Source organism: Synchiropus splendidus, chromosome 14 (genome assembly GCF_027744825.2).
Source record: "Synchiropus splendidus isolate RoL2022-P1 chromosome 14, RoL_Sspl_1.0, whole genome shotgun sequence".
Taxonomy (NCBI): domain Eukaryota; kingdom Metazoa; phylum Chordata; class Actinopteri; order Syngnathiformes; family Callionymidae; genus Synchiropus; species Synchiropus splendidus.
Genome location: NC_071347.1, coordinates 3633467 through 3705555, shown reverse-complemented (window position 1 = coordinate 3705555; position 72089 = coordinate 3633467). Strand labels below are relative to the sequence as shown.

Below are 72089 nucleotides of genomic sequence, written 5' to 3'. Positions count from 1 at the left end.
TCACAGATGATCTCCATGGGTGGTACATAAATATGTTCGACCTTTCCTCCCCTTATACACAAGGCTGCATATTTAAGTGAGATTTATTACTTTCTTGAGTTGTCCATCTTTTGCTGGATAATGGACGATGGGAGAGTCCAATATTTCAGTGACAAAATGTTCCATTTAAGGGCAGACTTTTCCCAGCTTTCACCATGTGTTATAAAATGAAAATATTTTCAAAAGTAAAGGGGTAAAATCCATTTTGGCTTCCACTGACTCGAGTTTCACCCAAGTAGTATGTGGACATGCCATTTTTGTTCAAAGTATTTTATGTCACATCTCAATTCAGGTTTGTTTTCCTTGTTTACCTGTTACAGTGTAATGAACTGCTTTGTGAATGTGGCTCTGCTCGGAGTGAGTGAACAAGATTTACCTGGAAGCCCAGCAGAATGCAGAGGTACCAAGGCGGCCTGTCATTGAGTGCATAAACCAAATCAGCTTTTTCGTCCGCACTCTCCCCCAGGGCCTCCGTGGGCTGCTCTCCCATGTCCACCGTCAGCTGCGGCTGTTCGTCACTGTCTTTATCCTAGGGAGGAAAACAGTGCATTCCAATAAATCATCCACTTGGGAGAAAAACAATATTTTCTAAACTCAAGTAACACACCACCCGGAGTAGAGGAGCCTGAGTGCAAACACGAGCGAGGCTGGACACCCACTCGCAGGGCTAACGCTTCCATCACTGTTGTCTTTTTATGTTGTGCCATTGGTGTCAAGTGAGGCTCAGGGGATGAGTTCTGTCTTCAGTCTGGAACTGTTTAGGGAGCTTCAGCCGGGAGCCAGATACTAGAAAAATACACTTCAAGGGTTTTGGATGTTGGTGAATGTGAGGACAAGTTGTGTGTGACACACACATGCCCACACTCACAGACACTCGCAGTATGTTTTTTTACATTTTGTGGGGACATTTCATTGCTACAGCCTCTGATCCTAAACCTAACCATCCAGAACAAATGGCTAACCTAAGCCTAGCCTAAATTCAATCATAATGACCCAGTTATTTTGAAACTTTACTCCTCAAATTCAGGCTTAACCTTGTGGGGACCAGCAAAAGTCCTCAGTCATGCACAAATTCCTCACAATGGGGTGTGTTCCCAAGAATTGGTGCCCACAAGTATAGCTATACAAGGAGCACACACACACAGACATACACAAATATCACACAAATCATATTAAAATGACACTAACTGAGGTCATATTTTCCCCCCAAAAAAGGAAAAGTTTCTTTATTGACCTCCTATCAATTTACGCCAAAGCCAAAAAAGATAGATGTCAAAAATCATCCAGCATTCAGGAGAGATGTTGTGCCTGCTGCTCACGCTCCAAAGTTTGTGTGTGTCCTGTCATTGATTTAGAAACCCAAAATAAAATTCTTTCCTTTATACACGGTGACTGAAACAGGGATTGCGGCAGATTTGCGACAATTAAAAACACATGAAAAGACAGACGCCAAATGAAAGTATGTGTTTCATGGTTTGCAGCATAGGGACTTCAGGGGCACTCATGCACAACTACATGAACAGTCATGGGTGACGCAACACAACTTAAGTCAGACGTTAACACAAAAAACACCATAAGTAAGTGAAGTGAAAAATAATAGAAATATTGTTATGAGGAGTAAATATATATATATATATATATATATATATATATATACATATAGAGTGACAAATTATGTTGTCCATGTTGTCTATTCAACATCACTTAATAAAAGCTTTACAGGCCATTTGGAGATATAATATAGCACTGGTAAGATCCCATCCCTGGTGACCCAAAGATTGCAGGTTAAGTTTTGTACATATACACACTGGCTAAGGGGGTTGACACAAACATCTTGTCCGACTGCAGCGCGGCATCGCATGAGGAAGAGGGGGAGGGGTCTCAGCGCTGGTCGGGTATCGATTCTCACAACACTTCAAACAAAAGCCCAAATGTCAGGTGCAAGAAACATTTGGCCGGATCTGATTAAAGAGATTAAGAATGAAGAGAAAATGAGCTCCAACATGGGCTGGTGCTTGTGCACCACTAGGAATCCACCTGTCCCTGCTGCAAGAATCCCTTGATATTTTTTATCTAGCTATTATCTTTTTTTTTTTTTTGTCACTCAAAAACAAGACATCAGTCAATCGACAGGACACAATACATTTGAAATTCACTTAGAGGAAGTGTATTAGTGGTGTCCCAAAAACACAATTCATATAACATTCACAGTTATCATTTCCTACCATTCAATGTCCAAATATATATGTATGTATATATATATATATATATATATATATATATATATATATATATATATATATATATATATATATATATATATATATATATATATATATATATATATATATATATATATATATATTATTTAAAAATCCGCGGAGATGGAGATCCTGCTAGCTGTGGCTTTGGTAAAGATTAGGGCTTTTGGGCTTTGCTTACAAACTGGGCTGGAAATGAGGCTTACAGTGAGCAAGTATTGCTACCTAGATGAAGCGCTTTGGCAGCACAACAAACGTGCCGGCTTGTATTGCGAGGAATCATCTGGTGCAGTTGGCTGTGTACTGCCATCCTGAACAGACACACAGAGCACGTGAGTTTTTCACTGAGACATCTAGACTAAAGAGACTAAAAGATGGGCCCCTTTTGGGCACTTTTATTTTCGGTACTTTAGTGTCACATAATATTGCTGCAACAATCCCATCTAAACATGGGGAAATGTCTTTAAAAGATGGCAGAATTTGTCATTTTCTCTTGCAAAGACAGTTGCAGATCATGATTTTTTATCGAATCGCAGCACCAGAAATTGGAATCGAATCATTAGTTGCCTCAAAAGACAGCGCATGCTTTTCATCTGTTTTATCTGAGAGAACGGGTTCTTGGTACTGATTTTACGTCAGTATATCAAGTGCACTGTGTGTTGAAGCCTTAGACAAAACCACTTTCAAGCTGTAGATGGGAATCATGAATTAAGATGTGCTGTCTTTGAAGAGCTTCTGTTGAACTGCACTTCTAATTTGGACATGTGCAAGCTGTATTTCATTTGCCAAGTTGCGTTTCTCCTTATGTGAAGAATGCAGTGAAGCGTGTTCTGAAAAAGGTGCTGCGATTAAGGCGTGTGGGTGCCAGATGTGCTACCTGGCATCCTTTGAATCACATAAGTTAGAAGCAGTTCAAAAAACATCTTTTTTTTTTTTACATTTATCACGTTTGAGTGATTTAGAAAAATAAATGTAACTGGAGCAATATTCAAAACTGTTCAATACAATTTGTAATAGCTCTGGTGTATATTGGCCAGTGCTGTCACATCTGAGGTCCAGTTCTTTTTCATTCTCAATATATTGTCTGAAAACAAAATTGAATCAAAAGAATTGTATCATTTTGACAACAGTGCTGAGCAGCCTATCCTAATACTGTATCTAACACATGTGCTTTATCTGAGCGATCATTTGAAAAACTAACCAGAACAAAAGTGCATTTCTCCTCTCGTGAGGCTCCACATTGCTCTGCTAAGAATTGTGTCTGCAGAGGAACCTACACATTCCAACTGTTTCTTCACGCCCATGAAGTTGCCAGTCAGAGGACATGAACCCTGGTCACTCTGCCCTTACTTCAACTTTTTGATACTCATCAATTATGACTTCACAAAGGAATTTGGGTCCAACTTGATTTCAACAATATAACCAACGAGACCAATGGTCAGCAAGACAAAAAAAAACATAGCATCGTAGCCAGTGTAGATGCGCATGTCATAAACATTCACCGTCACAAGAGAACATTTGATCTCAAGTAGTCCCCGACAGCGTCAGCAGAATGATACACCGTGATGACGGAGGTGATGACAGACCCCACCATGGTGGTTTAGTACTGCCACCACATGAGCTGAGGGAGGTAGAATTTCCTCAGTTGACACAGGAAGTACATCTGTTCACCACTCAGGATGAAGGCTGGAAGTGGCGGGAGCTCTCCGGAGTTGCATCACTCTGTCACTGCTCTCAGCTGATCTGGCTGCACCAAGTCATGGATCATTCCTCCAGTAAGCATTAGGGCGACGCATCGACATGCGCAGAAATTCCAATTATTATGGAGTCATCCGCAAACTTGAGTCGCTGAACAGTCTGAACAGCAGCAGTGCAGCTATTTGTGCGCAGGCAGAAGCCATGGAGGGGCTGTTGCTGATTCCTAACTTCTTTCCAGATGTGTTTCAGTCAATTACACAGAAATATTGCAAGAATTATCAAAGCTAGGACAAAAAAGCAAAGGAAGCTCTTAAGCACTCACACCTCAAAGAGTTGGTTGAACATAGGTCAAAAAGACAATTGAAATTTTCAAGACGAACAAGTCCCACACTGGGCTTTGAGGCTCCACTCCTGCTTCCATTTCACCAGCAGTATTTTGCAATACTGTCACATACACTTTATTGATGATCGCTGTCCTCATGACATCATCATTACTGATTATACTATTACATCAGCAGTTTGATTCCACTGAAGCTTAGCTGTCACTTCCAGGAAGATAACTTTGAAGACAGCGCAGGTCCTTAAACACGGTATGATTTGTGAGACAAGATATGGTCTTCAGATGCAAAGAGGTCAACTCCCTCTTAAGAAGCCTCGTGGGAGAGATCGCTTACCCGCTGGTTTAACACATGTGAAATACATCTTCCTTTGTGATGTACCTCTCAGAAACTGTCAAGGGCCATCATTTAACAGCTCGGGCGGTGTGCAAGCCCAAAGATCAGAGTTGTTTGTCACACTAGCTGAGTGGAGTGGAGTTGTGTGAGACAAGTTCTTTTTATATTGATAAGTATTTCTAGCTTGGCGGAGTGCCCCATGTGAACCAGTAGCTGACGTCAAATGCAAAGAGGTCACATCTCTGTTAACTCAGTTAACATCTGACAGATCGCCTTGCAAAAGGGGTTTGAACAGGCTCCCTGGAGGGTACGCGTGTATTTGAAGCCAAAGAAAGTAAATGGTGACAGAGGCATTTAGGGAGGTGTCAGGCAATTCTCTGGTGACATACGAGCTAACATGACAGGGGCTTACACAATTACTCATTGTGTTCTAATAGCAACAATGAGACACGCATGCATAGAAGTTCCGGTTCTTCAAATCAGACCCAAGTTATAGATGGTGTTTTGACCCCCGGATGTCCACAAATGTCAAATAAAATCCAGATTTAACGCTAACTTGGAGAATACTGCTGACCAAATGATGGCTAGCATGTGCTCCCTAGATCACAGGGAAGACAATACATTAGCCACGGTTTAAGAGTTTAGGAGAGATAGACTGGGCTCCTCACAGACATGACTTAGATAGCAGGTTTTGCAGAAAGCCTTCTCTACTGAAGGCCCGTCCTGCATCTGATCTTCAACGTGTGAATCCATCTTCATGAAGTGAATACTATGATTTTGCCACGTACTAAAATTCCAATGAACTCCAGTTTCATGGATAGAACTGTGAAGCTTATGGTGTCCAAGACAAGAATGAGGACAACCATATGATCAGCAGGAGGAAGAGAACATCTCCAACACAGCCTTTATTTGGGCGGGGAGATCAGCTCCTGTCTTACATAGCGTCCGCAGTGGGGGGAACCAAAGTCTATCTAGGAGAAATGAGAAATGATCTATTTGTATTCCATGCTGGCATGGACTTGCAAAACCACTTGACCAACTGAGTCATCTAAATCAGCTGCTGCCAAATTTCCCTGCCTCAGTTTAAAGCCACTCAGAGAAGAGATGTGGCCAATCCCATGCCGGCGGCGGCTACAGATGAACTCCTGAGCAGCTTGTTTGGCAGCTCTGTGATCTTGATATCACTATCAGCCCACCAATTACTATGTCACATTACTGTCCCTGAATGATTCAAACTCAGTCACACTGTCACTCCTAAGGTGAAACCTGTCAACAACGATCAAGTGGACTTTGGCAGCATAGGGTGACGCAGAAACCGTCCTCCCCTGTTGCATGCTGATTTATTAGGCTCTCTGTTGACTAAAAATCACTGGTGCAGATGTAAGTTTTCCATTAACCTTAATTTAATTTTTTTACAAGCATTTCAAATCTCCTGCCCCCTCAGAAACCAAAGTGGACAACAGCAGATTTTAAGAGGCACGGACCACCCACTGTCCTGCAGTGAGCCATAAAACTTGGTGTTGAATATTTTCGACTCAAATACTTGCCAACAGTAGGGATTCCACGGCGAGGTGTCAGTTGGCCTAAGGCCAATGGCATGATTCTCCATAAAACAGCATGAGATGAATCTCCTCTTTCACTGTGCTGGCTCGCTCAGAAGGTTGCACGCTGTACTTCTTCCTCAGAGGTCAAGTACGGGACGAAATTGGCAGTTGACATTTTTGATTTGCCATTGTTTTGGTGCAAATAAGCCTAGACATCCTGTGGATATGAATGAATGTCTTCTTGGAAGTGAACGGTGTGAACATTCTAAACTGACATGGTCGCTTTGGGAACTCAAAGGTGCCACTGCTGTTCAAAACATTCCATCTGCCTTTGAGGAAGAGAAGAAATGTCCCAAGAGTAGAAGGTCGTCAGGTTTCAAGAGAAAACACTTGGAGATTTTGATGGATAAAACATGTGAATGTGAAACTATCTGTCAAAAGAGTAATGTATCTCCATTAGGAAGTATTGGGTCCTGTAAACAAGGGCAATACTGTGTGTCTGCGGCCACAGATGGCCATTTTTGTCCTTTTAGAAGCAAGAATGCCAACCATATTTCTTCTTACAGTATAAGTGAGACATGCATATGGTTCATATTACCAAACATTCGCAATAAAATAAACACTCTGGTCTTGAATAACCTATGGGGAATTCCCACTGGGTACATGAGGAAGGCATATGGCACACACAAGAACGACCCACCTGTACCACCAGCACTAGCAAAAGACGCAAACCTATACATCTTCCCTGAAAGATGGATAACTTCCGATCTCTGTCGTTCCCTTACTAATCTGATTAAATCTCCTCTAAAAAAAAAAACCATTCAATGAATGAACAGCAACAATGATGTCTTTATTTTCCAGGATAGGTGGTAGTCTTGTGACTCGGTTTCCTCGTGGTAACCTCTGATTGAAGAAATCAATTATGAAATATGTGGAAAATTCCACATCCTCCTTCAGTCAAAGAATCTGAGGAGCCAAGACTGTCTCAATTCAAGTTCTGTCTTTTTCCACTTAAGACAGAGCCTGGCAATATTTATGTGTGAGCTTCTGAGAAAAATGTTCTGCAGTTCCTGGGATTTTCTCTTGATAAAAAATTATTCCATAGAAGATAAGGAGATGAGATAAAAGATAAATGAATTTTCGGCCGGAATCTTCACGTGTTACGAAAGAGCCCATTTATAACAATCGCTGAATTCTCTCATATTTGATATACTGCTCCTCACACAGCGCTGCAAGCTGTTAAATCCACGGGTCTGTTCCTCCCTCTAGTGGTTGCACGCAGCACTGCTGAAATGTTTACTATATATATATTTTTTTTTTTGTTTGTTTTTTATTTTTATTTTTTATTTTTTTTGACATGACATGATTTTTTTTTCAATGTATGTATGTTGTTTTTTCCAACGACAAACAGGACAACTCAGTCTAGTTGCTCTTCTTTTTCATCCATGTCTCTACTTTTTCATCCAACATTCAATGTAATTCCTCCAAACTTTTTGACAAGAGCTGTCTCATTCCTTTTGACATTGAGGTTAAGTTCCTCATAACCTCATCTCCTCACTCTGATGAAAGCCAACTTGGACATGTGTAACAATGCCTCAGAGCAACCGACAACTATAATAATAATTTAATGTGGCAATGTGTCAACAACAATGAGGATGTAGTGAGGTTTGTGGCATCTTCTTCCAATTTAGACAATAGAAATACCTTGGTATCCACAAGCAGGCCATGGAAAAGTCAGTCAGATCCAGTTGATATGGATGAAGTGGAAGGACCTTTTGCGGGTTGAAAGAACAGTAACATCACACTAATCTCTTCCACTCCACCGCCCACTTGAGAACCCTGGTAAGAACCTCCGAGGAGTAGGGTGAACAAGCTTGACCCAAGGAGGAATTCCATGGGTTTCACAGGGTATCACGATTAGGATGGGATACCAGTTTGCCCTGCAGCTGGCCTCCTGGGGAGGAGGCTGTCTTCAGTTGAAGGCTGAAACTTACTTGCAATTCAAAGGTGAGGCGAGCCAAACGTCAAGCCTCATGTGACTACCATCTAGTGGTAAAATAGTTAGCCAACATGTCCCGTGCTTCGTAATACATATACTCATTTTTGTATTTGTCCTTCCTTGGAGATCTCAGAGAAAAACTGAGAATCCTCCACTGTGCCACTGGAAATCTTCTTGTTAATTTATATTATATTATATTATATTATATTATATTATATTATATTATATTATATTATATTATATTATATTATATTATATTATATTATATTATATTATATTTCACCACATTTCTTTGAGTGTCTCTGCTTTAAAAACCGATTCAATTTATGTAATGTCGAATGCAAGAGGAAGGGAGTGGGAGCGGGATAAAGTAGGGATGACCAATAAGAAAGGAACTGCTTAGCACTTCATGAATGATGTAGAATGATCAAGTTACTGTCTTTATTCAATAGCAGATGCAAATGCAATGCAGATGCAAGCAGGTATCGAGCAAAATTAACATCTGATGATCGTATACAATTTGTTCTTAAAGGGGCCCCATTCATATAGGTAGCTTTTTTAATCCATTTTTGCGCAACGAGTAGGAGTCGTGTGTGTTCCCATTGAGGCTGTATGACAGTGGAAATACATTGGTGGCCACCCATTTGAAAGGGCGTGGAGCATGACATGACGCCATGCTCCGTTGGGCTAAACAAGGGGTTCAAATCTATGCTTATTCTGGGATAAGCCACATTACGGCATCACAATGACACGATCACGTCGTGTGTGGAATTCTCTGTCGACTGCTGACATCAAAGGCAACAGAAAGATATACTGTATAACTGACTGAATCCCACATCAGGGAGCGAACACTACATCAAGATGAGGCGCCATATCTGACGGGTACTGGTCATTGACTATGGCTGTGTCCTCTGTCGGCTCCCAGAAGTGATTTGTCGCTACTATTTCAGCACTTTGTGATGATTAAGAATTGTATTTTTGCTGTTCTTACTTATTGCGCTGTGGCTGATGGATCCATTTCATTGATAGAATTCTCTGAAACAACAAGCATCAGGTACACTTCTGTGTTCGGTGTTTTTCTTTCTTAGCAATATGTTCTTACTATTTAATTATGTATGAACTTCAGAATTATGACTGGATTTATTTCACAAACATGTTGGGACTATCAAAGAACAAAGCGATATTCTCCCTGGTGCTCAAAACTGGATGAATAGGTCAATGTTCAGAGCCACACCTGTTCTAGTTGGTTAAAAAAATAAATAAATAACCCCAAAAAAAACATGGATATGCCTCATTATCTTATCTGATCGGTGAGCCAAATTATTGATAGAAAACTGATACTTATCTCATACATATTTGGTTTGCGTCAAACTAGGAATTGCTTTTGGCGCTGTCCATTATTCCAAAAGTTGAGGCGTAACTGGAACAGATGCTGATACACCAGAGTGTGGTGGATTACCTCTAAAGCTGGATAACCCTGTTAGCTAGCATGCAGCATCATGTGGCAAGATGTGTGCCTCCCACGTCACGGCCGTGATGCGCGGAGAGAAGCAGGCTGTGAAATTGCCACATTACTATGTTGGCTGGTCAAGGGCCTTCTTTTCCCTCGAGTTTACCACAAAAAAAAACCTCCTGCTCGCATCAAAAGCCACAAGTGCTTCTCTTTTCCCAGTGAGTGATCACCCCTGAACTACCTCTGACTCGTGCAGTTCAAATCACTGCCGTCTCTGGTGACAAAGTTTAACTTTAAGCAAACAAGTAACACTTGATATTGGTTAACATAATGGCATCTAAGCACCTACATTTATTTTCAAAGCTTCAGGCCAGTAGCTAAAATGTATTGTCATGTGTCTCTAAATTCCATGTCAATTTCATGATGGTGTGTGCCTCAGTTCAATCTTGGGGAAACTCTTTACAGACATTTTCACTCCTCAAAATAGTTTTGCAATGACAAATTGTATTTAATGGTTTTGAGATTATGTAAACTGTGTCATGTGGCCATACACATCAGCGTTAATTGAATTGTGATATATAATGATATATAAAAACAATGTTAACGCACATTTTATAAATTTTTGAAAGATATTCAATTATAATAAAGCATCACTACACTTCAGTCACTTAAACAGAAAATGTTTCTTTTCATTCATTGCTTGCACGAGGGAAAACCGAAGATTCGTATAAAGGCATTCTTTGTTGGGATTTGAAAGAGGTCACCTGAGACCCAAGTGTACCTGACCCAGACTGAAGACGCTTTGTAAGGCTGGTAAAGAACAAAAAAATATGTCTACAGGAGATGTTGTTTTAGCATGAAATATGACCAGAGTGGAGGAAGCATAATCAGGTGAACGGCTTGGATCCAAAAGCAATTTTGCTTTAGAATCAAAAATGCTATTCCAACCAAAAGCGTGTAAAAAGTGCTGTATTTAGATTGATACTTTTAGAACATGAGCTTACAGATTCTCTAGGCTCCGTTGGTGCTTTTGAACTGAGCATCATCTTCCTTCTTATTCAAGTTATTGTTCCATAACCAAAAATAGTGTCTTTAGATGTGTTTACACATCTGCTCTATATCTTCTGTTTTTCCTAAATTCCTGTCCAGTCAACAAAAGGAGGCACAGCTGTATCCACTCGCACACCGCATGAAGTCTGACCACTGATACATTAACCTGAAATAACAGCCTCAAAAGATTCAGTTTCACTCAAAGAGCTTTTGTCAATTTCACTTTGAGGCTCCTGACAACAGATCGACGAAACTGATTTCAGTCAAGAAGCGCAATATATATATATATATATATATATATATATATATATATGTAACTGGCAAGACAACAAGCATCATATGTTGATGATTGATTCTGAACTCTCTCACTTGTAACAGGTTATTCCGACACTCTACTCCAGACATCAGGACAAAGTTTACCTTACCCCATAAACAGGATTGTCCGTCCCTTGCTCTGTCAGTCCCAGCTCTATTTTCTCCTCCATCGTGAGTTGCATTGTGCCTCTGCGGTGTCTCAGCAGGTACAAATAAACCGAGGGTGAAAACTCGTGCAAATATGAAGGAGAGCTGTTGAGTTATTTTATAATCCCCCCTCTGCCTCAAACGACTGAAGTGTAACCAAGCCAACGTGGCTGTATTTACTCTGACTTGTGGTCATGCGCCTGCTGTGACAATGAAGACAGAGGAGGCAAGGCACGTTTGTCACATGTAGCTTTAAATTGGCGATCTATGCCGCCCTCTCCTCTTCTGTCATTCAGAGACAAATACTTCACACTACACACAATGACCTGACTTACACTGGATGTTGTCAGTCAGTCTGTCTCTCTCTCTTGTACCAAAATGAAAGTTATGAACAGATTTCAGTTGAATTTTCAGCAACAGATTACATTTTGGTGGTGTTCCACATCCCCATCTCAGCCCACCAATCTTTTACAGGACTCGACAAATCCAGCAAAATACAAATAATACAAATAATTCAAATAATCCAAATAAAAATTAACTTTTGTTCATCCATAATTACATAATAATTTGGGGCTTGTCAAACAAGTTTTTTAGACGTTTGTCTCCTTGGGTACTTGCCTGTTGACCACAGTGGTGTTGAAGAATGAGCTAGAAATGTTGCAAAATATGGGACGGAATCACACTATTAGTGTTAAATTCAGAATCAACATGCCTGGATGAGTTGTTTTTTTTCTTGTTTTTCTATAGATATTATTTCAATTTTATAACTTTTAACCATAACTTAATAACTTGGAGTTTTTTATGCAACACTAGCATACATCACCAATGCATTTTTGTCTGAATAGTTTCAGTATTTATCGACTGATGCTTTAAATACCAAGCCACTAGCGAATTTTCTGTCCCTCTGACCATCTATGTTGCTGCTATTCAGATATTTAAGGATTAAATGTATGTTGTTGTATAAGAAATTAATATATTTTACATTTCGTCCGTAGCTGATGAAATACATTATTCACTGTACAATGTAGAATGACTTGGAAGATACAACGGACATTGAGAATCTTCATGTCAATGCAGGAGTAGACGTTTACACAATGAGCCAAAACGTTCCACACAGCAACTTCAAATCTTTGGAGGATTTATCAAAAGCCAAGGCCAATAAAACATCATAGAAGCGGGTGAAGGCATGGCCCTTCCATCTGGCACCTCAAGAGCTGCAACTGAATTTTGGTTCCACTAGTGACTCTGGCATCTTATTCCGAGAAGACAGCGTTTGTTTAGGGCGATTTGTAAATTAGGCCTCAATATGGAATTTAAACCCCTCAAAAGTTAGATCATGGACTGTTTGCGATGTGAAATGATGGCCCTTTTTCTCAAAGGCTTATAGAAAATACATTGATGGCATCATAAGTCAGCAGTCACTCCACATCCACAACCACAACTGTAAAAAAGAAAAGAAAGAAGTTCTTACGCTAACTACCTGCGTTTGCATTGAATGGCTTGGTGGAAATGAGTGTTTTCTAGTGATGGGCCAGTGAGGCTTCATGAAACAGTGTCCTTAATTTTAGGACTCAGTAGATGGCGCTGTTGGTTTACGAATGCGGGAAATTTCATTGAAATGACTGTTCAAATCCAAAGATTTTTGAGCAGAGTGCCAACTAGTGAGCTCTGGAAATAAGGAGACTGTTTCATGAAGCCTCATCAGCCCATCACTAGTGTTTTCCCCTCACTCATTTCACCTGGCCCTCAAGACATTTGATCACATTCCAAAGCTACGTTTGCATGTGAGGTTAACAACGTTATTCCAGTTAATCTCCAGTGTAACCGGGATATTTGCACAAGTGTGAATATCAATTTTATAGAGGAAGGAATACATTCTTCCAGTTATGACCGATCCCGCTGATGTGTTAGAAAACACGCTCAGCCAGGTGAGTATGTCTGTAACCTGAGGTAAACCCCGGGTTGACTGGACACACTAACAATGTTGTCACTGCATGGGAACGGGAAAATCTGTGTTTCTCATAGCACATGTGACCAACTTTTATCGTTTAAACTAGAACAAGAAATCAATTAAAACAGTGTCATGAGAGCACTAAAGTGTTGGAAATTGTTCTGCTTGGCAGTTAAGCTATGAAGTTTTTCAAAATTCTCTGAGTTAAACATTTAATGAATACCTTAGTGATGCATTAATGGTTACAGAGAACTAGAAGTTACTTGTTACATGAAGGTAAAATACCCCTCAGTTGAGGTGAGATTCAAATATTTGAGACAGAGACATCAAAAACAATACAGAGGTCATTCAGGTTTCTTTCTTTTTTGAAGTCATCCAACCATATTTTACAGTGTGTTGTAAGAAACTCCCTTCTGCAGATGTCCTTTTCAAGCCTTGTTTTAGTCTCCAGCTAAGTGTCTGGTCTGAGAGGCAGCTGAAAGATTTGACATGGACAACTCCAAGTGAAAAGACCTTTCATTGTTTCTCAACAATGCAGCAGCGAGACGTCACGTGACACATCCAAAGCAGCGGAAAATACTTTTGAAACTCAATCTCAGGGACATAAGATGGAGGCCTCGTCTTACAGTGTTCTTATATAACATCTCAACCTTTTATACATAGTTATTTACTGCTTAAAAGGAACATTTACAAGATATATTGCGAATCTTCACTGAAAAAGGAATGTTGTTGAATGTTTAAATATATTAAAGTAACAAAATGTGAGTTTCATTTCTTGACGCAATGTGGCCATGGAATGTAGCTGATGGACATTCAAACCAGGAGCAACACCCAACTCAACTAAGCAACGCAACAAGCATGCAAGAGGTGAATTATTATTATTATTATTATTATTATTTATTTATTTTTTTATCATAATTGGAGTGGAGAGATTGGGGAATAAACCATGGAGACAAGTCCTGAGAAATTCGTAGGTAAATTCATAGGTAGCAGTTTGAGGCTTTTTCCAGTGCTTGTCCCGAATTCAACACATCCACCGACCATTGTTGACTCCACTTATGTGATACATGTTGCCGCTGTCAAATAGTGAGACGCCCAAGATCTCCCCCAGACAAATCATTCACCGACACCTTTTTCTCTATGCATAATATTGTGACCAGTGAAGAAGAGGACACACTGACTCTACAACCCACAAATGGCCATTTAAAAATAAATGATTAACAAGTTTTCAAATGAACTGGAGAGTGATCAACTTTCTTCAATACATTAATAACTGGGTCAGATGAAGAATGAAGTGACACAACCACATGCCTTGCGCGAGGTTGATAAGAAAAAAAAAAGTCTCCTGCTTACCATTAAATCAATGCAGTGGAACGTCATACTACTCTTGGCATCAATGGGCCCTGAATCCATGTGACAGAGCATGCATGCTCAATAATGTTGTCTATTCATGATTTGTGGTGAATTGAAATTTCTCAAAAAAATGTGTGGACTTTAAATCCACAGAAAAATGGACTTGATCTACTTGGATCAGGTCTTGATCCTGTTATTCGCCGCGGAACCAATCGGCCAGCCACGATGCTGATTTTGCTGCTGCTATAAAGAGAGTGCATCACTAACCAAACAAAAAGTCAAAGTCAGCTCATTGCGATCATTCTGATACAGCAACAACCTCAAGCAGAAGATCAATGAATGTTGGACGTGTGACAGGAAGAGTCACGCTTGACCTGAAAACCCACTGAGCGAGGTATTATCATGCACGGCTTGGTCTTATTAAATTCAATTAATGTTTACTTAAATACATGTTAGGAGAACCACTCACTTATCAGACAGCACTGACTTGCTGCTGAGCTCACAGCAGGTGACTCCTTTTATGTTTTCATCATCTTCAATTTGTCAACAACACCTACACTTAGTTACTGAAACTTTTTTGGGGTACTGCACAATTAAAGTAGGGTCCATACTTTGCTTTTCCACATGACGAGAGTATTCTACAGTCATCTTTACATATACTGGAATGAGAAAGAAGAATGTTCATATATTTAGGAATAGAAAAAAAAGCCTACGCTGTATATTCTATCCAAGTCGTCACCAATGAGTGTGTCCTGAATGGATCACACTATGACAATACTTCCACCAAAGTCATGACGAACTTCATGGAGTGAGTTCATTCGTGTGGTCGTGGTACTGCGAGGCAGAGGACTGTATCTGCCTGCCCCACTGACCACACTACACAGGTTTCATCCAGGATTTTAACTATTATGTCCGTCAGAATCTGAGGATCCACCCTCACTGGAGCTGGTGTCCTAAGTGAATACTATGATTTTGTCATGTACCCAAACACCAATGAATTTAGATTACCGGGACTGTGAACTTTATGTTCATGAGGAATGATGCTCTACAAATTGACAGAGGGAGGGAGAGAACATCTCAGGTGAAACACAGTGCTCCATGGGTCATTTTCAGGTTCATACATGGACAAAAATGCAGCTGACTTCAATTTTGTTGTTGTTATTAACAGGCTCTCATATATTTGCGCTTCTGTTTGTATATTTGTATTTCTTGCTTTCAATCTTCCCTTCTTTCTTTGGATAGGTAATGGTATGTCTTTGGTTCCTCCATCTCTTCTGAATTAGTTTTATTGTGACACACTTGATGATTTTCCTCTCGCTTTCAAGCTGCTCTGATGCTTCGTTATTGTTGCCTTGGAAGTTGGAAGTTCGAGCCGGGAAAGACGTCACCGCCGAGTTCAATGCATTCCACTTATCAAAGTCGGAAGTATAGATTCTCAAGCGGGCACTGTCCGAATGTAAGAAGCCTCTTAATAAATTTGTTTAATTGAAAACAAAAAACCTGCAGGATGACAAATGACAACGATGACAAACACATTAGCAGAATGTGTTTGTTTCCATCTGTGAATTTCATTTATTCTAAGCCTCAATGTCCTGTTTACGCTCAGGTAAGCCATCTTGGACTGCATACTTGAGAATTCTCACACTTTGCAACTGGGAAATCCGGTCAGGCGACACCATCGGGCGGAAGCTGGGAATTTCCCAGTTCTGCGGACCAGTGGATAATGCTTTAATAATTGATATTTTTGATTTGATGAAACTGAAACGGAGTCACATGCATGGCTCATTTATTTACTTTACATTATTTATATTTTGATGTAGATTTTTACATACATTTTTATTTTTAGAAGGCTGTTTATAAAGTTCATAACTGCCAAAACAGTGAAGATGCCTGCACTTGGATATCACTCCTACAAAAGGTTGTAGCTTGTCAATGGTGAGAGATAAAGGCATGCGCTCAATGAGAAATGACCTTTGGGATGCAAGTAAATTCACTCATCTGTTTGTATGTATCGGGATTTCACCAGGCAGTGGCCGAACTGCATAACTTTACAGATGTCAGTGTGGTCGTGTTACTGTGAGGCAGAGCACAACTTTACAGATGTCAGGAGCCGTGTGTGCACAGAACCCAAGTGCAAGTGGTCACCAGCAGCAAAGAGACTGGACAACGAGAATGCAACTCAACAATTTATTAATTGTAAACACAGGACAGAAGGAAGAACCGAGGGCATCACTGAACCAGGAGGAAAACACAAACAGAATCGAGGGAGAAATCTGGAAACGGAACAAACAAGAATCAATGACATTCGTAGAGAACAAGTACATAAACACAAAATACACACGACTGTCAGACGCCATCTCAATGATAAATATAGTCCAGTTAGAAAAAGCATCAGAAAGTTACGTGGTGGTGAAAAATGCATGCACAGGGAACTGTCGAGTAATGAAAGGGACGTTCCACAGGGCACGTATCAAGGCTTCCTGCGGGAGGAGCCATAGATGATGGCGTGCGAGGCGTCGCTGCCCGGCTGCACCATGTGATTGATTCGGAAAGTGAATCAGTTTTACTCCTATATAAACCCCTCAGGCTCCATCCAAAATGTGGGATTTTGAAGCAGAGTTGAGGTCAGTCAAGAGTTTGGACAGCAGAGTGTGGATAATATTTATATAGTTTGGTGACAGTTTTGAGACAAGGTAAGCTAAATCTATCATTGCAGATGCGGATATGGTATGCACACCAATAACTATTTTTCATGCTTTCTTATTTTCTTCTCAGTTGAGGTGTTTATTGTGTTCCAAGGAGCTAGGATACAATAACAACACCTCATCCATGACAAGGCATTACCTTGCCATGCACAAAGAAATCGTTGTGGTCGTCTCTGAAAAAAAAAATAAAATAAAATAAATAGAATATCCTCTGTCCTGTCCAGGATTTACAATTTACACAAGCATTATATGTGCCCTTTTCCTAGTTCCACAAGCACTTTCACAACCCTCTGCCATTTTTTGCATTATTATATTAAGATTAATATTAACATTCACACACCGAGAATACATTCCGAAAACATATCACACACACATATGATCATTTATGTACTGAGATTATTTGGTCATACATTTTTTGTAATTCATTGTCATTCCTGCCAGACTGAACAGACACAAAAAAATTCAATTTATCACACATTATATGGCTCAGATACAGCCGCCTGTGATTACACACCACATACCACAGGCGCCACCTAGGAGGACTTAGACTTCACTACGCATCCATTCACCAGAAGATCCTGGATATATTGTTTAACTTCCTTCATCGGTAGTTTCAGTAGAGATGAGTACAATCACTGCACTGGAATGTCATCTTTAAGCATTTGCAAACTGGGAATGCACCCTATGTCATTTCTATCGTTTGCGAATGCACCGGACTGGACTCTTCAAAAAACACCCACACCCACAAAACGGAAATAATTAATTATTTCTTGTGCAGCCCGGTACCAACTGATCCACGGACTGGTACCAGTCTCTGGCCCGGGGTTTGGGAACCACTGATTTAGGTGTTCAAGGGTCACCTGGGGATGGGGTTGGAACGGGTGGGATCAGAGTCAGCATACAGGCAGATCACTTTACAGTAACACATTTACAGTAGCTGCTGGTGTCTGTTCCTCCACAGAGTCAACTTCCACCAACCTCTGCTGTTGGTGCAGTGCTGCAGTGTACCAACAGTTGTTTGTTTTACGTAGCAAATTTACTTCATGGTTAGTACTGTTACAGACTGGTATTGCTACATAAGGCTTCAGAGTGTTATGGAACTCTGGTAAACTTTAGCTTACATCCTGCTGTTCCAATGTTTTGTATCTGCTGCAAACAACACTAGAGGTTCTGAATTTGGGGTATTATTTGGGCTATTTGGGGTATGGAGAACAGGATATCTCACCCAGGTGATTTGACCGGCAGGGATAAGAATATCTTTTGCACCTGATCTTACATGTGATTGTATCATGCTATCAAAATTCACAACTGTCTAGTTTTGTAAACAAAGGCATCAATTTTTCTGCTTAATCTCCTATTTAAGTTCTTCTAACACACTGAAGGCCAATAATGGTCGCTCCATGCCTGTGCTGCTCACCAAGAACGAAAACTGGCGTCATTGTTCCCTGGTAGGTCGACTGCTTCTGGAACCAGTGGTTGGTTGAGACTTCAGAGACATTACCAGAATAGTCAGGTCTTCCACCTTAGCCGTTGGCTCTTTGACAGGATCGGGTTTTGCTGTGACTTCTCGTCTGCACAGCAGTGCTGCATCAGTGTCAAGTTGTCCTCCATGTGCACTTGTTCTAGGCCCTATTCTCATCTGTCATTCGTTTTCTTCACTAGCGTTACAAGGTATGGAATCGCCTCACCACTGACATCACCGTTCAACAGGAGGGGCTTCAACTCAGAGCGTTGGCTGCTGTGTTTCGCTCCTAGACCCTGATAAAATGTGTAGAGGAACTGAGGTGGCAGATCTGACAACTTTGACATAAATACGACTGTCTGTTTCAGCCCAATGACGCAGTTTAACAGGACATTTCCCACATCATGGTTTGGTCATGGGGATAGGGGTCAGGAGGCGGTTCCGGGGCTGGGTCTGTCCACACAACTCCGACCAAAATGTATTCTGACTGAACGCATTTTCAAAATTTCACACATCAGATTCTTTGAACTTTGAGCTGTCTCTTCCTCGACTGGCGCCTCTCTTCTCACTGCTTCAACTTTTGTATTCTTTCAGCCTTTAATCTGGCCAAGATTAATCAGCAAAAAAAAAAATAAGAAAGCATCAATGCCTTGAATCTAGACAGCAAATATCTGGTTGAGGGGATTCACTATCTTCTTGCTTAGCACACATTAGGTTTTGAAATAATTCGGTGCAGCTTTGAGGAACCCCTTCAGTTCCATTACAGTCACGTCATCCCTGTGAATAAGTCATGTGGTTTAACTGCATGCAGTATCAGAAAACCCTTCTCTTCCACAGATCCCTTGATCCCTGGACTCTCATCTTTGAAAGATTGCCATGTCTCATGGGGAGAACCTTCCCTCACAACCTGGTTGAGAAGTGGACGGACATTTAAACCGTCCTCACCTGTCTGTACCGATGACATAATAGTCTCTCACAATGCTCAATGTGCCGTTATTTCATTGTTATTTTATTTTAATAGATCCACTCATTCGAGTCCAGTGACCCCTGTGGAATTTTGACACAGATGATCCATTCGGATGCCATGCATGCTTCGACAGCCGTGTGTTTTGGATCACAGTCCTGGACGAAGCGATTGCCTGATAAGGATAAGGATATGCAGCAGGAGTGACCAAACAGTCAGAGGCTAAGAGCCACATTGTTTTACTGTGTCGCTGAAAAGAGACACATCCTATAAATATGTAAGGCTGTAAGTAGTGATGAGGCTTCATGAAACAGTCTCCTTATTTTAAGTGGCCACTAGATGGCACTCTCAGCTAAAAAATCTTTGACTTTGGACAGCCATTTCAATGAAACTTCCAACAGTGCCACCTACTGAGCTCTAAAAATAAGGACAGTGTTTCATGAAGCCTCACTGGCCCATCACTAGCTGTGAGGCTCACCTGAACAGCTGGTCACGTGACTTAGCAGCAGTAAAGTGGTTAAAGCACATCCCTGTGTGTCACAGGGTTGCTGGTTCGGTTCGTGTCTGGCATATGGCTCTTGTGCGTGTATTTTAAAAATTCATACATTTTCCCGTAATCCTCCTCGAAATATCTAGTGGCATAGATAGAAATGTGTGTGCCATTTATTTTACTTTTTACGTGGCTCATGCCACCAATAACATGGTCCCGGTCTGTGTGTGTGAGCGACGCTGCAGACTGGTGCGTCTCATCTTCACTCCACTGAATTAAATGGACTTCGACGCTATAGGTATAATAGGTGGGACACATGTCATACGTTTAGTTTAGGGAAGTAATGTAAATCATGTTGATCATGGATCTGAGGACCGTCCAACTTTGCGACTTCGGTGCCTAAAGGATGAAGAGACTGTCAACACAGATATTCTAATGAATTACTGCAGAGTATAGCAAGTTAATGGCCAAATCAATGTTGACCACTGTGGCCACGTCAAAAGCCAGATTTGATAAGGACGTTATTTAGCTATCATTGTGACTCACGCACTGGGTCACACATTTCACTGTCACAGCGTCACATTGATCTGAGGAAATGGTCACACTGTCAAGATTGATTCAACAGTCTTCATCTCACTGCCTTCTCCGTACACTTGTGATTCGCTCTGTCCTCGACGCGTTTGCTTAAACATCATGGCCGTGTAGATGTCTAGTCACAAGAGGAAAAAAAATGTTCCAGTTTTCCTGCAATAATTATATACTGCGCTTGTCAGTCAACACGTGTCGCTAGCTATATTATTATGCTGTACTCATTGTGATAAGAGAGTATTATTCATTCTAGTCTTATTCCAGCTCGAATGACTGTTTCCGGTGTATAATTGATGTTGAAGAAGAATTTGTTGCAGTTTAACATTTCCCACATCATGGTTTGGTCATGGGGATAGAGGTCGGGAGGCGGTTCCGGGGCTGGGTCCTTCCTCACAACCCCGACCAAAATGTAATGTATTCAAACATCAGACTCTTTGAACTTCGAGCTGTCTCTTCTGGCTCCGTGCCGACTGGCGCCTCTCTTCTCACTGCTTTACCTTTTTAGCAGGAGAAGTAAATGGCCTTTAATGTGGCCAAGACCAAGCACCCAAAAAAAAAAATAAAGTAATAAAATAAAAAAAGTGTCATTGCTTTGAATGTAGACAGCAAATATCTGGAAGTTAACATTCAGTCGTGTTCTGTTGAGCAACATTCTTTGTTTTCTTAATGTTGTTACACAATTGTTTCACGATCACTTTTTTATCGTAATATACTCTGTTTCTATTCTGTGCTTTAGTTTACCACAGGAAGACAGGCTGGTCATCACAGCAGTAAAGGCCCGACAGACAGACAGCTCCCAGATCCCTCAGTGAAACACACGGAGGCACAGTGAGAGGGCGTGGAGAATGCTCAGCTGTGTGTGAACCAAACACTGGCGTTGGGTTTCTACGACCCATGCGATGACTAATTAGAAAACAAAAAGATTTCCACTCGCTTGTCATCGACTTCCATTATAATAAATGTGTGAAGCACTGACCCAAGTGTTGCATTTGTGATGTTGCATGAGGAGTATTTTTACTTTTTTTTTTTCTTTCCGTCTTTCAGTGTAGTAACTGAGTTTGACTCACACATTGGTTGACAGTGACAGAGCTAGAGAGAGCCGCTCACCTGAGACATTACAGGCTCGTAGAGACTTTTACAGCCATAAAAAAAGCTTTGAAGTACTACTATGTCCACAAGATGGCAGAGTAACACAAACGAAAATGTCAGTTCTACAGCACCATCACATGTTGGGCGACAAATGCGAGAGCCTCGTCAAGCCTCAGGACTGAAGAAAAACATCAATCTTATTAAATGCATCGCACGTTTTATTTATTAAATACTATTATGCATTTATTTATATTGCTATTTTTGTGAGGCCCTGTCAGTGACAATGCTTTCCCCAGCCTTTCACCCTTAACCTAACAATCTATCAAAACTATTACTTTTACCGACGTTGTAACGCTCTAAACTTGGTGAGGACACGTCAAAATGTCCTCACAAAGCAAAATGTGACTTGTCAAGACTTGCTACTCACAAGTGTGGCAAACATGAAATATATATATTTTGTGTCAAATAAAGTAAAAGTGCACTCGCTCACACTTCCTGTTACAACCTACCAAACATTTAACTGGCCGCAGCTCAAACGAAGTGTGTCAATCTTTGTTGTTGTATTTGACTGACCCACTTTGTATTGATGTTTTACACGTTAGTCACATGTGGTTGGTCTGAGCAAAACAAATGTGACTGTGGGGGCTTAGAACCTAAATAATTAACCTGTTGAAAAGAAGCAAAATAAAAGATACACACACAGAAATGATGATCTACATTTGAATAAATGCTGGCACACCAGAAACATAAAGATCCCTCTTTTGGGATGAGAAAACACTACAGTCACACATATCATTGCATCAATATTTGGAAGTTACACCTCTATACATGAAGTGGAAGCCCAGGCCATCTACAGGATGCAAGTATGATCGCTGACTTTTTCTTTATTTTTCTGTGCTTTAAACAATCATTTTCTGGACAGTAACTGAGCAACATAATAACTCTTTATACACCTGTCACAATGCAGGATATAAAGACAGAAAAGTAGCAGTTACCAGTGGAGTCGCTTCTACTCTATGAGTAATAGTAGGTAGAAGTACCAACAACGCTTCGCAAAACCAGGTCCTCACTTTCAGGGCTGAGTAAGAGGCACTTTTGGTTTAAAAATGAATTGAGGTTTTACTTCACTAGTTCTCTTGAGCAAAACATTGAGTGCCGTCTTGGGGGCTCTGGATGTGAAGACACCACTTCAACAATGAGGAGGTTCAGGGCTTTGCTATTGTTTAGAAGCTACCTGAACAAGATACTCAAATTAAGGCTGCAGTTACCATTAAATATGTTCCATGAAGCCCGATCAGCACATCACTATCACAGGTACTGAATAATGAAACAGCTTCACATTGGACTTATCTCCAGTCTTTCCTCAAACCTCACTCTACCTGAGTAGCATCACATCAATGTAAGAGTAACTATCCGTTTACTATTACCAGTCACCAAAGCACTTAACAGCTTAAACAAACCTGTTTATTGATAAAAGCAAAACTTCCTCTAAGCACTCACCTGTGATGCATTATTAGTATATTCATAAAACATGTTTGATAGAACACGTCATGAATATTCATAATATATGCCAACTTAAGTTCCGGACCTAATCTAGTTATAATGACTCAAGAATCCTGAACCATAGCCGGTATAATACATTGTTATAAGTTGTCATACATGATATGTAAAGCCTTATCAATGTATTATGATGTCATATGTATGAACTAATAATACGTTACAGATGAGACCTTAATGTAAAGTGTATCCCAAAACTCATCATGGCGAGATGTTATTGTGTCATTTCGACACGGAAACCACACAAACTCCTGACTGATATGTTGAATGTGATGCGCAGTCATTGAGTGCAGATGTTCTCAGTTCATATGCTTTTCCTCATTCTTGTCATTACGCCATAAAGTTCGCAGTTTTATTCATCCAAGAGGAGTTGATGGTGTTTAAGTACGTGGCAAAATCAGTATTCACATTGGCCACAGCATGACAAATACGACACTGCTACATAAGACCATCAGTTATATTTGTGGGTTCCTTAGTGTATCATTACCTTTAGTAAGGATCATAAGAGGATCATGAGCTTGTTGCTTGTTGCATATATATATATATATATATATATATATATATATATATATATATATATATATATATATATATATATATATATATATATATTATATATATATATATTACTATGTATGTATTATCCTTGCCTGCAAGCAACATTTTATTCACACAGATACAGAGGATTGATCTGTCACCTTTTTTTTTTTTTCCAAATGATCACATGTTTCAACGAATGACGACATGCTCTCCTCTCATCCCCCTCCTTCTCTCCACTAATCCAGCTGCAGGATTTTCTATTTTTTGAATGAGCAGTGAGACCACTGCATGACCTCATCATCGACTCAGCCGAGGCCCCTCCTCTGCTCACAAATTCTACATGATGACGGCATCGCTATGGTGATGCAGCTGGGGTGAACCCTGCTGCTGATGCTGCAGTATGAGAAACATCCTGTCCTCTGACTCGAATATTAAGACACACACCTGCCGGTTGTCCTGCACCACGACAGGATTAGAGCCCTTAATCTGCACTGTAACAGGCATGTGTAGTCAATCTGAATGATGCTAGATGGCCATGAATGTGGGAAGAGAAGTTTACAAGGGAGATGGAAATAGAGAGGCAGCAAGGGGAGGGGGAGTTGCAGGATTAAGAATGGAGGTTTATTCATTCACAATATCTCCTTCATTCACACTGCCTGACTGGCTGGGCGCTGCTAACTCCCCTGTTATGTAAGAGAGTGAGAGGGGATGAAAAGGAAGGGGGTGGAGGGGGGGGAGGAGGAGCGGGAGGTCAGGTGAAGAATGGTGGAGTGAATATGTGTGGATGGAAGTGTAGCAGCGGTGCGGTGGAATGTGCTAATACCTGTGTAATGCAAATAGAGAATAGTGATATAGAGGAGTTTTTTGGGAGGGTCGGGGGTGTCACTGATGGGTCAGTGTGCTGCAGAATTGTCTTTCTATTTCACACTGCATTCCACAGAATGCTGGCATCCATCTTTGTGACCCAGTCATTAGTTGTAAAGGTGAACACCGAAGTAAGTCCTTTGCGAGGGGGCAAGTCTCCTCTGCCTATCTGGCCCACCACCTTGTACAGATATATTTCAGAGGTTGAAGTTGCAATGTGCTGTCTATCACGAGAAAGAATTCAAAGTGAAGAGTCTTAATATCATGTCACATTGAAAGACTTTCATTTGCTTGTATCAAACGTGGCGCCATGTTCACTTTTTATTTTGGTTTTATTTTGTGTCTGTTTCCTGCTCTTTTCAGTTCATGACACACAACTAGAACTTATCTGCTGATCACATATGCATTTTCCTGTTGGAGGAGCCACGACTGCAGCCTGCTGTGCCAGATCGTCCACCTTCCCAGAGGTAAACTGGCCTCACTTCCTCGTGTTTTTACCTGATGCAATCTTCCTGGTGCTTGACCTCCATTTGTTTAGTATTCATTTGTGTGCTAGTGTTTTCTGCCACGCTCTTTTAGTTGTCCTTACTCTGCCTCTTTTTCTGTTATCGTACGTGAGTTCTGACCACTACGAAACTTTGGTACTGTTCTTTTATTATTCTGTATTTTCCTCTAAGCATGGATTAGACCCCTCTGTGTAGTGTTGTACTACACTACTCCAGTATTGTGCTTGTGTTTATTTCAGACGCTTGTGCTGACAGCCGTTTTTCCGATTTAATTTCTGTGTGTTTTGTTTGTTACAGATTTCCTACCTCGGTTCAGTTCCTGCGTTTCTCTCCGGTGACCTCCTCAGTTCTTCTTATGTGTTCTGGTGCTGTAAATAAACTCCTTAACAGAACTCTCACTGTCTCGTTGTCCGTTGCTCTCTGCAATTGGGTCCTGCTTTGTTTCCGTCTCATGTTGGGAGGACCACTATCTAACCATTCTTTGAGTAACATTGAGTCTCTCACATATTAAAGGGTGCTTGGTTCTTTTATAAGTGGGGTTGCATCAACTTTAAGGCCAGAACAATATTCTACATTTTATACTCATCTGGTTTCATGTCAGTACTTCCCTTTCAGTCAGTATACGTGTGTCACCCTGAATACAAGTCTATAAATGGAGAAGCCACTGACGGAAACTCAACACTTCAAATGTGAAAGATGACTATTCTGGGTGAGAGACAGACTCAAGTTGACTTCATTCTCCCACGCACCAGACATCTCACATGAGAGTTCTGCCTGGCAGATCCTTTTTTTGTAGCAACAAAAAAGGCAACTCATGAATCTTGTCAAGTAAATGTGGTATGAATGACTAATGGCTGCGGTCACTGATGGTGAAAAATGAATGTACGCTTATCCCATAATCAGTTGAGGGGAAGTTGCTGCACAAAGGGTCTGATTTAGTAAGATCACTGTTAGGTTGTTACGATCCTAGAACACAAGACACTCGCATCCTTATGGTGGGATTTCATCTTCCAGGCTGTGGGTGAAATTAGGAGAGGAAAACATGAAGGAGTCCCGCGTTCACACGAGACTACCAAAAATAAATGAAATTAATAAACAACCTCAGACAACGTTTAGAGCCAATGGCAGGACAAAAACTTAATGATCAGGAAATGGAAATTCTAGAACATAAATAGTATTATTCACTACTGCCTTTTCTGGACAGTTTTTTTATTCGGCGCGTGTGGACACCCTGAGTCTGCTGGAAATGTATCTACCAATGAAGGAATTAATCTTTCAATGTATGAGCAGAAACCTGTTAACACAGCATATATGATGTGTTTTGTTATATTGGATTTATTACAGTAGCATTTTCTCTTGTCAGAAAATCAGACATATAACTCCAGTACTCCAACTGCAACAAGCTTTTATTTTTTGTTGGCCCAGTGACAGGGCACAGAACTAGCAAATGAGACTGTCTTCTTTTGGGCCCTGAAAATAAGGGAAATGCCGGACTACTGGTGCACCATTTCCATGTATGTGACAATACAATCACAAATACACAGATATAAAAACTACAAATACACACATTATTCGCAGTCCAGTGATGAGCAAATGCATGAACACACCTCTGACGTTGTGGCTTTTGAAGCTAAACAGATGAAGGCAGTGTTCTGACAAAGCCGGATCCAGGTCAAGACATAACATTCGCAACAATACTGAGTCACAACTGCAACTGTGACTTCTCCTCTGTGACTCATTCAGCTGATTTAAACCATTGGCAGGTCACAGAAGGTGTTTGAACACCATCACTTTTTAATGATGCTGAATTATAGAGGAAATGACTCAATGGTCACGCTAACGGTTTTCAGTGATTCAGACGCTCTGTTCTCAAAATGGCTGTATTCAGACTCTTTGCAAATCCATGGTGAGTCAGTGTTTCTGAGGCGGAGGACACAACTCTTGTTTCAACATAGACTTTTTGAATCATTGGACAATTTTCACATGTACGATACGGAGATCACCCAGGACAAATAAGTGAGCAGAGGAATTTTGCGTGAATGTGATGTATTGTATTCTGTTACTGCAGGAGGACGAGGTCGGCAGGCTCAGTTCAAAGATAAAAATATATCTGAATATAACCCTCACCTGAATTTTGAAGATTTTGTATACACATAAGCCGCAGGTGCAGTGCTGCAGTCTACACCGTATTGATGTTCTGAGCAGGCATCATGCCTTCAAATAATTGGATATAATATCCTTTAGATATAATTATCCTTTGAAATTTCAAACGCTTTATTGATACTAAAGCACAGAATGTGCTGTTCCGCCACGTCCAGTGTTCTCTGTGCCGCATTTGAGACCAAATGTTGGTGCATCCAGTGATTTAGGGTGCGTTCCTATTGCTTCCTTAATCCTCAAACTCAACCTCACTCCTCAAAAATGCGCGTTCTCGCAAGGACTGTCCCAATTCTTAGGATGTTAAATTGAAGAATATCGCTTCCTCAATCGGGACCTCCTTCAGTATTGAAGAATACCCAGAATCCTTTGCACATTATCAAAGATGGTGTCAAAAGCAAAGAGACCGAGCTACAAATGCAAGTAATTTCTTCTTCTTCTTCTTCTTCTTCTTCTTCTTCTTCTTCTTCTTCTTCTTCTTCTGAATTGACAGACGGAATGCCACTTTGGCGTAATGCTGCCCCCAACAGGCCAAGGACGTACCTGCATTCAGCAGTGTCCCATATCTAAGGAACAAAATCTTCTTAATCCTTGGTTTTCAGGAATGAGGTTGAGGGTTAAAGATTGAGGATTAAGGAAAGAACTGGAGCTTGGGCAGCACGAGACTTGTTCGTCTGTAAAAATCGAAATACTAGCACTATCATTATTTAAGAAGCAGGATTCATTGGCATGCATCAGAATCAAGAGTACTCCACTAAACTCCAGTAAAAAGTTCAGAACTTGCTCCTGCAGGAGGTGTTGGTTTTTGCCTACCGCCGTTTTGCTTTGGTGCCGTTTTTATTTTTCAGGGGAATAATTTCTGCTGATTTTGGTTTCTCTCATGGCGCCTTGCATGTCAACTGAATATGAACCCAACTACTGTCGGATGTTGCCTAGCAGATACGCGTAAATCAATCTTCTGTCTCTGATGATTCTATATTCCTGGTCGGACAGAGGGAAAAATCAACTAGTCTGCATTAGCTTACCCGCTAAATGCTATTCACAGTCACACTTTCTCTGCTATTTGAAGGACTCTTCACATAGCAACAAGGTCAAGGAACCAGTTTGTTGCCTATTATCCATTACACTTTAGTACTTGAAGTGCTTCAATATCTATAAGCAAAGGTGGTCTTTAAATCCAAACAGAAACAAAACACTCAAACAACTATTATACAGGAAAAGCCCATCAATATTGTTGATATCTGTTAGATGTTAGGCAGCAGTTGCCTATACGTAATATGTAACGTGTTTAACATGTCAGTACATTGGACAAAAAACAGTTCAGGCCCCTCTGCCACTCTCACTCAGAACAATAAATAATAGAGCAAACAAAATCTGTTAAGTTTGCTTAACAGTCCCTCAGCTTAAACATGTTTCATACCTTCATTACTGACGCCAAAGCAGGGTTGCTGACACATTACGTAACTTCACAAAGCGGATTATTTAACTGAATCCCTTTAATGTAATCTTTTCCCAGTCGACCAAATAAATAGACCTAATTATCGACATTTTCAACATATTTGCGTGTCATATTCTCACGTCATTAATGGAGTTTTTGTTGGGCGTCAGTAGTATTAATCTACTTTACACATTTATCTTGGGTAATGCTCTTACCATTGCTGTTTTCTCAATAAAGGGGCAGATTGACTGGAGATTTGCGTGTGGTAGGTTGAGCGCAGTCATTGCACAGCAAGGGTTGTGTCTTTTAAAGGTGCATTTACAGATAGTAATGTTCATAAGGCAAGGCATAAATGACACAAGAAAATCTACTTTTTCTGTCCATTCATACTCACTGGTAATGTGAATGGATGTCAGTGAACATGATGATTTGCCCTGCAAAATGTGGTTGAGTGATTCAGCAAGCTCACCAACGCCGGGCCAACCATTTACATTTTGCTCTGCTTTTATTGACACAGCCAGGTACCTTTGGGCAGAGGAAGGTTTTTTTATTGTCACCGTCGCTCACCAAATGAGCCTAACCTTTAATTGTTGCTGGGTAGGCGTGAGCACTCTCAGGAAAGTTCACAGGTCACTGAGTCCACCCTGAGGGATGATCTACTCCTTATCAGGTGTGCGTGAAAAGCTCCAAACCTGCAGTGACCTTTTGAACTTCCTGTTACGATGAGGTCAGACTCCTCAGTGTTTAGTGGGATACGCAGGAATTTTAACAACCTGAGCAGTCCACTGGGAAAGGCCCACTTCAAATGAGGATTGTTCTGCCACGAAAGGCCAAGCATGTGACCCTAAACTGACGGGTCAAGTAAATAAAGCGTTGCGACAAGAAACGAAGAATGTCACCCCTTAAAGCACTTGGTGCACCGTGTTTTTAAACAGTGTCCTGTTTTGAAGTTTCAGTTCTTTTCTACTGACCAGTTGAACAGTCATTTATATTCTTTCAAATGGATGAAAAATGAACATGGAATTTTGTGTGCTGGGTCATATCTATAATAATCTTGGTGACAAAAATGTGCATATTCAGATAGATAAAGTTAGTCAAGCTTAATCCAGACTAGAATTCAAACCAAGGACTTGTCTGCTGATAGATGAATTCATATTTTCAAATAAAAATGAAGAAATAGAATTATCTTTTTTAAAATAGATGTCATCCATATTACGGTTCAGTTTTGTTCACAAATTATTTATTATTCATATAAAGTCGAGATGCAATGTTTAGGAACATTAAAAGCCTAGTGATCTTCATTCATTCCGTACTAAAATTACTTCATCCTGATTTCATTAATTTAACGCTTTGAAAAATTGGGCCACATGATGTACGAGCAGTTGCTTTTGCGGGATTTCCACTTGTATGTGAATGCCAGTGTTTGTTGAGCAGTCATGTGCCCAGTTTGGGTTATATTTGGCTTCTCCAGTGGATCTCATGACATCATGTGAGGGGGATTGAGCGTTCCAGGTTCAGGGTTAATTTCATGTATCTAGCTTCACTGCTATCATTATTGTATACAGTACTCCAAAGTACAAGTATCTTAGCAGGAAATGATGTAGAAGTATGAGTAACCTGTCAGAAAGTTACTTGCGTAAAGGTTCCTTCAGAAGTACCTGCATAAAATGCACATAACATTCACATTTACTTTTAAAAACACCCACCTGAGTAATGCAAATTTATGGGAGATATCTGACCGTCATGACCGCCGTATATATATATATATATATATATAAATATATATATATATATATATATATATATATATATATATATATATATATATATATATATATATATATATATATATATGATACATATACATACAAATGATCTCTCTCTCTCTCTCCGCCATATATATGACGGAGAGAGAGAGAGAGATAATTTGTTTGAAAAATTCCAAGTGCTCCTTTGGTATTTAATCTCTGCACATTTCGTGACTAGCATACCCCCTTCAGTACGCTCCTTCAGAACAGGCCCCGGCATTCTCTGGTTCACTTAGCTTGGAGGTTGACAGGTCTTTGTACGTATCCCTTACACTTGTTCAAGCAGGCAGGAAGTTCCCGTTGACATGAATGGCCCAACTGGCCTTTCAATAATGCAGCAGGAGCTCCAGGGCGAGGAGCGGCCTCTCTCTGAAGGCCATTACCTCAGCAACTGCTCTGCTCGGGCAGTTTGTCAAGAAGAAAGGACAGTAATTGCTTTTGTTAAGTGGAGGTTTGTGTGTCTGCATATTGCGCGAGCCTTTTATTTCAGTTCGATTTGTTGACTTTTATGTGAAATAAATTGAGAATTAAAAAAGACAACACCTCAGGTATCATCTTAAAATATGGGCAGCATCAGCAAGAACAAAATGGAAGAGACAGGTTAAATAAACCACACCAACTCTGCTCAGTTGCATTTATGACTAACTAGTTTGTCCTGCAAAATTGGGGTTTGACTTGCTTTTTGAAATGATTCCTCTTCAGAGCTGCTAAATGAGGAGTTCATGTTAACTGATATTGAGGCACTGTGAAAAAGCCAGACGAAGTCAGGACTCTGCAACAACATGAAAAGGGTTCAGATTTTTTCAGTCATGAAAAAAGACATTTAATTTGCCAGATCTCACATCAAACAGACCTCACGGCTCCAGAGTCCCTTAAATGCGCCTTGTTATCTCACCAGACAACAACCAGACGACACAAATATTCTCGTTAAAAGCCCAGAAAAAAAGCCGTCCACCTCTGTCCTTTGAAGTTGCTGCGCACCGTCTGATACCAGACCCTCATCTAGCATGTCTTCATTAGCAGCCAGGCGACAGGCGAACACACCCAGTAACACACATTCAATAAAATGTCTTACATCCATTCTACAATCTTTAATTTGCTTTACGTTGGTGTTTCATTGGCTCTTAACATCTCAGCTTGCACACCCTCGACTCACTCATTAGGGCGCCAAGTGGAGCAGTAGACGCACATAAACCTCCCGTTTAATGGCTTCTGGGGAAATAAATGTGCTTGCTTTGAAATGAATGCTTGTAAACAGTGAGATCGGATCCCTGTTTGTCTGCTTGTCCATCCTCTTTGTGGAGCATCTTTGTCGAGGGAGCCCGTAAAATGAGCTTTCACTCTCATTATTTGCTATATTGTTGTAGTGCCAGGCCCCAGGATCAAGTGGAGGTCAGCCAGGGTCTTGTTTGTCACATTAGGAGAGAGTCAGGGATTCTGTTGCCGCTGCTGCTCTTTGCTAGACTCCGCACAGATACGGGCTGATTAAAGCGACACACTGCTATGCTTTGAAGCTGTTTTCAAAGGTGAAAGTGAAACAATGCATTGCCATTGGTTTTACTGAGTCATAACCTGAGGGGTCAAGCAAAGCTCTCGGTTATTTGTTTGAATGAGCGGGAGAAAAGGTTTTTTTGGAAACATTTGACAGTCAAATATAGATACCAACACCTCTTATTGTCATGGTACAATCTGTGTAGATTCAAATTGATGTAGAAACGTATGTATCTGCTACATTGTTCGTGGCTCAGTCGCTCAACTAAATGACTTGTAAAGACTTCTAAGGAACAGTAGCTACAAACTGCCAGATTCCTGTTAAAAAAAATTGCCTGGGGGGGGCTGAACTAAAGATTATGGGGAGTTTAACAAGACTGTCCTTACAGTTTAGAATGTGTACAAAGTGTTGGAGACACACCTAAATAAATGAAAGATTACATGACAAATTTGACAAGTTCAATTTAAAAATAAATGCTCAAAAACAATGTATTTGAACGACTACAGGCATTCTCAGTATCAGCCATTCTTGTGTTTGCTCCTGCTTGCAGCAATTGCTACTGCCATGTGAGCGCGATGACCCTGCTGTTAGCATCTACATCGGGAACATGCTAAAGAATCATGCGATTAATCTGAAAATATTTGTTAAAATTGCGCCAAGGTTTGATCATTCAGAAGTGTTTGATCCATTTGCAAGCATTGATTGGGGCACCCAAACTAACAGGTAGTGATGGGATCATGATGCTTCATGAAACAGCATTCTCAGTGTCCATTAAATGGCACTCTCTGCTTTAAGATATTTGGATTGAAACATCCATTCCAATGAAACCACACTTTATCTTTAAACCGAGAGCCCCACCAACTGTGCCCAGAATAAACAGACACTGTTTCTTGAAACCTCATCAGCCCATCACTACCCACCAGATATTTGTTTTTTGTTTTTAGTTCAACAAGCCATTGGGATGTTTCAGTGAGCATTAGCGCTCAGTACTTCACTTTGAAGATGCATTTTCTGTCCTGGCCAACCTGTTCGGAAGTCAAACACCTGCATCACATCACATAATGTTGATGATTAAAAGGCAGAGGAGAAAAAAAAGAGAGAAAACAATGTCATAACAACGCAGCAACTACCATCCTTATGTTTACCAAATCAATCTTTGGCTAATGGACGTCCTAATGGCGTTCAGCTGTCACCCAACTGCACAACCTCACACCTCGGTGAAGACTGTGTGGTCAGTGTGTGACGCCATTCATCACATGGTTCAACACCACATCCTCTCCAGTGAGGTCAGGGCAGATAGCACGGCCATAAAGTACAGCTGACCCCCCGACCTGCGTCTGTAAAACTGCACATTCTTGATCAAGTCAACTCCACATTTGGAGTTTTGTGGGTCAGCACCGGCTCAGGTCTCGCCTGTTAGTTTACGTGCCATACTATTAGGCAAATAGAATATAGCGAGCATAGTACAGCTATATTTATAGGGTTGAGAGCGGAAAACGTGCAATGCAGCCACTTGTAACTGTCACAGTTGACAAGAAGAGAAGAGTTTAAAGCCAGGTCTGTAATGGTATTTCACACTCTCTGGGGCACACCTCTCATGAAGACCATATGGTGCACCATGGTGGCCACAGGGCAGGGGTCAGTGTTCTGCTAATCTAGAGCCACATGAAGCAACCTCACCTTTTGGTTAAAAGAGTGACGTAAAAATGGTTATTTATCTGATTTTAGGGTCTCCTTCTGTGATAGCAACAACAAAAATGTGTTTACATTTCATGGACTCTTGGTAAACTCTTGAATGCCTGTTCTGTAAACAAATGCACAGTGGGAATTGTGCAAGGTGTAGTCGTGAATGGAAAAAAAAAATCTTATTTAAAACATGTCAGGTTGTGTCTGAGTGATCGCCTCCAGCCGAATGAAATTTGATGTGTCGTGCAAGGACACTGTGACGGAAACTGAGCCAAAGGCCAGTTCAGAGATAAACCTGTGGAGGGCCGGACGTGCCTCCACAGCCACACACATATCATCCATCAAACCTGACCCCGACTGTTGCCCTGCCTGGGAAGCTCTTATTCATAGACTCAGCTGCTCTGATGTCATGGCAGAAGTGTGAGTGACGGATCTGGCCGGGAGAATGTACGGCACTTCGAGTACCCATAGGGGGGGCTCTCATTGCCATTCTTCCTGTTTTCCTGTCTGTGGCTTGGCCTTTAGTGCCTTGAAAGCTGAGGATTAAAGGGCACAGGAAACAACCGGCGCTATGTTTGGATAGGTATGCATATGTGCCTGGCAGAAGCCATCACCACCTTTGTCAACGTCACAATGTAGCTGTGACTGACATTTGACCAGATAAGAAATGGCCCCAAAAGGTACATTCAGAACATCCCTCGAAACTGCACGTCATTGCTACTCTAATCGAAGACTGCAGTGTGTTGTCCTGGTGTTCTAACATATGGTAACCCATACAGGCAAACATCTTGATTATCTGACTCATTCATTCTTTGTTGTGCCCCAGACTTGTACCCTTCTGTAACCCTAACTCCTTTCTTAAATGGGGGACTCCATGTAACACTACTCCTTGAGGTATCTGGATGGGTCGGTACTAGTTGGCGGTACACAGTACGTTGCATAAGGTACATACGCTAGGTGAAAACAATGGACAGAAAGTCCCAAATATATGAAAATATAACAAGTACTTGTAAAAAAGTACAAGAAAAGTAAAAAAATAGTAACTTTAAATTTGTATTTAAATGACACAAAGGAAAAGTCCAGATGAAAACAGCGTTGAAAGACGTTTCCGAGTGTTTTCTTCACCCTCAGCCCCTATTTTTGGCCTCACACTGGTAGGTAAGTGTGAAACATTCCAGGGTTTGTGAGCGGACGCAGGACATAACTTCCGGCTGCGGTGTAGAGTGTGGCTGCCCCAAATCCCAGCTGGCTTTTTGGACATGAAAATCAAGCAGAGTTCACAGAGCTAAACTTGGCACGGCCGTTAATCCGCTGCTAACGGTTCCTGTCCCTCTTACCCTTAAGCGACAGTGTGTTGACAGCAGCCTTCACCTCACCCCCTCTCTCTTCCATCCACTAACCCAACACACGCCATCCACCTGTCTCATGTCACACGTTGTCCCCCCTCCCCTTCCATCCACTCTGGCAATTTCCTGTTGGTTTGGCGGATCGGGTTACGAGGTCCAAAATTGCGAAAACAGACATGGACACACAAGTTCAAGCTTGTCACATATGGAGACCAAGCGTGCAAACACACAGAGAAGACACACCGGCCAACATCAGTCCCTACAATCTCACTGCTGGGACACTTTCAGAATCTGTCTACATTCCTCTACACACACTCTCTCTCTCTCTCACTTACATGCCCTCCCTCTATTTGTGTGTGTGTCTGTCTGGCCAGATTTTAAATCCAGCTCCGGGAACAAACTGTGATTCAAACCCTCATCGGAAGCAACAGATGGACGACTCATGAAAAAAACAAGAAAACCCCAAAACATTTCCTGTGTAGGGATTTACCCTAATGCAAGCTGAGTGCGCACATGTCTGCACACACTTGTCATTGAGCAGTACAGTTTGACTATAAAAATCCCTCTAGACAGCAAAGCAACCTCCTGATTTAAACATTTTTTCTGACCTTGTGAGCAGTAGCTTTATTAGAAAGCATTACCTTAAATTATTTTAGTATTTTCAATGGAGAAAATGTTGGCTGGAGATAAAGTTAGTTGGTACAAAAAAGGGGGCAGCAAAGTGCAGTATGGTGCAAAGGAATATAGAAGAAGTCATGTCCAACATAAATAGCACAATTACTCGAAGAGATTAATAATTAATAGAAATTAAATGAAATTTCTATTCAGTTCAATGACTGTATAGTTTCTAAAATAACAATAGGTTGAGGTTAGCGAACGATAGGAATTTGTATGAGCTGATTGAAGCTAAAACATTGAGAGTAAAATTTGTAGCTTTGATGTTTGAAGCACTAGAATGAAACACAAAACCAGAATCGCCATTTTATTTGGTACAGGCCTCGACCCCCTGATGGGGTCACATAAGAAACATCACATGATTGGCACAAGTGAAGAGCTCTTTTCAGAATGTTTCTAAAAGCATCGTATGGCATGAGCGACAGAAAGATTTACTGGCTTCTAAATGTTCCAGTGGGCGAGTCTTTAGGTGGAAGGAATGGCACCACCAGGCGCTCCTCAAAGGATTTCTGTCAAATAAGTTAAAGTAGTGATGGGTTATATGCAAACAATCTTTTCTTTATGAATGACTTTAGCAGTAAATCCATTCTATTCCTTTTTTTCTAGTTTTCTTTCCACTGAAGTGGACGTGATCTGTACAAAATGTGGACTGACGCTGAGCAGTAGGAGCATTCTCAGAAGTATGCAAAACCCTCTAGAGAGGCTTCACACACTATTGAGTATTTCCCCAGAACCCTGTTTTGAAATAGAATGCGAAACACCTTGTATTCACCACCCAGTAGGTGATAGTATAGCTGTCTATAAAAGACGGATAGCTCTGGTAACTTGGCCTCCATCTTGCCAGCACAACTGTGTGGCTGCTGTACGGTGAGGCGCATGTCTCTGACAACAATGTTACACAAGTAACCTTCTTTTAAGAAGCATGTGGTCGTCAGCACAAACTTGTGAATACAACAATACAACACAATAATACAATCACAATGCACATAGCACTTGAACACTCACCTATGGAAACTAAATAATTATAAAATATGAACATAGAGGAACACTGTGAAAGACACACTATGAAAGATATAACCATAACAGTTTAAGTAAAGGTGATTAAGTGATTGTTTTTGAGTGGTTCCAGCCATGTTCTATTCATGCAAAAGAATGACAAAATATAATACAACAAAAGGCAAACTTGAAATGTAAATAAATCCAACAACACAGTCGTAAAAATTACTTTTAGATCAACATGGAGTAGTCAGTTTATATGAATTAGTCCAGAACATAATTTACAGGTTTTGTTTCAAAGAAAACTATGCACTCAACTACTAAGGGCCTTACGAAGCTTCATGAAACAGCGATTTCATTTTCATAGCCCAGTAGATGGCACTCTTTCCTTTTAAAACTAGCATTTGAATAGCCATTGTCAAAGAAAGCTCACTTGGTATATGAACGGAGAGCGCCATCTACTGAGGTATGAAAATACTTACACTGTTTCATGAGGCCTCATTGACCCATCACTTAGCTCAACCACAACGGCTTGTGTGAACTCACCACACAAATCTTGAGAAGGAACTCTGAGCATGTTTGGATGTCGGATCACACACTACAGCCACAGACAACATTAGAGGTGATTTTACGTTTTACGCGTAGAAGAAGAATGAACACAAAAGAAATGTTCTTAATCGACTGGAGGAGGATGAAGGATTTGCCATTACAGCCTGGCAGTTATTCTAAAAACACTGCAGAGAAAAGGCTCCATTCATTTCAAAGGGGGATAAAAAGAAGCAGATGGGAAGGAATTACTCGCCCAATCATCTAATTTAACTCCACGTAAAAATCTATGGCAAACAATTCAACATCTGTGATCATCAAGACTTGAATCCACATAACGTGAAACCTCAAGAGGAAAACTTAAGAAATCAGTACTCACCTTTTATTTATTCAGTCAGACACAACAGGTCACAAGTAGGTGCCGTAACACCTCATATCATTGTTAAAACCACCTACTGAGCTCTGAAGATAAGGACCCTGCTTCATGGAGTCTCCTCAGATCATCACTACCTGATCAAAAGTTCTTTTTGTCAAACAGGCTACATTTGAAGAACACTTGTGGTGTCCATAACACACATTACAATTGCATTCATGAGCGAAATGATGTGCACACACAACTTTGTCATAATCTTGATTCCAACGTAGGAGAGCACTTCATGACAAAACCATTCTAAAATATGCTCACAGTTCCAGTTGTTTCGATTCATGTGTCATTCTTCTCTCCTCTCCTGCATCAGTTAAAGTCGTCGAGTGTGATGCGAGGACCTCTGACCCCACCTACTCTCTCTGGAATGCAGGAAAGGAATGTCTTGAGTAGGGGGTAGACAGAACAGAGAGTTGTTTTCCTACTCGGTGTTGTCAGCACCCACTGTTTGTTCTGCATTGTATTATACCACATTTCAGCCGCCTGGTTCCTGCTGTTGTTTGTTTTCATGATTTCTGCTTTGGGGTTTCTTCCATTGCTTCTCAGAGTTGGCATCTACTAACTCATCGATCAGTCAAGACTATTCCACTTGTCATGTCACTTCTACAGTCGCACTCAATGCTCATTAGGGAAACAAGACAATAAGCGAACATACAAGCTATTTATCTCACGAGTGACTTTACCCAGCATTGATTTCATGAGATTCATTCAAGAGTAATCAGATTGACATGAAAAACCTGATAGACAAGGCGAGTCAAATGGTGGATATTGTAGGTCCATTCGCAAACTGGAGATGCAACCATTTGGGGGTAGATGTGTATTTCAGCTGTCACCATTCAACGTTGGTGTGTCTTTAAGAAAAGTGCTACAGAAAGATGTCACACTGTGGTTGAGCGTGTGTTGCTCTGCTTAAATTTGAACCCTGGACAGTAGACTGACGGGATGCACAGGGCTGTTTTGCTTCGTAACACAACCGCAACACTATATGTAAACGTTGGATATATGTAAAACATAGCGTAACGTGGGTAATGTTGCAGCTTTGCGCAGAATGAACTGAGAGAGCAGCAGACAAAAATTCAACCCTCTACCACATTCTCAACACTGGTCCTCACACTGAGGGTGATGCACAGTCATGGTACCACATGATAAAGTTAAACACAGCGATAAGCAAAATGGAAACAAGAGGAAAACACATGAAAGACAACGGGGCAAACTCTAAACACAACAGCACAAGCATCACAACAACTAGACTTCTCCTTGCTCAAAAGCAATCTGGGAAATTCCCATTTCCTCTGCCCCCACAATATGCTACAATAGTTTACTGTTGCTTCATAGGCGATATTAGACGAGTGTTTTTACTGGAATGTGGTTTTGTGAGCTATGTTTTGAGGTGTTTGAAATGTGCTTGTGCATCTTCACCAGTTAGCTAATGAAGGAATCCATGTGAATAGTACAGAATTTCAGTCAGTTATATTAGTCTTGAAAGAAAACTGTTGCCGTGATGTAAAAGCGACTGGCTGCAGCGCCTCCAATCATACTGGAGGACACAATATACAGTATGATGCACCGCATGCCGCATGTGCTGTAGATAGAGGTAACGGCAGAGCGCAGTCGACCTTAAACACTTTCTGTCTGTGATGAAGAGAAATGATATCCTACATCAGTTGAATTAACTCTGATCCAGACTTCAGACTTATAAAACATTTTCTTCAAGCAATATCCTCGGCAGATTTATAAAACTCTAGTTGGCATGTCTATCGGCCCACATGGCCTCCATGAAAGCTGTGGATGGGAAAACAAGTAGAAAATAGTACTAAATAGAGTTTGATATAACCATGGTTGGCCTTGAGTCAGCGGCCATGTCTCCACAGACCTGCACAGGAATATAAATAGTGTTTATGGAGTACATGGTGTCTCTTTAGAATTACTATGCACCTCAATTGTTGCCAAGCCAAGGTGTCTCTTCATGGTACAACATTTTGGGCAAAGCAAGTCCATGTCCAGACCCGCAAAGGTGACATGATGGCGGTTTGTAGTCGCGTTTTTTACAAGCGCAGCCTTTCAAAACACAGAAATAAATACTCACTCACTACTATGACCAAACATTTGAAAATGGCTAAGTAAAGTGTGGTTTTGATTTTTGAGTGATACTGCAGCAGCAGCAACAATGAAAAACAGGCAACATTTTGTTCTTGTGACTATAGTCATCCAGCAATGACTTCAGCTTAAGGCACAGTCTTTTGTGAATATGTCATTATTCCATTCAAAAGTATGTGTCTTACGGCAGCAGCAAGAAGAAGGGAAGGGGGGCATTTAAATGATGTTGAATGATGTGTATATTTAAACGACATGTATCCAAAGATGAGCAAACTGACTGCGGGAGCCAGATGTCTGAAGTGATTTTAACCATCTATCACAACCTAACTTGGGCTCATTGAATTGGATAATTGGAAAGTAGTTAAACGGATGCTTCTGACTGTCGCTGGTTGCATTGCCCCCTCACCAGTCTGACTCTTTTATAACAATCACCAACTAGGCTCATAAGGTTTGGAAGAAAAATCGAGAGAAAAAAACGACCATGACAATAAAAGACAGACAGACAGACAGACAGACAGACAGACAGACAGACAGACAGACAGACAGACAGACAGATAGATAGATAGATAGATAGATAGATAGATAGATAGACAGATAGACAGACAGACAGACAGACAGACAGACAGACAGACAGATAGATAGATAGATCGATAGGCAGACAGACAGACAGACAGACAGATAGATAGATAGATCGATAGGCAGACAGACAGACAGACAGATAGATAGATAGATAGATAGATAGATAGATAGATAGATAGATAGATAGATAGATAGATAGATAGATAGATAGATAGATAGATAGATAGACAGACAGACAGACAGACACAGACAGATAGATAGATAGATAGATAGACAGACAGACAGACAGACAGACAGACAGACAGACAGACAGACAGACAGACAGACAGACAGATAGATAGACAGACAGACAGATAGATAGATAGATAGATAGATAGATAGATAGATAGATAGATAGATAGATAGATAGATAGATAGATAGATAGACAGACAGACAGACAGACACAGACAGATAGATAGATAGATAGATAGACAGACAGACAGACAGACAGACAGACAGACAGACAGACAGACAGACAGACAGACAGACAGACAGATAGATAGATAGACAGACAGATAGATAGATACCATGTGTGCCTGTCCAACCGGGTTGAGTAAAAGCTGACACAGCGGTGCCACTTCAGCAGAACAAGGGGGAAAGGGAGCTAAAACAGGGAGAGAGTGGGAGGAAACGATACTTCATCACTCTCAGCATCACGGCCGAGAGTGCTTCACACGAGTGTTGACAAAAAGTGTGACCAAAATAGAAATATATGAATCCACAGTGAGTTTGTCCTCAGCCCAAGTGTGTTCAAATACCAACTTTTAAATTTACATGAACGAGGCATAATTGTGTTTATTTTCACACAGACACAAGTGTTGAGGCGTGGGGTTGGCTCTGAACAGTCACCGGCCTGTGTAGGAGTGAGGCACACTCATGGTTTAATTATGGTTCCACTCAACATTGAATAAAACCGATGGCAAAATAGACACACGAGAGACATGGTTAGACTGCAAGTTACTTGGGCAAGAGCCAGACTTGGAGATAATCGTGACACATGTCTCCCGTGTTAATATAGAACCCATATTAAGAGAAAGAGAAGTAATAATAGTCTCAGAGAGAGTCGCCAACTGAGGGCAAATCCCCATAGCAGGTTAGAAAAAGGAAAAATAGAAAGAGGCCACAAAGAAAGTCATCCTTGTTCAGAATGAAGCGCCGCTTGCTGTCTATGAAAGGCTCCATGTGAATGGGAGCTTGTCACCTTCGAGAGAGTTTCAGCCCGAAATAGAGCACGATGGCCTCTCCAAGTCTTTGTTCAAGATGTTGAGTAACAGGCAGACTTCTTACAACAATTCATGTTATGAACATCTATTATATTGCTTTTTATAAATAGACAGCAGCAGCATACAAAGGTAGCACGCACACAATGGCAGTAATTGAAAAGCAGGTCAATAGGTCTGTATCATGCTACTAGCAGCACTCACACATTCAATATCTGTTATGAAGCTGCTGTTCTACCTCAGTCGTAGCAGCATAAAGCTCATTTGCCCACAAAATTATGCAGATCAGCGACTGTGATTGGCTGACTGGGCTGCAGAGCATCATGGGTAGTCACCGCTAGCGGTCAAACAGGATGGCTAAATAGGAAAGAATTTAGGGAAACTGCCATTAGTCATGACAGTATGTCGATCTCTGATTTCACACAGCCATTGAAAGAGTCCTTCGTTGTAAGAGCGACGCCTGGCGCCCGTGCCAAAGATGTCCAAGTACACCCCTGGAATCATTGAAGTTGATGCCTGGTCCATGCAGCAGAATGCAGGCACTAATGTCTCCGAGCAGCTTGCAACGGTGAGAGGGAAATGAAGCTTGTCACGCGCCGATGGATGGCACTAATGGTCTCACAATTGTGTGCAGCCCCATTAAAAATGAATTCACACGCCCTATGAACCGTCCACGCGTTTAGAATTCCTTTCCTTTGGAATCTAAATCTGGCAGACCCACAATAGAGAAACTTCACTCGCCTCATTTTTCAACCATAACTATTTACAGTTTCAATAGATTGCCATAAATGTCATGCGTTTGTGAGTGGTTCCTAAAGGTCTTTATTCTCTCAGTCTAATACACAACCCTCCACCCTCCCACTTCGTGGCAATAATCCTGAACTACTGGCTCGACATTCTGTTTTTGAATCCAGTTTTCAGTTTGGAGCTTTAAAAGAAACACCTTTAGCCTGTTATAGCGGGCAGATCCTAGCATACTCAATATTATATGTAATAAAAAGGCTTGTGGCACGTAAACACAGCAGCCATCCTCTTGTTAGAGGAGGAAGTCCATTAACAAACAGCGGGGGCAACACCGGATGGCGGAGCACTGGCACTTGATGAAGGCTGGAGGCTCAGGGCCTGACAGAGGCTTGTAAATATTTCAGTGTGTCTAATGTGATGTTTTCCCTGGCCGCGGCCTCCTCCAGTGGCACTTGGCATTCAACTTCAGGCCGGGCTGCCTTTGATAATTATTTATTTCTATAAGATACAGGTTAGTGAATTCTGAATCAGAATCAGAATCAAATTTATTGCCATGGTCAGTCGGGATCCCACCAACTAGGAAAGTGTTTTGGACTAAAGTGCTGTTCAGGTGACATTTCTGCTTGAGAGTGAACTATCTTCACCTATCTAGGGTCACAAACTGATCCACAAAGGGCCAGTGTGGGACCACACTCTTTCACCAGTCAGATGTCTGAAGACAGTTGACTGTCGGTCTGGTGCTGCCTGTTTGGGTGAAACAAAAACCTGCACCCACAGCACCCCTTTTGTGGATCAGTTTTCAAACTCTGATTTTTAAAAAAAGGGCTATGTAGTTTAAGTAGCAGCGCTGTGAACTGCGGCTCGCCACACTAACTGAAAGGTAAGAAGAGGAAATGGCCTGAAACCAATATCCTTGTGATGCAAATCTTCCACCAGAAATGTTAAACCTCCATGTGGAGCAAGGAGTGAGCAGATCTCCTGCCATTTCCTGCAGAAAGACGTTGTAAGTAACTAGGTAAGAACCAAGCATGGTGTATATCAGATTTCCACATTCACTGGTTATTTCATTTTGTGTGATTTAATGCATACTACAAGGCACTTACAAATCCAAAACACAGGCTTTAATGAGTGACCCTTCTTCTCTTAAGGATTACATTGACATAGGTGTCACGGCCCTTCAAAAGTATCAGGGGAAAAAGAACAACAACAGTATTGTTGTTATTACAGTGGAGCAGTTGGGGTTGCTGCAAGAGAAAACAGCAGAAGAAAACTGGGGGTATGTTACATACTCAAATGGCACTGGATCACACAACATGAGCAACATTTGAAACCATTGCGGTCAGTTTGCCCTACAGAGGGATGGCCCAAATGTTATATCGATACCACACGATGCATAAATGAAACAGCTGTTGGCAAACTGAACCTGATGGTACTGGAACTGACTTTTTGATGTTTTTCCTTACCCATGGTGACAGGGTCGAGTGACACAACCCAGTGCCGGAGCATGTAAACTACTCTATTGATGACTGTGAAAATTGCTTGTAAAACATTAATCCGAAGCATCTTTTTAATAATGAAACAGCAAAATCCCAAACTGAACTGCACAGAACTAGGTGACGCTGTGAATAAACAACACATCATAGAACAAAGGAATATAAACAAGTGTATAAAAAATAGATTAGAGTCATGACTTGTCATAATCTTGTCTTTATCCTACGATGGTGCCACATGAAGTATCAAAGGGATGGTCTTCTTAAACAATGACTGAATCAAGGACCATAGCAAGTCTAAAATGCATATGCATAACCAAAAAAAATGAGACATTCCCTGAACATGGCTGCTCTTCTCTGTTCTTTTCGACTTCGTCTCACATGACTCGGGGCCAGACATTTCTATGCAGTACAAAGCAACATTTGTTTCTACCTTCCATAGAGAGTTTCCTTTTTTTCTCTCAAGAAAATTATTAAAGTGAATACCAAGAAATATTTCACATTCATTGAAGGACAATTCGCAATTACATTGACCGTTGGTTGCATCGCTGACATTTGTGAATTTGACAGGATTGATCCTTAGAATCTAAACTCAAAATGAATATGTTGAAATGGTGGCCTTGGTCTTTGATGCTAGTTATGAAGCACATGCTTTAATGGAACTTTTGATAAAAACATTGCATAAACTGAAAATAAATCTCCTGTGAGTGAAGAGGGATGATGGACTTCTCCCGGTCTTTGTTGTCCTAACCTATGCTATTGCGAGTGTCATCACTACCTGACACGTGTGAAGCATGTGAACATAACTCATGAATTGATGAAAAAATGTCATGAAGTCAAGATGTTGAAAAAACATGCATTACATGAATTGCCACTGAGTGAAGAGATATGGGCTACTTTGCTTTTGTTTGTTGCCTTCAGACACTGTATAGCTTGGCCAATGTAAGTGGCATTACTACATGCTATTTATGAAACAGCACAACACAATGTTTGGATTCAGATCTTGTTCATTCAAACTTAGTTTAAAAATATCGTGAACACAACAACACATGTAATTTGCATCAAAAGTGAAGGCCTGTGGCGACTATCCAGGCTCTTCATTTTTGTTTCTTTCCATTTTGAAATATGAACAATCGCAAACCAATGCTTTTCCGAAGGCAGTCATGGGAAGAAGTGTGGCAGTTAACGCTAGATGTTTGCACCATGATCAAAGTTTAACAAACACTTGGCGGCGGTGTCGCAAACAAACTTTCCAGCTGACCTACAAGCCCACCAGGCATTGAGTTTATTCTGTGACGTCACACTTTCGAGTCGCAGTGTATAACTGTGTGACAGTGTTGTGAACTAGAATTTTCTTTTTTCTTTACTGCGCACCAGAACAGACATTGAAAACTTTTCTTTCCGAAAGTCCACCGGATACACAGCACCAAAATGTGTCTTTTAAATAATCAACTTCTACAGTATGAATTCAGTTCTGCCTGATACTCTGCAGCAAGTGTCATGGGCAGGACAGATTGAGGAGGCTAACCTTGATGCCTTCACATACTCCACTACAGCAAATAAGCCTAAGGGAAGGATTGCAATGGGCCATTTCCAGAATGAGTCACCCGTTACTCTTCCGTCATCAAAAACGCATGGCCTGACTGATCTGTGTTATTGCCTGAGTCAAGTCGGAGTCAATGCTTTTTTGTCCAACAGTAGCAGGACAACTTATAGATTGTGTTTCCAACGATGAAAACTGAGTCCACTGCGATGCTGCAAATTCAGATCCTGAAATAAATGTATGTATCAGGAAGGTTTACTTCCAGTGAAACACGGAGGTAGACCCACAGCCAGACCGAGGTTGAAACAGATCATGTTTTCTGAGAGACACAAAAATGTGATTCTCACAAGTATATAAGCCCAGATGTGATGGGCTTATGAAGCTTCGTGAAACGGTGTTCTCATTCACAGAGGCCACTAGATGGCACTCACTGCTCAAAACTCTCTGGAGAAGAACAACCATGACCAAATGAAGCTGACTGGACCACAGACTATACTGGGCAATAAGCACACATGCAACTACAAATACAATAACATTAATGTAAAAGAGTGAAGTGAGTGGGTTCTGCCATCCACTGCTTGTGCCCAGACTGCTTGTTTCATTTTCCAAACAAACACTAATTGTCACTATATGTACGTAAATATGTGTGTGACTGCTTAGCATACTGTGAGATATTAGCAGGGTTTACGCTGAGTGTTCTACAGTGCAATGAGATCCACATTCATCTTAAGGTCCAAATAGCTATGGAATAGTCATCCCCAGTCATTCAACCTTGTCCTCAGTCTCTGCTTCATTCGTCTGTCTTCCACCCACACAATGCCTCTCACGCCATTTCTTCCACTGATGATTAACCCGGTACATCGCTTGAGAGTTCCACCCAGCTCTTGTCAGACTGTGTCCACTCGTGTTACACCATGTGCACACGGCAAACGTCTCTGGTTTGAAGAAGACTGGACTCGACAACAATATCAAGGTAAGGTTAGGTAGATTTATTGTCAGTTCTGAGGATTGAAATGTCATTACTCGGCGGCCCATGCGGTGACAAAACAACATTGAACTATGTATAAAATACAATATAAATCACAAAAACAACATGTGCGTATGAGTGTGCATGTGTGAATGAATAAACGCATAAGTCCCTTCGATTCTAACGTCTCACTGTCCATGCTGTGGCGCAGGTAGGTGGAGGAGGCAGCGTGGGTTGGGAGTTGAGCTTCCTGAGGGCCTGGTGGATGATGGTGCCCTTCAGTCGGCTGGTTCAGGCCCCCAGACTTTACCGCCTTCTTCTTGATGGTAGAAGATTGAAGAGGATGTGTGAGGGGTGTCTGGCATCTTGTGTTATCCAGATGGCTTCCTGGGTGAGGCGGGTGCTGCGGTCGTCCACACAGTGATGCAGCTGGTCAGGATGGATCTATGGCCCCTCTGTAGAAAAAGCACATGATGGAGGTTGGGCCACTGGCTCTTCTCAGCTTGCAGAGAAAGTAGAGGCGCTAGTGGGCCTTCTCGACCTGTGATGAGGTGTTTCTGGCCCAGGAGAAGAATTTTAACAACAGTGTTGAGTGTGAATGAATGAAGACATAGAGGGGTTGGACAAAATTTTAGCTTGAAGGTGTTTCCATTATTTTGTCCAACCCCTATACGTCCCTGGGATTCTGACGTCTCACTGTTGATCAAGTTGTTAATCTCACTCGCTTTACTGTCAGTTTTGAGTATATCACACAGAATTTCCAGCTCAAAAAAAGGAAATCGTACCGTTGGGCTTCATGGTGACAAACTGTATTTAGTCATTTATTTTTGAAACATGAATGAAGACAGTTTATGTTGTATGACTCTAATCACACAGAAGTTTTTGGATCAAATCAAAAAGCTTTTTAAGAAGTGAAAGTGATGTTGCATTCAGATAGAGATTTGTTCAATACATATCAATTTTGTCTCCCCAGCAAATTCTGCTGTGTTTTGCACATTGGCCCTCGTGACATAATTCAACACACCTGAGTAACCTCAACCCACATTGTGCCTTTAGTTGCTCAAGAAATGAATATAAGAGTGACACGTTTTTTGTTTTGGTTTGTTTCAAAAACATTTTGTTTTGTTATTCAAATATATTTTAAAAGCTAAATCTTGTTTTAAATGTCATAACAAGTGTGCGCACAAAATTACATGACAGAGATTAGCTTTGTTTAAGTTGTTTGGGTTAGATCCTGTTAGCTTTAAGTACATATGCAAAGTTCATACGGGTACACGTGGATGTCAGTCAACTCTTCTCACGCAAACACTGTTGTTCGATTGTCTATACTACTCGATGAGTGACCGAGTGACAGGCCTTATGGGTCTGGTGTTTACCCAGTTCCTCCTCTCTAATATAACTGGGAGCAAGGGGCTCCTCCTCCCAGTTGTCAGTTCCTGTCAGGCCAGTTTGACCTCATGCATGCTGACCCTGACCGTCAAATATTCATCTCCAAAACTCTATACCTGGTTTGTAAAGAAGCCCTAACTCAGTGCAAAATTGCAGCAGCAAATTCATACATGCAAACTAAAGTCAATCTTATGAGCCATGCACACGTAGAACAACAATATGAGGATAAATGAGTTTCAGGTTTGAAGAAATTTGTAGATATTAATGAAGTATTTCCATCACTTTATGGTTTCCAATGTGAGTTTAGTGAGACAATAATTACTGTCCCCTCTTAGTATTGTAAAACTACTTTTTTCCCTGAACCCCTAGACCACAGCAAATACTGGAGCTCACACAATTTTTCACCTTTGAAAAACCCAAACCATTGCCCACTCTCCTTTATTGTTGGTGCCATGAGTGTAAGCTTTAGATATCTGAGGTATAAGAGCTTGGGCAAAAACATGAACCCACAGAGCTCAAGTTCTGCTCTTTTGACAAGAAGGAAGTTACGAAAAAAGTGACCATTATTGTGTGGTTGTAAGTCCTACAGGTCTTTTATGGTGAAAACCCCCTTGGAGATTATCACACTCATGCAAAACACGCCACTTTTACAATGATGTTTACAACAGGACAAAGCAAGTATGCAGACGGCCCTCTCGTAAAATTGACTGCCACCTTCCTGGCCCTGACCTCTCCTTCTACCCTTTTTTACAATGCAGGAGGAGTGTTAAATTGCCTTGACCCCCCATTCAACTCTGCCAATTGATCCCCAGGAGTGAGATGGATAGGGTGGTGGGCTAGTCGACAGTTCAGTTTACATGCTGCTTTGCTTCTGGTCAAGGTAGCTGGCGAGGGGAGGGTGAATGTCAGGAACAGCCAGCCTGCTGTCACTGCTTTTGGTTCAGCTGTTTCACTTTGTATGAGTTCACATGAAGTTTAGTCCTGAAGAAAGGACCTCATCGATGACTGACCCTGTGGATAATCGATGAATAATAGATGTTAGTTACGTACTGGCACGATCCTAATACCAATTTCATAATGTTGAAGGGGAAATATTGGCTACGATCTCACCATCAACTATGCCTACAACCACTTGGATGGATGGCTTATTACCCCCAACTGATTATGGTGTTGTGGACATTTCTATTTAAGGTTCTGTTTGTTTACTTGTAAAAAGAAAAACTTGGACAGACATATTTGAAAAATTGAAAAGGCCATAGAACATAGTCGTGATGTGATTTTGGTGGTGCTCTTTGGTTCCTTTGGACATACAAACATGAAAAAATGTCTCACAATGAAACCTATTCATGCGGCAACAGTGCTGCAAACCTCTGTTGAGTAATGTAGATGCAGCCTGTCGTAATACTTGTACCGTTAAAGGTAGTGGAGAAGTGGGCCACCACCTGTTTTAGTCATCCAGAAATACGCCCACAATTTCCCAGAAATGAGAAAATCTCATCCCACACTTTCCTCTCCTTCTTTGCCACTCCTCAGCTTTGCTCTGCAGGCAGGAAGGATAATGGAAAGCTTAGAGCGACAGCTGCACTTTAACTGCCCCAGGAGGGGGCACCACAGGGGCGGGGGCACAAGAGAAAGGGCTAATGAAAAGGAAACAAGGAAGTGAAGATGCATTCTTTCCAAATAAGTGGGGGGGAGCATGAGAGACAAAAGTTCATCAAGGTCACGGCAGAACTACAATATTGGTTTGTCCATCAACTCAACTATTATTATTATTGTTGTTGTTGTTGTTGTGTAAAGAGATGTGGGTCTGAAAATACTTTTCAGTGAGAGAGTAGAAATTGTCTGATGATTTGAGGCGAGTTACCAAAGCAGAAAGGCTTGCCAAGGTTGAAGGTTGAAAACTGAGTTGGAACATCTATGAACAGTCAAATAATCAAACTCTTGAATTTCTGAAATGTCTTAAATTAGAACATCGTTTTGGCCTCGAGTGAACCAGCAGAATTTCAGAAAGGCTTCTGACACCTCGAAGATGTTGTTATCAGAAAAGTTGCTTCATGACAGAGGGAGGAGAGTCACAACCATATTGGAAAAGTCCATGAATTACAATTGGTTACATCCCTGCGTTTCGTGTGCGAGCTACACTCAGGTTAACCCTACTTTCAAGCTAACTGCAGGCCATTGATCAAGACAAAAGGGCTCATGGGGCCCCGAGGGAGGGCGGAGTCCCCACCCCCACCAAGATTCATTTGAGCGGCAGATTTCATGCTGCATGAGGGGAAAGGGGGCAGGCTGAATGAAGAAAAACTTTGAACCTGAAAGTGTGCGGCTTCATGTCGAGTGAGTTTGTCTAACCCTGAGTATATGTGGCTAAGTGTCTCACCCACAGTCCACTTTATACCATTCCCTTCGCCCTACTCTTTCGACGTGGTTCTTATGAGGGTCCTTTTCTACCATCTTTTATTTCTTTTAGAAATATCTGTGGAAGTTGAATCCACTTAAACCCCTATTATTTAAAAAGAGGTGGGAATTTACACTAGAATAAGTGAATGAAAATGGTTATAAACTGCTGCGCCATTGTGGAAAATCAAATAAACATATGCAATTCCGCGGCAACTAAGGAAGAATGGGTGACTTTCAGCCATGGATGAATTCTCAAAATAAAATTGTCAGAAACATTCAATTATGACATGAAACGACAAAATACATGGTTCAAATTCTTTCACAAGATCAATGCATTTTTATTAGCCCAAAGTTGGAAGAACTTCTCCACAGCACAGACACCACTATGCACAAATTTCACTGCAGAAGATCACACATCAGACAGACAAATTCAAAAGACAAATTTCTTTTCACTCAATACATAGAGGGAGACAGTCAAGGTAATGAATATAAACTGTAAAAAAATGTTATTTCATGACGTATTTTGACTTAAATGGATATGGTGAAATTCTGCTTAAGAAAATGAAATACATCTGTACATGGAAGAATTGTCATTTGTTGGAGCTTTGGAACTAAGGAAGGATTTTGTTGGAACTAAGGAACCAACCATTCATTCCAAGTCCCCACTTGTGAAATGCTACGAGTGTTAACGTCCATGTGTGTTTACAGAGAGCTAACACCAAAGTGCTAGTGAGAGCCTCGGGTCAATTGGTAGGAAAACCATCACCTACCAAGTGTGACAAAAAAAATCTGAAAAAAAAAACCTCAAAGGGTGGGCACGTCCTCAAGGTAAAAGGTCAGAGACTTCACTTGTGCTCCGAGGTGACATTTTTCCTGTGGTCCATTCAGGCCTCCGCTGGTGGGGGTGACGGGGTCAGCTGCGGTCAGCTTTAGAGTTCAGCACAGACAAAGATGAGGAGATAAAGAGTGGCAGCTGAATGGAGTCTGGTCTTTTTAAGCTATCAGACAAATGATAAGATTGAAGAGACAAATTTGCTTCACTCATCCGTGATGTCCCAGGTTGTTGTTTAAAATCCACGTATTGAATCACGATCCGTGATCAAGTGCAGCCGATGATGTAGCCTCAAAGAGCTTGTCATTATCCGTAGTAACAATCAAGCACTCAATATTTTTCTTTTTTCATTCCTGGTTTATATGACTCATCAGAACATTTACTAGGCAACAGAGCAGGTATAGTTCCTTTTTGTGAGTCTCACAGTCCAATGGCCATCATGACTGACAGTCTTCATAAGCATATTAGAAGCTGCTGCCTCTCCGAAGATTGTGGAACAATTACACAATAAAAATGAGAAAATAAATCGCACATCTGAACAAAATGAAAAACAAAATTTCTCTGGAATTGTCTGTAAATTCTTGTCATTTCTACTTCAATTCTAGGGCAAAGAATAGTCTGATGTGAGTTGGTATACTACGCCATTACGAGGAACAAAACGAAACACAGAAATAGTTACGTGGATGTAACTGTAATTCTATGAGAACATGACGGAGCGTGTACAAAATAGTACTGTTGCGGTCATTGGCAACCATCGTACTCAACTGATGATGACAACGCTGCATGCAGTGTGGGAACTAAATTGGCTCAGCACAGTGGCAACTACTGATGATGACACTGACTTGCTCTTTTAAAGCTATGTAAGTTTCTCATTCCGCAGTTAAAGTCATTTATATGGCAAAGTCAATGGCACTCCCTACGACTCTGCCCACGTGTTGCACAGTTTTCAGTACTTCTATCTTGCGCCACCACTCAGCTTTGAGAACACATTTTGCTCTGTTATTTCTCTATTCTGGAGTGACAGCAAAGCCTCCTTGAATCCTGGAGCTCTTTGTTTTGTTTCACGATTGCATCTCTGTATACTGTAGAGGAAGCAACGGAAGCTGGCTGGCAAACAAACTTGTTGACATTTGATTAGAGTGATTTTTTTTGTTTTGTGCGAGTGCTGCCGTGAAGACGTGAACTTACAAGCATATTGTAGTGCAAGGTCATCACGAGTGCCCGCCCCTGAACTGATCTGGTACTGACAACGGCACGAACACGGTCTCAGTATGTAGGCAGCGGGTTAGCTGCAACTCTGTTTATCGCATGGTCTCAAACGCGATATGTGTAAAGTTAAAAGGACCCACATTCATTTGTGAACCGTCACACATCTGTTTGCATTCTTGTCTAGATTTGCTGCTGGCTGAAGCTTCCTCTGTTGTGTAACCTATCGAGGTGTGTCACACGCAGTGACCTGCAGTAAAGCACCAGCAATGTTGCTCCCTGTGCACTGTTCATTCCTTTTATTGCAAAGATATACAACAATAGAGATAACAGGGCGCTTTGGAATTAACAACTGCATATTATGATTCTCACCTTAATGCCATTTCTGCTCTTCTCATCGCTTATCTCAGCAGGAGGAGGAGAGACTCAGTGCTTTTTCCCCAAACTCAAATGGGAAAATGAGATTTATGGATCACTTTCAATTTCAATGTCTTATCAAGGATCTCAAACAGTGAGGGACCTCTGCTCCACAAACTGACCTGCAATAAACTGATACTGCGAAGGCTTACACATTGACTTGTATATTTTTATGTGGATACATTTCTGAAGACTGCATTGAGGTGACCATGTGCCTGAGAGGAAGTGTAGGAAGACTGAGAAGACAACAGACCACATCATGACATCCCTGAAGAACCAGAGGTTGGCCTGTTTAAGGTCAACAAAAAGAGGTGCAGCAGTGTGTGGCGAGCATTCAGCCAGGTAAGATATCTGCTTCTCAGAGATCAGCTGTCTCTGACAGATGGTGAGTTCACTGCGCGGGCAGAGAAAGAAGGCAGTGATGAGTGTAAAACAATCTGCTGCCCGACTGGACAGTCACTTAACTTTCAGCATCGCCAACATTCTCAGGTAAACACGGTGCTGGCACAATCCCCTTCATCCAGAGAACTGATGGTTTTCTTCCATTCCCCTACATTACTGGGTTGTTACAAAGCGCAGTGCATGACCTTGTTTTCAAGTTTGACGTTCATATTTCAGTGGTTGATTACATGCTGTGTTTTATGTTGTTAAATTGCTTAGACCGTTGCAAACAAACTGACCCAACGCCAACTACAATTTTGGCAAAGGGTTCTTTGTTTTTCCCAAAAAAAGGTGCACATGCCTGCAGTAGAGACTCTGATGAGTCCAGATATCAACAATCTGTCAAACAGACTGACGGACAGATAACAAAATCAGTGAAGAGGAGTCAGGGCTGCAGCTGTAAAGTGAATGAGATGCTCGATAAATGATGTATGGTATAGAGACAGCAGACATGACATGAAGACAAAAGGCAGCATCAGAAGAGTCAGTAAGTGTAACTTGAGTGTAACATTCATCAGTGTACGGCGACTTCTAGTTGGGTCAAGCAGATTTAGAATAATTAAACTGTAAGTTGAATTCAGTTTTTCATTGTCCTTCCCACCTGATTCAGTAGTGTCAAAGTGTGTCTGTTACAGTTGAGCAGACTTGCTGTGGCAAGACTTATGGGAGTTGTGTGTGTAAATTCTTGTTTCCAAGGCTCCTCTCTCCCCCTTCCTTCCTTCCTTCTCCCTGCAATTCCTGTGTGTTTGCTGTTCACTTGATCCGGAGCGGAAATTCCTCTCCGTTTTTGTGAATGACAAACTCATTAACAATTCATCAACACGGGCCCGCTTCATCCGGCCCCCGTTGCCAGGGCGACCCAGCAAGTCCTCCTCTCATTGGCTGAGGGACGTGACGGAGCCCACGCCCCGCCTCCAGTGTGGAGCCATTCAACAGCCTGACGCGGAGCAGAGAGCAGTCGAAGCCCGCAGAAGCCTCGCTCCAGTCCGCAGACAGTAGGGAGAGGGAGAGCCAGGCGGACTCCGTGTTCCGGGGATTCGCACGCTTCAGATAGGATCGATCCGAACCGGATCTCTCGCGGCAGAGCTGGATCCCTGTGGAATACAGACATGAGAAGAGGCCGGCGGTGACTCATTGATAAAGAACTCGGGCTTGAAGCGGACGGATGCATGAATGAGCGCCAGCCACCGGATCTGGACCGAGACGAACCCAGATTGATTTGAGCGTTCGTTGACAGCAGTATCATGGGCTTTTAAACCGACGCTGAAGGGACGCGTTCTTGAAGCCACTGTTGTTCGAGTCGCCTCAACTCTCAACTGCGTATAAATGCTTGACAAGCTCAAGCCAGTGGTCCAGCTCGACTCGGTCATGGCGATCAGCAAAACGGTGGGCTGGCTCCGGGAGCAGCTGGAGACCCGCAGGGACGGCCTGCTGGTGATGGACTGCCGCGCTCAGGAGCTCTTCGACTCCTCGCACATCGACACGGCCATCAACGTGGCCATACCGAGCCTCATGCTGCGCCGGCTCAAGAAGGGCAACCTGCCCGTGCGATCGCTGCTCTCGGACGGAGAGGACCGCGAGAAATTCGTGCGGCGGTGCAAGACGGACACGATCGTGCTGTACGACGAGTACAGCCGGGAGTGGAACGAGAACGTGGACGGAGGGTCCGTGCTGGGTCTGCTGCTGAGGAGGATGAAGGATGAAGGCTACAAGGCCTATTATCTGGAGGGTGAGTGCACTTCTCTTCTTCGCTCTTCATTCATGGGCGAAGTCACGTGACTGCCGCTCAGCTTGATGGAGGGGCAGACCTCGCTGACCTCAGTGGGTTTGGTTGTGATTTCCAGGTGGCTTCAGTAAATTCCAGGCCGAGTTCCCCTCCTTGTGTGACACCAACCTGGACGGCTCCTCCAACAGCAGCTCTCCCACTTCCCAGGTGTTGGGCCTGGGCGGTCTCCGGATCAGTTCAGACTCGTCTGACATCGAGTCTGACATTGACCCCAGCAGCGCAACAGACTCAGACGGCAGCCCGCTGTCCAACCCTCAGCCCTCCTTCCCAGTGGAGATCCTGCCTCACCTTTACCTGGGCTGTGCCAAGGACTCCACCAATCTGGACGTGCTGGAGGAGTACGGCATCAAGTACATCCTCAACGTCACCCCCAACCTGCCGAACCTCTTTGAGAATGCCGGGGAGTTCAAGTACAAGCAGATCCCCATCTCGGACCACTGGAGCCAAAATCTCTCCCAATTCTTCCCCGAGGCCATCAGTTTCATCGGTAAGAAAGCCCGTGAGTGTGTTTTAGTGGGGCGGAGACCATCCCAGGTGGCTCCCTGAGAACATCCTGACCAAGTGGTTTAATCACCTGCAGATGAAATTAGGTGACCTAATCTTATCAATGTGTTGTCTTATCGCTGCCAGGAAGTTCTTAGGTTCATATTGCGCAATTGAGATTAGATGAGGCGCCTCTGGCCGGGGTCTTATCAGTCACCTAGGCTGAGACGCACTATTGGCAGATGAAGACGTGAGGCCACTGGGCTCAAAGGCTCCGTGCACTGGTGATCTGACTGGAGCAGAAGTCCTGGGGTGTCTCTTGTGTAAGTGCGGCACAAAGGACGGCGTTGAAACAAGAGAGCGGGGAGAGTGAGCGGAGGGAGGGAGGGTGGTAATTTGAGCGCAACAGGAAGGAAGCAGCATTGAAAGTAATCTAGGACATGGCATCACCCCTCCCCTCGCCCCCACATGACAAAAGGAGCCATTTACAGGGCCTGTTGACATCCTGTTTGCCTTGACATGCTGTCCTCATGACTCCTGCGTTTACATGCCCAAATGGCACCATTGTCAGACTCACCCTGGCGAGCGGAAGGATAGTTTAATTGAGCGTAATAGTCAATTTCCCTGACGGCTACTCCAGACCACAGGACGGAGAATGTCTGCTCTGTGTGTGTGTGTGTTTGTTGGCAGACAGGAGTGAGAAAGATACCGAGGGAAACATTCCAGCTGCTCTGCTCAAGTAAAAAAAAAAGTCAAAAATAGTTGTCACAATTTTCCTCTTCTTCATTTTATGACCACAAATCCGGTTGAGTGTCAAGTGCAGCTTTGTCGACCAGCTAAGTGGCAAGTGTAGCAGAAGTGTGTAATGGTGCTTTTCTCCCACCAGATGAAGCGCGGGGTCAGAAGTGCGGCATCCTGGTCCACTGCCTGGCCGGCATCAGCAGATCAGTCACCGTCACAGTGGCTTACCTGATGCAGAAGCTCAACCTGTCCATGAACGACGCTTATGACATCGTCAAGATGAAGAAGTCCAACATCTCCCCCAACTTCAACTTCATGGGTCAGCTTTTGGACTTTGAACGCACCCTGGGTCTGAAGAGACCCTGTGACAATCGCATGGCGCCACCAAGCCAGCCTCTGTACTTCAGCACGCCCACGAACCACAACGTCTTCCAGCTGGACCCCCTGCAGTCCACGTGAGGTCCGCCGTGAGCTTTCCTGACTCCTCTGTCGGCCAAGAAAGCCGCCGCAACACCTCTTTCTCTTTTTCGGCTGCTCGCTGTGTGATCAGACTCCTATCGATTCACCGTATGAAGGCGAGTGCTGCTCCAGCGTGGGTCCAGGAGGGCAGGCCGGGCCTGGCCGTGCTGCCGCTGCTCTACAGTTGAAGAGGACGCACGTCTTTATCAAAGTGCTGATGCTTTTGTCAAAGAAGAATGTAGTGTGCCAAAGAGACACGGTTGTTCAGACTGGACAATGATTTAAACCCTTTTGGTTTGTTTTGGGGTTCGGCACAATTTCCCCAAGCATGAAAGTTGCCTGTGTCTTCTGTGAAGACTTGTCAGCGGGAGTCAGAGCGCCCCAGCGTTTGATGGCATGCAATGGACTCCATTTTTATACCTGTGGAGTCTGTTCAACACATTTATACGTGATGTACATTTGTATCTAAGAGACTATTCAGCTGAAGCCTTGCTCTGTACCTTCCAGTACATCAAGATTCTCTTCTTTAATATACCGTTTTTACATAAATGTATATCAGTCAGACCGTTGATGATGCCAAAAATCATGTAGGCTTTTTCAAAAGTTGTGTAGAAATGTGTACACGTCATATTTAATAACTGCTTTAGGTGTCCTTATTGCACCAGTCCTCTCACAAATCAAAGTTTGTTGTTTGCCTTACTCCTGCGCTCCAGCACGGTTCTTATTCACTCGACGAATGGCTTTGGTTTTGGGACACAACCAAACTTCTAGCCATTATCTTGGCATCAGACTCTCCAGCTGGTGTGGTTCATGCAGCAGGGGTGGCTTGCCATGAGTCTCTCTGAGGGCCAGTGTGAGTGGTCCTGGATGCACAGAGCAGGAGGCCACACCTCTTCAGGGAAATGCAGTTTTTATTCGTCTGATGAGAGAAGAGGAGTCTCTGCTCGAGGAAGCCATATGCTTGGTGACTTTCAAACCCTCCCCTCCCCTCTATTATGAATGTAAAGAAATGATAAGTTATTAATAAATTGCTATTTTGTCTAAAAGTTCTGCCTTCTTCCTTTGACGCACGTTGTTGATGTTATTGTTCACAGCATTTATGTAAGTGTCTCCACGCGCTCAGTGTTGAGCAGCAGGGCGAGTCACGACTACAAACACTAGTGAATCATGAGGCCGCTTCTCAAATCCCTCGCTATTCATTTACACCACTTCTTCCGCCTTACTTTACAATTTGGACTTGTTCTCTGGTGTGACACGGTCCTGACAGGGTGATGAACATCCTGTCCCTGAGAACAATCATTCACAAAGTCATGCCTCAGGTGCAAAGTGATTCCAGTCACGCAGTAAACAGTCGGGCTGGTTTTACCAGATAGCAACTCAGCAAGGTCTTCAGGTTCACTGGCTTCCGGCACTTCCTTATAGAGGCACTGCTGCATTCAGCGATGATTAAGAAGACCAAGAATAAAGATGTGAGTTTGTTCGATGGTGGATCACAGGAAGATTATCCACATGGAAAAAAGTGAAGGAGGAGCATCATGTTCTTACGTAACAGGAACTGACTTCACAGCTCAGCAGAAAAGTTCCCCTTCTCGCCAACATTCCCACGCCAACGCAAGTGCGTCACAAGAGTTGAGTCCTCAAAAGAATTCCACATTTAAAGAACCGCCTCTAAACAGCATGGTGAAATTGTGTTCACAGTCTTGTGCGTTCTTAGAAATGTGTTAAAATATAGTTTAAAGTCAGACATGAATCAAAATGCTATTTTGCTTTTTGAGAACCTGCAGCCTCATTTGTGGAGATTACTTCTTTTGCCTTTCAACACCATGGTGCCCCATGTTTTTTTTTTTTTTTTTGATTATTTAAAGTTTATTATTCCACTTTTTGGTCATGTTTTTGGTTCATCACTTAAATGATGAACAGAAAATATAATTGTAGAGCAATGGTTAGTGCTGCAGCCTTTTGGCAAGAAGGTCGTTGGTTTGAACACAACATAAGTTTGAAGTGAACCCCATTCCTTTGTGTTATTATGTTCTTCCTGTGTTTATAGTGTGCCTGCCTCTCACACGAATACATGGGACAAAGTATTTATGGGAACAAATGTTGACGTATAAAAAAATAAATAAATAAATATAAAAATTTATTAGAGAAGTCCATAAAATTCCATATTCCATATTGTGTATTGCATACCATGATGTAAACAGCAGTAGTAGATTGGAAAAAAAAACTTTGTCCTTTGTATAAATGTGTTTCGCAAATATTTTTTGACAGGGCACTGGAAAACAAATGCATCACAGGTTTGTAACAGTGTGCATTCAGTACTTGGGCAACTCTGTGCGCCTGCTGGGTTTAATAAGTGAAAGAGCAGGAACGAAAGAAGACTTGAGGAGCGAGACCAGGGACAGAGATTAAGCTGTGCACAGTTGTGCTCCCTCAGCCTGTGGAATTCTGACTTTTGGGCTACATGTGCTGCAGCACTTCACACTTTCCCTCGTGTGAGGACACCCTTTAATATTTACTAGATAAGGAGAACAATGGCTGTGAAGTGTCTAGCTTGCAGTTAACCTGCCGCGGTGGAACTGTGATGAATAAACAGAGACATTTGCTTTATTATCTTCCCAAATAAACTTCAGTGATGTTCTCATTGTGCTTTCCTACGAGGGCAAGAGCAGCATTCGGTCATCAGTCCTCTTGGCTTTGATGGTACCAGAAACCAGATAGATTTTGATTCATGTAAATGTTAACATTTGCATGAATCAAAATCTTTCCTCCATTGATTCATGGGGGTCGCTCTTTGCCTGAAAGTATGACTCAGCAATTGTTGAGAAATGTCTGTTCTAATTTTAAGTATTATGCAACAAAAGTACCATTTGAATTTGACAAAGAGCGCATTACTCATCACTATAGTCATTTTTCGGTTTGCTCCACTTGACTTGGTTTGCAGACGAATTGTTGAATAACAATTTGCATTCAGACAAATTCATTTGCTAAAAGGACAATTACTTGCTATTCTGAAATGCCTTCTATTCTAAAGGGTATTCTGCTTCTTTGCAACTGAAAAAAAAAAGATATTTTACTTTTTAGTTTGGATTCTGGACTCACTGCCTTGTTCCAGCACCACTCATCTCTCAAAATAATTCCAGCTCCACTTTCACACTGCCTCTTTCTCTCATGACGACTTCAAGAGCCCACACTGTCGAAAAGACCTTTCCCTTATTTGCTCAAAACAAAGACTGGGCACCGATCCCTCCACATCAGCCGAGTTTACTCCTCTTGGTATCTTGAGTTTTTGTTTCCTGTCATCTAGCTGTCACTGAAGTGAACTGCAGCATGGTACATCAAACAAAGAAACAACAATTCAACCCTTCAGCCTTCGCCTCAATCCTTGGATGGAGATGGCCTTCCTGAAAAAGGATGATTCTCTCATGATGAGATGGGTGGTGTTCTCCAGACAGAAGCTGGTGGACAATGAAATATCAGTGATTGGAACTGATATTACTGATGCTTTCGCAGAGCTCAATGATCACAGGGAGGCACTTCCATTTAGATATGGTCACATGAAGAGAGTAGCCCGACTAAGGCCAAAGCTCCATTAAGCCAGTTGCTCTGAATGTTCTCCCCGTTTACACACAGTGCAACAACAATCTAGCTATGAGCGGTTCACCTCCGTGAAGAGAGTTGGTGCTTCCGGTTCCTATGACCATAGAGGAAGAGCAATTGAAGCTGACAGGAAGCAAGACGCCGTTTCAGACTGTTATACTGAATCTGTAGACAGTGATCATGCTGACTGATCAAGTAGTTTAACCTCAGAGGTCCAGAGTCAGCGCATCGGAGCGATGGTTCAACACTGTCACCATGTTTGAGCCACTTCCTATGGTAGGTTTTGGAGTTAAACTGCCAAGTTTCTGCTTAAAATGAAATATTCCTGAGATTGTGTTGTCTATATATACAAGAATAGCAGATTACAGAGTCTCTAAAGTACAGAGTCGCGTTTGATCGGTTACTAATGTGGTGGTAATGTCGTCTCCTTCCACCAACATGTTATGTTTTCTTATGAGAACTAACAATCAAAACAACCTGAGCGAAGGAAAGTTGAAGGCAAAACTGCACATCTGCAGATCGTCGGCGGCACGACTTACAAAACACAGCTGATATCAGGTTAGTTATATGTTCACTGCAGACATCGGCTAAGACTGATAAATGCACGTCGAGTGGCTGCTTCCAAGACACCAATATTACACCAGGACTCTCCAGTCCTTTAGTCTGGGAAGGACTCAAAGCCTTTCTGAGGAGACAAATCTCATAGTGTATTTATGTTTAAAGAGAACAGACCAAGTGCCTTGATGCCACATCGCAGCAATAGTTGGAATATTCTATTAAAAATGCATTTGGGGTGGGTTGTTGCAGGTACTTACAGGGAGTGGATGCAGCTGTATTACCTCTCACAAGAGGAAAATCTCATTTCTGTGCAATCCATGTGCACTAGTTTTGCTCTAGAGTTACTGGTGAACAATGAAGATGGCACACATAGGCACATGGTAGGAGAGTGCACTTCCTCAGCCGTCATGCTCAGCACAAACATTGTTTCCCCCATATAAACAGTTATACACGCACACTTATAGTCAACGTCCCTGAAGTCTGCAACATTCCCATATAGGACATCTTGAACGCTCACACACACACTTGCTAATGGGTTTTCTGTGAAACCCATTTCATCATTTGCGCTAACGTGTGGTCTAAAAGTGTCCTTATCAGTTTTCTGCATGCTGTCAGCCTCACACCTCGGGCACGACACCCGGACCAGAAGCAAGATCTGCTCTTCGTCTATGACACGACATCTGCGAGGCCATAATGTGAACAAAACGAAGGGTGTTTGAAATGAAACTGGCAGAAGTGGCCACTCACACCCCCTGTTGTGTGACAGGGGTCCCTCTGAATGGACCCATGCTGTTTCTATTCACCATCAAATGAATTCTAACAGAAGATATGAACCCGTCCTCCCCCGGCTACGATGCAATTCTTCTGCTTGTGAGATTTTTTTTAAAAGCTTGGCCCCTTGTTCTTCCCTTGTTTCAACCAGTGTGCTTCATTTTCACCCCCGCCTGCCTCAGTCCTTCCTAATCTTAATCTTCCTGATACTTAAAAAAACATATTTTTTTTACATAACTGCCCCCTTTGGTCATTGCCATGTCAGAAACCTTTGGTTTCTGCATCCAGCTATCTCCTGTTGTCCATATGCGTCATGCATTATGTTCAACATTTATTCTCTCTTTATTGTTGATAGGAAATCTCCCTTGTTTTCAGTTAATGGTGACGTTACATGATCTTTTTTATTCCTTCATGAGAGAAATTATTGCCGTCCTTGTGCTAAACAGGCTCTTGCATCACTCTGTTGTTTACAATGGCGATAAAGATGTCATGCAAATGCATGACATCTTTATCCCTCATGTTCTGGAGAAGGCTAAAATTGCAGGGAAAGAAACATGTTTTTTCTGCTTCATTCTTTTGTAAACCTCATTGGCATGCAAAAATCTGACACACTTCCCCTTCACATGGCAGCTTCACTTTGTCGAAATCCTGAGACTCACCCAGACATTGTGTCATCGCCTCTGTCATCCTCAGGAGATAAATTCCATACTGAGGTGGACTTCCTCCTTTGAATGATTGCATTAACTCGGGCTGTGTGATGGCTCCAGGCTCCAGAGCTGATTACTGCATGTAGGGTTTTTCATCAAAAGGAAATGCTTATTTCCAAAGATCTTTCTGAGGGGATGTCATCAAGCTCAGCCTAGAGTTCCCCAACACATGACCCAAAACTGATGGGCTTGTATTTGTGTATCACCCCGACCAAGTGTCATTTCTGAGTACACTATGGAGTGGAACAGCTACAACAATCTTGGTCTTTGTCTCAAGGCCTTTCCTCAACTCATCTTGTGCGTCCACCCTGGTCCCATCTACAGTATTGTGTTCACACCCTCCTTCATCACATCCATATATCTCAATGCTTGTCTTCCTCCATTATGTTCACTGTCTCTCCTCTCCATATGTCGAACAGGGCTTGCCTCCCTATTTTGTTTCTAAGCTTCTCCACAGGGGATATATACTAGTTGCTTTGTCTTACCCTTCCTTGTCACGCCCATGAGTGTCTTCAACTCTGACTCTTCTACCTCTTGTCAGCGCTCGCTGCTGTCCTTGCAAAGCTTCCCTCTCACTCTAGCTACCACTCTCCTGTCACCTGCTTTCCTGCCCCGCTCTCATTCATTCATTCTCTCCATCTCATCCTTACTGTCACAACAGATCACTATATGATCCGCAAACATCATGGGTAATGAAGACCCCTCCCTAAGCTCTTCTGACAAATGCTTGATACACACTGTTCCACAGGGATCATCGAAGAAAAGACCTGAGGTCCAGTGCTAGTGTAGCATGTAGTGAGACACATACAAGGCTTCTCTGTGACACTGCACTCTCACCAATAATGCATTATTAATACACTGACGAGATATCATATTTCATTCATAAGAACATGCTATGACTGACTCTTCATAATCATTTATGGTCATTTATGACAAGGACCATAAAGTATTGCAACTAGTGGACCTGACTTAATATGGTAAGAATAATGTCTCCTTAATCCTAACCTTTATATAATGTGTAACCAACTTCTCTCTGGATACATAATGTTATTGGATGGTCTTCTGTTCAGTTGTTTACTTCAGGAGGTCAAGGAGCACTGCAGAAGCTACTACAGACTCAGATCACCTGGCTCAATCTTTCTCCAGCTATTATTGGTGGATTATCAACACCGCAGAGTCCGACTACAGGAGCAAAGTTGTTGCTTTTGCTGGTCCCGAGCCAAATAAATTTAGGTCGACAGAGAAGAAGCACAACTGTCACTAATGAAGAGTGTTTTGAATTCTGCTCCCTTGGAAACAGTGCAAGTGAGTCATGAATGACAGTAATTCCAAGAGGGGCGTGTGACCTCTTATTTCCTCAAAACATGGGGAGGAAATGAGTCCAAATTCAATTTTGCTCCGTGCAAATAACAGAATTAGACTGAAATGAAATGGATACAATTCTTGTTTTATGATCCTCACATCCTTAGTCAGTTTGCCTCTTTGGTTCCGGGGTGGTTATTTGTTTTTCAGTTTCACTGGTGTCGTTGTTGGATGGTAAGATAAAGGATTCATACCCATGCAAGAATCCATGCTTCATTTCTGTTGACAAACATGATATACTAAAAAAATGAAATGAAAAAAAGAAAATGTTTTTTCTAGGTCACATGTCTCTCACAATGTGTCCTGTTTTATTTGTAATTATGTATTAAAATAAAAAACACAACGTGGAATTGCCCCTTGTGAATCATGGTTTTCCACCAAAGTAAAGCTGGCACCAGCACGAGACCCTATTTGAGGCACACAAATCATAACTAGTGAGTAAGTGGACGATCCTTCATGAGTCTGCACTGTGCCACCTTTACCTAGACTTGTTCAGACAGTGTGCTGTGACATGACTTCCATTGAGCGGCCAGGGAAGTTGAGCATCAAAGGAACCGGTTGTGCTTTATTCATTTTGTTGCATAAATAAATACATTTAAAAAATGGACAAGGGTGCAATTGCAGCCAAAGATGTTTTATCTCGGGCCAATACGAAGGTGACCTTGGTGGCGGATGATGGTATACAATGGAAAAATTCAAAAAAAAAAAATTAAAAAAAAGAGAAAAACAGTGCTAAAGTCTACTACTGCTGCATACATCTTACTCTGTAAACCAGTGGGGTAGAGAAAAAGACAGACTATATGAACAGCGAACACAGCTGCTCTCAATAGTCTTACCAAATGATTGGTTTTGCGTTGGTTGATTCAGAAATGAGGAAAAAAGGGCTCCTTCCTGTACCTCCTCTGTGAGAGGGGGTGTAGTGGTGTAACTTCCGAGCGGGTGGAATGTTCGGTGTATGCCTGTAAAAATGAAGGGTCTGTGATTGGAATGCCTGATGTTAGTGTGGTCTAGTGTGTCAGTGGAGAGATCCCAACCCACTGCTGTAAAAGAGGAGGGGGAGAGAGGAGTGACTCATCTTGAATAAAAGCTCTTCATACCACCCAACACCTCCTGTTTCCATCAGACCTGTACTGACTCCCAGCCATTTGTCTAGCACAAAGACAAAAAAGAACAAAGCTTTGCGTAGCTGCACTCTGCTCACTCTACTGCAATGCTAAACAACTGTTCGTGTTTGGTTTACAAACTTTAGCTTCATCTTCATCCACTTGTCATTTGATAAGGTCCACTTTTTTTCATCTCCACACAAACAAAAAGAGTGATTAAATCTGCCAGAAATGGTTCATATCAAGCATCTTGCTTGCAATAATATTAATAATAATCTAGCAAACTTATTGAAGAGATATACAAGAAGTACCAGAAAGATGTTTCTAGAAAGGGAAATTGTCACTAAACCCACCAAAGTGTCTGGAAATTGCCAACGTTGAGTTATTTATTTATCTTTATTCTTTCATTCATGTGAGTTCTAAGTATTACATTTTGGATGAGGGTGTGACAAGGCAGGATTTTCAAGAGTCAGATGGAGGAGGCTGCCTTGCAGTGACAACCCCATAATTTCATTTATGGTCAAGTGATACTGTCCAGTCCTTACTGTTCACTTACCGAACATAATGTTGAGTGTGTTGTGTGCCTCAGTGTTGAGGCGCCGTCTTTGCTCCTGATCTAGGCAGCTCCAATGAAATGTGTCTGAGGTGGAACTATTCTCCTGAAGAATTTGAATTGAAGCATATTAATGGAAATTCATTTTTAGAAAGAACACAATTCCAAGCACGTTCAATGCACCGAGGTAATCTATCACTGATAATCTCCACTGCAAAGTCTTGAACACTAATGTCTGTAGGCCATGATATCAACATGGTCTGTTTTATACAGTGCCATAGATTTTGGCCCCTGAGCCAGAGTTAGACTCATGTGGTTTAGACAATGCTTAGAGTCATATTTTGAGCTGTAAGTTCTTGTGCTTTGGTTGCTATGGAAACATTGGTGACTCCAGAGCTTGTGGAGCTGCCGAGATTACCATTACAAAAACTGCCAAGTGTGCACCTTTTAAGCCGATCGTTTTCAATCTCTTTTTAAAGGCTCTTCCTCTGGATCCCTTCCATTCTCATGTGCTTTACTGCCAAAGACATGTTGCACTCACATTGTCGATACAAGACCCAAAAGAAGGATGTCAACTATAAGATGACCTGTACTAGACAATCCCAGTCACGAAATGTTTGTGTTCACAAAGGTGTATATGTGCAGTATCCATGCTCCTATCACAGGCTGATATTATATGGAGGTCAGTCGGCTAAAGAGAAGATAGTTGCCATGGCAAAGAAATCACAGGGAGAAGACAAGTGCAAGTGCACCGTACCCAGCCACAAAGTGCCCACATGTGAGCACACATCAAATGCTGTAAAACATTTTCTCATATGTCTGAATGGGACTTTTGGGATCGAGTTCTCCCACCAGCACTCGTGATCGCAGCTTGTGGCAAGCAAACAAGGGGATTTCCCGTCAGGTGAATGCCGACTGCGTTCAAGCTCTGGGACAGTCGCTGCTCTGAGAGAGGACATCACTCTTGACTGAAAGTCAGTGTGGATTGTAAAGAAACCATTGCATTGGCGTTTAAGGTACACCGGGATAATACTGGCACGAACCAGAGTGTAGATCTTATTGTAAATCATTCACACCAGGACTGACTGTGCAGATCACTCCTTTTATTAATTTGTCAATGATTCACCTCCTTTGTTGAAACACAATGTAAAACTTGCTGACTTGCTTCTTGAGGTTCTAAACCTATTGACACGTTTCCCTTCTCATGAAGCAACGTGTTAACTATTCGTAGGCGACGCAATGATTTAGCTGGAGCCAGCGAGTCATATTATTTCTGTTATGCTCCACATGACATATTGTCTACATGTTTGCTATTTGCTAGCATATGGACTAGTAAATAACATTAAATAAAAAGTGAAATAATATTTCATTTCCGATTAATTGATTTAAAAACACATGAATTACATCTCAGAATTGCATTGATTTAACATTCAAAAATATAAAACTTTTTGAAAACTATACTTTGACTGGACGTATTTTCGATTTTTAATCCAGCTTCTGAATTATTTTATAATCGTTGTGAGTGTATAAAAATTTTTATTAAATTTTTTTTTTTTTTGTAAATATTTAAAGAACAATGTTTACTTCGTTTACTTCAAATTACTGAACACAATAATATTGATCTCCATTTTTTTCTGAGCTTATTGCCAATCTGTTGGACATACCCACATCTCCAACCGCATGTTCCCACGCAGCATTCTTTGCAAATTTGAGTGTTTGATATTATACGAACTGAATGTATGTTTCTGAATTAATGATTTTTTCCTTATCGTAGCCCACTTTAACATATACATATATACAGTGTCAATATTTACTGTAAACGCTAGGCTTTCAATATTTTATTCCAAGCCCAACTTTGTTTAAATATATTGTTCTGGTTTGAGCAAACAATTTTTGATCATGTGTGTAGACTGTTGCAAAAAATATTATTGTGCTTGACAGTTTTGAAAATGATCATAATACGTTCTAATTTTGTCAATATGTCAATATTCATCAATTTACATATGGGAACGTCCGCAAAAAGATGAACTTGTCTGCTGGGCTATGAAGTAGTGACTGGCATGAGAACACTTGACTCCTTCCTCCTCATCTCAATGAGCACAATCATCTGTCTGTCTCTTATTTAGTCAGAAAAGCCATCACCTCCTGACTGTTTTTGAAGGCTGAATGCAGCAGTACCACCTGTGGGAAACACCAGAGGCCAGTGATCCTGTCGAGTGACAACACTGGTAAAACCAGCCCGACTGTTTACTGCGTGACTGGAATCACTTTGCACCTGAGGCATGACTTTGTGAATGATTGTTCTCAGGGACAGGATGTTCATCACCCTGTCAGGACCGTGTCACACCAGAGAACAAGTCCAAATTGTAAAGTAAGGCGGAAGAAGTGGTGTAAATGAATAGCGAGGGATTTGAGAAGCGGCCTCATGATTCACTAGTGTTTGTAGTCGTGACTCGCCCTGCTGCTCAACACTGAGCGCGTGGAGACACTTACATAAATGCTGTGAACAATAACATCAACAACGTGCGTCAAAGGAAGAAGGCAGAACTTTTAGACAAAATAGCAATTTATTAATAACTTATCATTTCTTTACATTCATAATAGAGGGGAGGGGAGGGTTTGAAAGTCACCAAGCATATGGCTTCCTCGAGCAGAGACTCCTCTTCTCTCATCAGACGAATAAAAACTGCATTTCCCTGAAGAGGTGTGGCCTCCTGCTCTGTGCATCCAGGACCACTCACACTGGCCCTCAGAGAGACTCATGGCAAGCCACCCCTGCTGCATGAACCACACCAGCTGGAGAGTCTGATGCCAAGATAATGGCTAGAAGTTTGGTTGTGTCCCAAAACCAAAGCCATTCGTCGAGTGAATAAGAACCGTGCTGGAGCGCAGGAGTAAGGCAAACAACAAACTTTGATTTGTGAGAGGACTGGTGCAATAAGGACACCTAAAGCGGTTATTAAATATGACGTGTACACATTTCTACACAACTTTTGAAAAAGCCTACATGATTTTTGGCATCATCAACGGTCTGACTGATATACATTTATGTAAAAACGGTATATTAAAGAAGAGAATCTTGATGTACTGGAAGGTACAGAGCAAGGCTTCAGCTGAATAGTCTCTTAGATACAAATGTACATCACGTATAAATGTGTTGAATAGACTCCACAGGTATAAAAATGGAGTCCATTGCATGCCATCAAACGCTGGGGCGCTCTGACTCCCGCTGACAAGTCTTCACAGAAGACACAGGCAACTTTCATGCTTGGGGAAATTGTGCCGAACCCCAAAACAAACCAAAAGGGTTTAAATCATTGTCCAGTCTGAACAACCGTGTCTCTTTGGCACACTACATTCTTCTTTGACAAAAGCATCAGCACTTTGATAAAGACGTGCGTCCTCTTCAACTGTAGAGCAGCGGCAGCACGGCCAGGCCCGGCCTGTCCTCCTGGACCCACGCTGGAGCAGCACTCGCCTTCATACGGTGAATCGATAGGAGTCTGATCACACAGCGAGCAGCCGAAAAAGAGAAAGAGGTGTTGCGGCGGCTTTCTTGGCCGACAGAGGAGTCAGGAAAGCTCACGGCGGACCTCACGTGGACTGCAGGGGGTCCAGCTGGAAGACGTTGTGGTTCGTGGGCGTGCTGAAGTACAGAGGCTGGCTTGGTGGCGCCATGCGATTGTCACAGGGTCTCTTCAGACCCAGGGTGCGTTCAAAGTCCAAAAGCTGACCCATAAAGTTGAAGTTGGGGGAGATGTTGGACTTCTTCATCTTGACGATGTCATAAGCGTCGTTCATGGACAGGTTGAGCTTCTGCATCAGGTAAGCCACTGTGACGGTGACTGATCTGCTGATGCCGGCCAGGCAGTGGACCAGGATGCCGCACTTCTGACCCCGCGCTTCATCTGGTGGGAGAAAAGCACCATTACACACTTCTGCTACACTTGCCACTTAGCTGGTCGACAAAGCTGCACTTGACACTCAACCGGATTTGTGGTCATAAAATGAAGAAGAGGAAAATTGTGACAACTATTTTTGACTTTTTTTTTTACTTGAGCAGAGCAGCTGGAATGTTTCCCTCGGTATCTTTCTCACTCCTGTCTGCCAACAAACACACACACACACAGAGCAGACATTCTCCGTCCTGTGGTCTGGAGTAGCCGTCAGGGAAATTGACTATTACGCTCAATTAAACTATCCTTCCGCTCGCCAGGGTGAGTCTGACAATGGTGCCATTTGGGCATGTAAACGCAGGAGTCATGAGGACAGCATGTCAAGGCAAACAGGATGTCAACAGGCCCTGTAAATGGCTCCTTTTGTCATGTGGGGGCGAGGGGAGGGGTGATGCCATGTCCTAGATTACTTTCAATGCTGCTTCCTTCCTGTTGCGCTCAAATTACCACCCTCCCTCCCTCCGCTCACTCTCCCCGCTCTCTTGTTTCAACGCCGTCCTTTGTGCCGCACTTACACAAGAGACACCCCAGGACTTCTGCTCCAGTCAGATCACCAGTGCACGGAGCCTTTGAGCCCAGTGGCCTCACGTCTTCATCTGCCAATAGTGCGTCTCAGCCTAGGGCACTGATAAGACCCCGGCCAGAGGCGCCTCATCTAATCTCAATTGCGCAATATGAACCTAAGAACTTCCTGGCAGCGATAAGACAACAGATTAGGTCACCTAATTTCATCTGCAGGTGATTAAACCCCTTGGTCAGGATGTTCTCAGGGAGCCACCTGGGATGGTCTCCGCCCCACTAAAACACACTCACGGGCTTTCTTACCGATGAAACTGATGGCCTCGGGGAAGAATTGGGAGAGATTTTGGCTCCAGTGGTCCGAGATGGGGATCTGCTTGTACTTGAACTCCCCGGCATTCTCAAAGAGGTTCGGCAGGTTGGGGGTGACGTTGAGGATGTACTTGATGCCGTACTCCTCCAGCACGTCCAGATTGGTGGAGTCCTTGGCACAGCCCAGGTAAAGGTGAGGCAGGATCTCCACTGGGAAGGAGGGCTGAGGGTTGGACAGCGGGCTGCCGTCTGAGTCTGTTGCGCTGCTGGGGTCAATGTCAGACTCGATGTCAGACGAGTCTGAACTGATCCGGAGACCGCCCAGGCCCAACACCTGGGAAGTGGGAGAGCTGCTGTTGGAGGAGCCGTCCAGGTTGGTGTCACACAAGGAGGGGAACTCGGCCTGGAATTTACTGAAGCCACCTGGAAATCACAACCAAACCCACTGAGGTCAGCGAGGTCTGCCCCTCCATCAAGCTGAGCGGCAGTCACGTGACTTCGCCCATGAATGAAGAGCGAAGAAGAGAAGTGCACTCACCCTCCAGATAATAGGCCTTGTAGCCTTCATCCTTCATCCTCCTCAGCAGCAGACCCAGCACGGACCCTCCGTCCACGTTCTCGTTCCACTCCCGGCTGTACTCGTCGTACAGCACGATCGTGTCCGTCTTGCACCGCCGCACGAATTTCTCGCGGTCCTCTCCGTCCGAGAGCAGCGATCGCACGGGCAGGTTGCCCTTCTTGAGCCGGCGCAGCATGAGGCTCGGTATGGCCACGTTGATGGCCGTGTCGATGTGCGAGGAGTCGAAGAGCTCCTGAGCGCGGCAGTCCATCACCAGCAGGCCGTCCCTGCGGGTCTCCAGCTGCTCCCGGAGCCAGCCCACCGTTTTGCTGATCGCCATGACCGAGTCGAGCTGGACCACTGGCTTGAGCTTGTCAAGCATTTATACGCAGTTGAGAGTTGAGGCGACTCGAACAACAGTGGCTCCAAGAACGCGTCCCTTCAGCGCCGGTTTAAAAGCCCATAATACTGCTGTCAACGAACGCTCAAATCAATCTGGGTTCGTCTCGGTCCAGATCCGGTGGCTGGCGCTCATTCATGCATCCGTCCGCTTCAAGCCCGAGTTCTTTATCAATGAGTCACCGCCGGCCTCTTCTCATGTCTGTATTCCACAGGGATCCAGCTCTGCCGCGAGAGATCCGGTTCGGATCGATCCTATTTGAAGCGTGCGAATCCCCGGAACACGGAGTCCGCCTGGCTCTCCCTCTCCCTACTGTCTGCGGACTGGAGCGAGGCTTCTGCGGGCTTCGACTGCTCTCTGCTCCGCGTCAGGCTGTTGAATGGCTCCACACTGGAGGCGGGGCGTGGGCTCCGTCACGTCCCTCAGCCAATGAGAGGAGGACTTGCTGGGTCGCCCGGGCAACGGGGGCCGGATGAAGCGGGCCCGTGTTGATGAATTGTTAATGAGTTTGTCATTCACAAAAACGGAGAGGAATTTCCGCTCCGGATCAAGTGAACAGCAAACACACAGGAATTGCAGGGAGAAGGAAGGAAGGAAGGGGGAGAGAGGAGCCTTGGAAACAACAAGTGCGGCAGGAATTTACACACGCAACTATGAAGTTTAAAGGTCACTGCTGATATGACGCAGCCAATGAGGGATATTTTCAAAAGAAAACATGCAAAACTGTGTCATACAGAGGCTCACAAACAAAAAAATGGATTAAATAGCGGTTTACATGCAAGAACAAAATGATGAAACCATCAAAAACCATTAAATCTCGATGATACATGATGACATGTAAATAGCATGCAGTTTTTTTTGTTTTTTTTTGGCACTTTATCCTTCCTTTTAATTTATTCATACTCAAGTTATTATTGTTATTATTATTATTAACATCTCAGTATTTCAGAATTTGGAGTTGAATTTTTATTTGGATGTTAACCCAAACACATCATATGTTTAAGAGTTTTTAGGAGAAATCCAGAAGAGAAATGCTCTGTG

The 72089-nt window shown here is 42.4% G+C and overlaps 3 protein-coding genes across 3 annotated transcripts in view; 1 reads left to right on the top strand and 2 right to left on the bottom strand.

Annotated features, from left to right (window-relative positions):
• The window catches only part of si:dkey-106n21.1 (solute carrier family 23 member 2), a 22836-nt gene extending 21600 nt beyond the window's left edge, over positions 1-1236 (bottom strand). The window contains exons 1-2 of the mRNA XM_053886785.1: positions 1228-1236; positions 416-568 (exon numbers count right to left, since the gene is read on the bottom strand). Coding sequence (XP_053742760.1) covers positions 416-568; positions 1228-1236 — 162 coding nt within the window. The remainder of the gene's footprint in view (positions 1-415; positions 569-1227) is intronic.
• A 52888-nt stretch (positions 1237-54124) lies between these two features.
• Positions 54125-57697, top strand: LOC128770721 (dual specificity protein phosphatase 6-like). The gene is made up of 3 exons (XM_053885536.1): positions 54125-54911; positions 55027-55455; positions 56338-57697. Exons 1-3 carry the CDS (start codon positions 54509-54511, stop codon positions 56649-56651), a joined length of 1146 nt encoding a protein of 381 aa, XP_053741511.1. The 5' UTR covers positions 54125-54508; the 3' UTR covers positions 56652-57697.
• A 10153-nt stretch (positions 57698-67850) lies between these two features.
• Positions 67851-71396, bottom strand: dusp6 (dual specificity phosphatase 6). The gene is made up of 3 exons (XM_053886218.1): positions 70628-71396; positions 70084-70512; positions 67851-69210 (listed from the first exon to the last, which is right to left on the bottom strand). The coding sequence occupies exons 1-3, from the start codon at positions 71028-71030 to the stop codon at positions 68897-68899; spliced, it is 1146 nt and encodes a 381-aa protein (XP_053742193.1). The 5' UTR covers positions 71031-71396; the 3' UTR covers positions 67851-68896.
• Positions 71397-72089: the final 693 nt, after the last annotated feature.

Bases quoted from the DNA above. Each gene is read 5' to 3' on its own strand.
- LOC128770721 (XM_053885536.1), top strand. From the start codon at position 54,509: ATGCTTGACAAGCTCAAGCCAGTGGTCCAGCTCGACTCGGTCATGGCG. The intron at 54,912-55,026 runs GTGAGTGCACTT...TGTGATTTCCAG, and splicing joins CAAGGCCTATTATCTGGAGG to GTGGCTTCAGTAAATTCCAG. The intron at 55,456-56,337 runs GTAAGAAAGCCC...TTCTCCCACCAG, and splicing joins CGAGGCCATCAGTTTCATCG to ATGAAGCGCGGGGTCAGAAG.
- dusp6 (XM_053886218.1), bottom strand. From the start codon at position 71,030: ATGCTTGACAAGCTCAAGCCAGTGGTCCAGCTCGACTCGGTCATGGCG. The intron at 70,513-70,627 runs GTGAGTGCACTT...TGTGATTTCCAG, and splicing joins CAAGGCCTATTATCTGGAGG to GTGGCTTCAGTAAATTCCAG. The intron at 69,211-70,083 runs GTAAGAAAGCCC...TTCTCCCACCAG, and splicing joins CGAGGCCATCAGTTTCATCG to ATGAAGCGCGGGGTCAGAAG.